The sequence below is a fragment of the Hordeum vulgare genome, chromosome 1H, assembly GCF_904849725.1.
Source record: "Hordeum vulgare subsp. vulgare chromosome 1H, MorexV3_pseudomolecules_assembly, whole genome shotgun sequence".
Lineage (NCBI taxonomy): Eukaryota > Viridiplantae > Streptophyta > Magnoliopsida > Poales > Poaceae > Hordeum > Hordeum vulgare.
Window position 1 is genome coordinate 5,675,932 of NC_058518.1, and position 70,563 is coordinate 5,746,494.

At 43.7% G+C, this 70,563-nt stretch overlaps 5 protein-coding genes, 2 long non-coding RNA genes and 2 pseudogenes across 9 annotated transcripts; 2 read left to right on the forward strand and 7 right to left on the reverse strand.

Moving 5' to 3' along the window:
* The first annotated feature begins 7,794 nt into the window (after positions 1-7,794).
* LOC123427933 lies at positions 7,795-8,788 on the forward strand. The gene is made up of 3 exons (XM_045112109.1): positions 7,795-8,166; positions 8,256-8,424; positions 8,578-8,788. Exons 1-3 carry the CDS (start codon positions 7,826-7,828, stop codon positions 8,605-8,607), a joined length of 540 nt encoding a protein of 179 aa, XP_044968044.1. The 5' UTR covers positions 7,795-7,825; the 3' UTR covers positions 8,608-8,788.
* A 6,298-nt stretch (positions 8,789-15,086) lies between these two features.
* Positions 15,087-17,768, reverse strand: LOC123395027 (LEAF RUST 10 DISEASE-RESISTANCE LOCUS RECEPTOR-LIKE PROTEIN KINASE-like 2.5). Its single transcript, XM_045089941.1, has 3 exons — positions 16,892-17,768; positions 16,305-16,486; positions 15,087-16,216 (listed from the first exon to the last, which is right to left on the reverse strand). The coding sequence occupies exons 1-3, from the start codon at positions 17,656-17,658 to the stop codon at positions 15,087-15,089; spliced, it is 2,079 nt and encodes a 692-aa protein (XP_044945876.1). The 5' UTR covers positions 17,659-17,768.
* A 287-nt stretch (positions 17,769-18,055) lies between these two features.
* On the forward strand, positions 18,056-22,366 carry LOC123427747 (annotated as a pseudogene). The gene is made up of 3 exons (XR_006622434.1): positions 18,056-19,016; positions 20,920-20,943; positions 21,071-22,366. The product of XR_006622434.1 is annotated as a rust resistance kinase Lr10-like (transcript).
* LOC123428082 lies at positions 20,247-22,433 on the reverse strand. The gene is made up of 2 exons (XR_006622480.1): positions 22,387-22,433; positions 20,247-20,669 (listed from the first exon to the last, which is right to left on the reverse strand). It is a non-coding gene; the product is annotated as an uncharacterized LOC123428082 (long non-coding RNA).
* A 6-nt stretch (positions 22,434-22,439) lies between these two features.
* LOC123428145 lies at positions 22,440-22,652 on the reverse strand. Its single transcript, XR_006622501.1, has 2 exons — positions 22,611-22,652; positions 22,440-22,542 (listed from the first exon to the last, which is right to left on the reverse strand). It is a non-coding gene; the product is annotated as an uncharacterized LOC123428145 (long non-coding RNA).
* Positions 22,653-24,415: 1,763 nt separating this feature from the next.
* On the reverse strand, positions 24,416-25,784 carry LOC123395032 (annotated as a pseudogene).
* Positions 25,785-34,861: 9,077 nt separating this feature from the next.
* LOC123428198 (zinc finger transcription factor YY1-like) lies at positions 34,862-38,339 on the reverse strand. Its single transcript, XM_045112418.1, has 6 exons — positions 38,056-38,339; positions 37,916-37,974; positions 37,322-37,530; positions 36,866-36,955; positions 36,007-36,147; positions 34,862-35,656 (listed from the first exon to the last, which is right to left on the reverse strand). The coding sequence occupies exons 1-6, from the start codon at positions 38,175-38,177 to the stop codon at positions 35,120-35,122; spliced, it is 1,158 nt and encodes a 385-aa protein (XP_044968353.1). The 5' UTR covers positions 38,178-38,339; the 3' UTR covers positions 34,862-35,119.
* A 2,236-nt stretch (positions 38,340-40,575) lies between these two features.
* On the reverse strand, positions 40,576-42,582 carry LOC123428290 (V-type proton ATPase 16 kDa proteolipid subunit). The gene is made up of 3 exons (XM_045112517.1): positions 42,409-42,582; positions 42,043-42,328; positions 40,576-41,063 (listed from the first exon to the last, which is right to left on the reverse strand). The coding sequence occupies exons 1-3, from the start codon at positions 42,485-42,487 to the stop codon at positions 40,931-40,933; spliced, it is 498 nt and encodes a 165-aa protein (XP_044968452.1). The 5' UTR covers positions 42,488-42,582; the 3' UTR covers positions 40,576-40,930.
* Positions 42,583-44,720: 2,138 nt separating this feature from the next.
* LOC123428386 (protein phosphatase 1 regulatory inhibitor subunit PPP1R8 homolog) lies at positions 44,721-49,650 on the reverse strand. Of its 2 annotated transcripts, XR_006622555.1 has the most exons (4): positions 49,513-49,650; positions 48,299-48,878; positions 46,988-47,939; positions 44,721-45,055 (listed from the first exon to the last, which is right to left on the reverse strand). XR_006622555.1 is itself a non-coding variant. In XM_045112614.1 (3 exons), exons 2-3 carry the CDS (start codon positions 48,760-48,762, stop codon positions 47,135-47,137), a joined length of 1,269 nt encoding a protein of 422 aa, XP_044968549.1. In that variant the 5' UTR covers positions 48,763-48,878; positions 49,513-49,650; the 3' UTR covers positions 46,938-47,134. The 2 variants fall into 2 exon arrangements, 1 of the variants encoding a protein (XP_044968549.1); XM_045112614.1 differs by lacking the exon at positions 44,721-45,055 and having other exon boundaries at positions 46,938-47,939.
* Positions 49,651-70,563: the final 20,913 nt, after the last annotated feature.

The window sequence follows — 70,563 nt, forward strand, 5'->3', positions numbered from 1 at the left end:
GAATTTTGTCTAGTCCTGCCTATCATGTTTGAGATGATTCGCATTCACTACTTTGATAAATTGTAATGTGGATGGACCGATGCTATGGTGTTGTTCAAGCAACCTTATTATGATTACCCCCTCTCACAAGCATCCACAAGTATGAACGAAAAATTAAGATAAATCTAACCATAATATGAAACACGTGGATCGAATTCAGTCCCTTACGCAATAGTACATCAACTAGGGTTTAAGTTTCTATCATTTTCGCAACCCATCATCTACTTCCTATTCCACAATGATTCCCCCTAGGCCCAAGTATGGTGAAGTATCTTTTAATTGAATTTCACATGACATCACTAGAGGAAATACAATATACATGTCATCAAAATATTGAACGGATACCAACTTCAAATGAAAGTTTATAACAAGATTTCTCCCATGTCCTCGAAAACAAACGGAACTACTAACAAAGCATATTCATGTTCATAATCATACAACATAAATATGTAATTGACAATCTAAACATATAATATTTCACCAAGTAAACCAACTAGCATCAACTACAAGAAATAATCAACACTACTAGCAACCCGCAGGTACCAATCTAAGGCTTAGGGACAAAGATTAGATTCAAAAGGAACTAGCGTTTGAGATCAGATGGTGTTGTTGAATGAGTTGATGGGGATGATCCCTCCCATGATGGAGGATACGTTGGTGATGATGAAGGCTTCAGTTTCCCCCTCCCGAAGGGTATTACCCCCCATAGAATTGCTTTGCTAGAGAGCAAAAATGCTTCTGCCTAGTTTCCGCCTCGAGACGGCGGTGCTTCTTCAAAAAAGTGATTTAAAAAAATTATAGGGTAAATGCCACCTTATAGGAGAATGGGGGCCACTAAGGCTTGTTAGGGGTCCCACAAATTCATATAGCGCCCCCTCGGCGGGTGGGGGCACTTGGGCTTCTGGCCCACTAGCAACCGCTTTCCGATGATTTTTTTCTCCAATAACTTTTTATACATTTCACAATAATTCTCCGTAAATTTGTAGGTCTTTTGGATTCCTGGAGAATATTCCTCTCTATTGTAGCTTTTTCAGGTTCAGAATTCTAGCTACTGGTAGTTTCCATTTTCAGATAAATTTTGCAATTTAAGAGAGGAAAGACATAAGAGTTGCATCATAATGATCAAAACCATTATAAATAATAGTAGTAAATTAAGATGCAAAATGGTCGTATCAAAGCCATGCAAAATATGCCAACTAAGCAAGTCATGCCTTTAACTTATAATTTGCAATTATTTTACATTGGACAATGCATGTAAAGCTGCCACGTCATATATTCATGTTAGTCATCCTTGATATATTTTGTATCTTGACAACAAGCAGAGGTAGAGTCATCCTCAACACTCTTTGTATCTTGACATGCACATATGCCAACTCACATATCATGCCATATCAACAAGCATGAAAATGAAATTACCGAATTTCTCTGCTCTATCATGATGTCATGTTATCAGTTACATTTTTATATTTTTGTTTCTTTGCTTCAGTTTACTAACCGTGAGTTCATTATCTCCTCCATGCAAAAAGAAGCAACAAAAACAGTTGGTTGTTTAAATCCCCACTATCTCATTGATATGCATCTTCTCCATGAAATAAATCTAGGAGTAACAATTGAACACACAACTTCATTCCCTAGCATGTCCTTCTGACATGAGTTCTTCTAATAAATAACAACGACTTCATCACCTGAGGAGGATTCATGTTTTTTCCTTCCCTTAGTTGATCTCTTCCACAGAACCTAAACAAATGTGGGTATTGTATGACTGTACATTCCTAGAGTTTCGGAGGCTCCCACTGGTGCCAGAAGACGATGGCACCAATTATAGAGTTACACATTAAATCCAAGTCATCTTCTACTGCAAAATATTTCTTCTTTTTATTTTCGTACTACTTTTCTCCTTACCGCGCGCCCCTCTCTTTCAAATTGTTTATTACACTGTAATCCTGTTGCAACGCGCGGGATATTGTCTAATTCACTAGACAAATAGAACTATAATGACACCGTGCATGATAATGTTGCAACTTATGCCATTGTGTAGTTCTAATATTTTTAGACGTCACCAATTAAGGGAGAATCTAAACGGTAAAGTATATATGTGGGCACTTTAGGAAATTCATCTTTATGTAGTGACATCAACCTGCCCAATCCTTTAAACACTAACAAGACTGATTATAATAATCATCTATGTAATCCTTGGATTTGTTCTATATGTAGAATTTCAATATAACAGCAACATGCTCTGAACAAATATTCATAATACCTTATCCGCAAAGACTAATTGTAACATCCCAAATTTTGGAATGTTAATGTAATTATTAGATTGATTGTTTTTTTGTTTAAGTGATTGAAACTTGATTGGAATTTGAAACTTCTCAAAAAAAAAATGAGAGGGAATAAAATGACTTTTCCAAAATTTTCTATTTTGAATCCCTTTTCAATTTTGAGTTTGAATATTTTCAAAACCCTTTGATTAAAAAAAATCAAACGAGAGGAGGAAAATGACCCTCCAAAATCAGAGACAATGTCTTGATTCAAATTTTAAGTATTTGCAATTTATTTGAAATTCAAATTCCTTTTTAAAGTTATTGCAAAAAAAATATTTTTTAAAAAAGTATTTCTTTTGGTTTTGAAAATATGTTCATGTTTTAGAAAATTTTATTATGAAAATTTTGATATATAATATGCCTATATAAAATGTTCTCTCTATTTTCATTTTTTTATGTTTTCTTCACTTTTTTTTAAAAAAAAACATTGCTAAAGAAAAAACAAAAAATAAAATAAAAGGCACGGCTCCCATGCATCGCCTCTTGCGGCCATGAGGCACCTTTTTACTTTTTTTTTTCTAATTTCCCTACATTACGTATATATTTAGTCCCACATCGCCTATCTATGGACTATTAGACCTCCCTTTCACCTATAAATATAGATCCATAGGAGCATCCAAAAATCATCTATTTCGGGTTAAATCAATCTTTTGGTTTAACTAGATTTATTAAATAAAAATATTATTTTCTCTTCGGCGGGATTTCTCGAAGTCGTCTCCTCATTGGAATTAATTCTTACTCTGCATTCTAAAGGTATTTTTCTTCATTTTTTTTTACTCCCGTAGTTTATTATTTCTACACTAGTATACGGTAGACTAATTAGATATATTAATTAGTCTTCGTATTTACACATTAGTACTAGAATTCTTTTAGACATAGCACTTTTCTTCCGTAAAACAGCTTGGCCTTGATTTTTCAAATAGCCATAACATTTTACTCGTTTATCCGAATTAGATGAAACCAACGCCTAGAGTTTCGTCTTGATCCCACCTATCCTGTGAACCTATCATATCAACTTTTTGAAATTTTCAAATTTCGAAATTTGTTCATATTCATATTCAAACTTCTTTTGATCATATCTTTGTATCCGTATCTCCGTTTTAGATGAATCTAATTGCGTCGGATTCGTATCAAAGTAATCTTTCCGTTTGTATCATTAGTTTTAACTTTTCAACTTATAATTTTGATCAAATCAGATTTATCTATTAGTGCTCAAAAGTGTTCACATCGTTTTAAGCCGATTCAATGTTATATTGACGTATTTGTATCTTTTGATCCGCTAGTTCAAATCTAGTAATTCTTTTTTCTACACGCTCATATTGATCTCCTATATCCAGTAGCATCATTAGTTTCGACCTTTGAACCTTACAAATTTGAGCGATTCAAATTTTTATTCGAACATTCATTTGATCTTATCTTGCAAACCGTACCACCTTTTCAATTGATTCCTTTTACCCCTAAACACTCATGTCATATATTTTTGTACGTAACCATCGTACTTCAGTTCAACTTCTCTTGACCTTTTGAATGCAAATTCAATTCATACTTCAATTCGCTATAACTTGCGTTGTAGTGCTTCATTTCAAGAAATTCTTTCTACAAATAAATTCTTATGTCTTATACTATTTGTCAAACAACTTTCATGTTGTTCTCCCAATATTTTTTATCATCTCCCATAGTGTATGCAAGTCGAGCTTATATAGCAATAGTTCATCGTCCATTACCTCTTTTGATCTCATTCATGCACCTTCACTTTACAACACACTTAGGACCTTTTTATTAAACCTTAGTACGTTGTTATTTTGCACCAAGACATGCTTTGTTCTTATGTTCTCTTGGTTCTTCCTTTTTGGCATGAATGTTTATTGAATGCTATTCATTTACGATAGATTGCTCGGAGTGTGGCGAGTAGGATTATCAGGATTTTGAGAGCGACTATCTTCATCAAGTAATACCAGGCAAGTCACTTTGATCATACTATCACCTATGTTTTATGCATCGTAGTTCTACCATCCTATGCCCAATTGCATGCTGAGTAGGTACTTGGAAATTCTAGTATAGATTGTAGTATCATGTGGTAGGCACACAACAACCCCGACACTTGGCCCCGGGACGACAAATTTCATATTGCTATGCTTGAGTAGACGGGATTTCGGTTGAGTGCATAACACGAGTGATGCAAGGTTGATTAAATAATCAAGACCGGTTAAGACAAGATTTTCAAGACCTTGGACGCAATGCAACTCTGGGTGAAGGACGGTTGATCGGCTCCCTGGAGAACCCAGTGGATGACCCAGGATGCTGGAGAGGCCATGACATCCTGTGGAAAGCTTCACCCAGGCTCAAAGAGACGGACGGATATTTTCAAGACCCAAGGCTTACCTGCACAGTCACAAGTCATTATGGGCTCTGGCTTGGTTGGACAACGCGGCGACTCTGGACAGGCGGTGCTAGCAGATGTAGAAGAACGGTAGGAATGGATGGGCACCGACAGGGATTCAGAGGGACCCGTTGAAAGACCATGTTTTGATCATCCGGTCTTCAAACACCCTGAAGTGCGAGGACATACTCGGAGGCGATCAAATCTTGTGGGGAACGTATGCAAAACTCTGCAGAGTACTCAAACCTAATCGATTAGCCGTGTCCACGGTCATGGACAACTTGAGCTAAAGGAACTGAAGTTATCTGAAATTCTCAACACCATTATAAATACTTGATGAGGGTAATATTGATAACTCGGGTATGAGAACTGGTTGGCGGAACCATCTCATTAACAACCAACAGCGTAGTAATATTTTTCTTTTAGCCTCTCTTGATGTAGGAGAAAACTTGCTTTTCGCTAAAAACTTATAGCCCCACCTGCCATATATGCATATAGTATAGATGACATTTTACCCCTTCTCTTATGTGACTTGCCGGCATATTCAATATGATGACCTACACGGCTGCAACGTCTTATGTTGCAGATATTTTTCTTCGACGAGTAAGAGTACGATTCAGGGTTACGGTCTACACTCAACTTGCCGTTGGTGTTTATTGGGACTCCACTCCCTTGACTGCTTCCGCTGAGATATTTAAGGTATATATATCAGTTTTACGCTATTTACATGTGATTGCACTTTGATATATACATTGATGTACTGTGTGTGCCAGCATACTGATCCAGGGATGGCACAGAAACACAGAGGCTTGACTCGTTTTGAGTCGGGTCGCTACACTGATGGAGCTTGGTCATTTTCTTTCCTTCATACTACCTTCCTTTGAAAAACATTGTTTGGTTTATTTTATAAAGTGACTATAGGAACTTCTTCAGGTAACTTAGTTATGTATAATCAAGAAAAAAATAGCATTTGATATAAATGCAACAAGGATTTAATAATACATATATAGAGGAATACCACACCGACTAGACTTTTTTATTTGTTTTCTCTTCATGAAATACAACTGAGCCCATCAGTCTCTCATCGAGACACATTCCTAAAACATTACATATATTTAAGACTCCAACCTGGAGAACTTGTTGGTAGCCAAGTGGTAAGGACTTGGTGGTATTTCCGCTCTAGCGAGGGTTAAACACCTGTTAGGTGCAAATTCTGGTTTCTTAGGGTCTTTTTGTACTCTGCAACTTGCAAACATATATGCTTAGTTACAATGTCAAGAAAAAAATATAACACATGCCTTGAAAACACACTTATGACCACAGTATGAAAAAAAGACCCCATGCCGCTCATTCTTATCCATTATATATATCCAAGGCATTTTTTAGAGAGGACATAATAACCCACCATTTTGTCAGTATGTGGTACGTAGTGTATTCTACCCAATCCATTGTCTTTGTATATTCATCTGCACATTATTAGCAGAAGAAATATTAGCAACTGACCTCACATGCATGAAGGAACTTCAATGAGAATTATAGCAAGTGGATCCTTCATGAGAGTATATGCTCTAAATAATCAATCAGGTGTAACAGGACAAAAGTGCAAAATATGGTTCTTGCAAAGCCAGTCAAACAAATGGATTAAAATGACTAAGACTTTGCTCTTTGGATCCTACCATTCTTTAAGGCAAAGCTCTCTCCATCCTTTATTACTGACATTACATTCGGCGGTATTCAGGGCAGGTTGTACTCCAATTGATATTGAATTATTCAAAATGGTATGGTTCCTTCATAGAAATAGGTTTGGCTTAACTAGAGCATATACTTGTCCCCCGGCCATCACATCCATGCATGGGGTTAGAATGACTCGTAGATAGTGTACTTTGTAAACCCTGTAATGGGTCTAAAATACCATATATATTGAGTTCGATGATCACCCCTTCTAGCATTGAGAAGCTGGTTAATGTCTTTTTGATAGTATAATAGGTTATGCTGCTGCACATGCCAATGACGTAGATGCATCCTCTACCCCAAATAAATTTAGGTTGGGCGGTGAGCAGTGTATGCTAAGATTCTTAGTCAAAGCGAAGCCTTTCATGTACAGAGAGAAACTAAGAAGGGAAAACGCCTATGCCATTTTGCTTACCATCAATACATATAGATATGAGGAGAAAATTACACGTTTCGTTTGTACTCTCTGCCGCACTATGATTTGGTCCCGCAACTGAAGAAACACTACAATAGGGTCCCTATACATGTGAACACATAACACTCTATGGCCACCCTAGCGGAACACTAAACAGTAACTTGCTCTGTTGCCCCCACACGGCGTGGCTCTTTGCGGATAACCCCCTCACACTTTGCGGAATAAACCCACAATTTACCAGTCCAAGCGTCGTGCCGCACTATGATTTGGTCCCGCCCCGTCGTTGCTGGGCCCACTTGCCGGCCTCCCATGGCACACCGTCATGGAATCCAGTGAAAGAACCCATTTAAACCTGCTTGCATGCGGTTCCCGAGAGTTCCCGGCGTACCGTGTGGGCGGCCGCTCAAAAACTACAAGACGCCTCCTGCAGGTTGCGGCTGCAGGAGAGGTCGCCCTTGCCATTAATGGCGGCGTTAATCCACCAACCGACTCCTTCCCTATTGGGCGGCTATAAAAGCCATAAGGATGTGTTGGGTGTTCTATATTTTTGCATGCTCCGTTAGTATCCACGTGGAAGATTAACTGCATAAAAATATATGATACTACCTATTCATCCATATTTCAACATTGAAAACAATTGAAAATATTGGCTAGCAAAGTTATTTGTTTTGAATGATAGTTCTTATGATAAGGTAGATGGTTTGGTATCTTACGCTTAGAGGTCCCATTTTCATCTCCGGTTTTCTTGCATGGCAAAAACTATAAGTTGGAAGGTACATAATGAGAATTGTTATATAGGTTCCTCATGCCTAGCTACTTCCTATAAATGCACCCCTTTAGCTACATATCACTCTCACAACATACACCAAGAGTAAAACTCTACTTTGTAGTGGTTGCTCCTTCTTTCTCTTGAACACACCAAAGCTAGCCATAGCAATGGCTAGACTAGACCATACGCTGTCCTTCCTACTCATATGTTCTTTCATACTTTCCATAACCAATCCTTCCTTCTCATGTCCCGTTCCTTGTGAAACTGAGTTAACCTTGCGCTTCTACTTGCGTCGAGTTGTTGCTGGACCATCCCGTGACCAAGAGCAAATTGTAGCATCCCCATACCCTAAAGGCTTTGGTCAAATAGTTGTAAATGATTGGTCTATACTTGATGCACCTGAATCCAATGCTACTATCATTGCTCGTGGGGAAGGCATGCAACTCCAGGCTTCTCGAGCTGGTAATCGCTGGTTCAATTACGTCAGCATAGTGTTTAAGGAAGATAGGTAATACTTTTAGCAATTTTCATATCTTGGCCCTACTAATGATTGACTTCGATGCAAATAGTTTAACATTCTGGTGTTACCTAAAATAGGTTTCGTGGATCAACTCTCATAGCCATGGGTATAACTCAATGGGCCATTGTTGGCGGGACTGGACAGTTTGCTAGTGCACATGGTACTATCAAGCTCGGAATTTTCAGGGAAACCAATGTCGAGACTTATGTTCAGCTTGATATCCATGTGTTCAGCACCCCCGAAACAGTAAGTACTAAGTTGGGACCATGTGGACCTTCACATATATTATTTCTATTCACACACACTTCTCACCAAGATCATGATCAAGTATTACGGTAGCATGCTTTTAGTGAAATTCTTAGTAGTAACCACACCTTAATTTTCATTTACATTGTGCAGGTTACATCAGCTAGTACCGCCGATGAGTAACTCAATATAAAAGGCAAACGTGTGGATGTCGATAGACCATCTTCATGAGAAGATAATATGTGGATTTATTGTATGGAATAAATGAACTATTGGAAAAATCAACCTCCTGTGATGTCTGTTGATGTTGTTTTGTGGAATTTGTACGTGAACTTTCGGGGTATTATCTTATTGATATGGTTATGGCTGTAATAAAGTTTGTTTGAAAGAGTAAATGTGAAACTTGACAAATGATTGATTGTGTACCAATGATAGTGGCATCCAAAATTTGGCTAATAATTAAATCTTGCATTGATACCATTTATAAGAAGAATAGAATATTGACAAGAAACGGGGTCTGAAGTGGATAGTAATAGATTTTTCTGCTATCCGACATGGATCTTGGCAACTTGAAGTTTTCACAATGGTTAAATAGAAATTCACAAATGTAGGACATGGTATGTACTCCATACTTGTATCTGATGCTTGTTGATTATAAATAATACACATACTACCTTGTGTCAAGATCTTATGTGTTACATGTAAATCATGAGGTGATGCTTTATCTGAGCTTGTTCTCATGATGACAGCTCAATGCACACTTATTTGAGGATGGTATACTAGTCTACCCTTATGAAGGTCCATATAATAGCACAAAAATTCTTGTTATTTTACATGAGTTGTTTTGGTTGTTCCTAAAATCACCGAAATTGTTAGAAGAAAAAAACTATTACTTTGTTCACCTCGAGTTGCTTGGTTGCTGGAAAATTGAAGTAGTGTTAGCATGCTTCATGGTGAGGGCATGGTCACAATTAGTTCAGAAACTTATATGATGGATTCTATTTATTTATATTTTGGCACTTCATCACTCTTTTTGTGAACTATAAAGTTGTGTGCACTACACACTTGTGCATGGAGTCCATATGTGGTGCTATATTGCTGAATAAGGCCCGGAAACCTCACTGCATTCATTTTTTTTGCACCGATAGGGCATGCGGTTGTAAAGAAAGGTGGTTTTGAATTAATCAGAATAACGCAAGATGGAACCTAGTACATTTAGTAGACCTCATTTGTGATGACAGAGGCAATGCGGTGCTCTATCTTAGGCTTCCATCCGGCAATTCCCAAAGTGAAACTTCTGCACAATTTGTTTATAAATAAACATATAAAAACAAACAACAATTGTATACCACTATTTCCTCCACTAATAAGTAAACCAGATAATTGTAACAGGTAGTACATCAATTGTATCGGTACAAACGTGCAATCTGGCTACATGTGTTTTCTTCATAGCTTAATAAGAGTGGTATACGGGTTTTCATATCAAAGCAAAACTTATTTGATTGTTGAACAATCACTACACATTCATACGAGAATTTTGGACGCTTGCTTGCCAGTCGTGATGCATAGCGTTGCACACAAGAAACAAAAGTAGAACAATTTTGTAACTAGTTGTGGATGCATAGGCCGGACAATACCACATTATATATCTTGTTATATCAAACATGCACTCAGAAATCAGGTCTAGTCCTTCGGAAAGATTCTATTGCTTGGAGTAAAACCATACTATGTTTACATATTACATGATATGTAAGTTATGTCTTTCAATGAGAACGGGGTGTTGCCATCACGCAATCTTTAATTAAGTGGTCTTGACTGTTTTAGGTTGCTCACAGAAAGACATCGATCTGACTCAGAAACTAGTGACTCAACTGCTCGAGACAGTGGCGGAGCCACCTCCCGACGACCCCGGGCTGCTCCAAATGTTTACGCCTAAACACTAGTGATAATCTATGGTTAGAAGGATTATTTTTTTAGGCAGGTGGCAGCTTACATTGTCAGAGTTGAGTCTTGCCCGGGCAACATTCATGGGCTGGCTCCGCCAATCACTCGAGACGACCCATATGCAAATACAAAGTTGTAATCCTAGACCGGATGCATGTGTGTAGTAGAAAACGGGGCTATAGTCTCGGTTCTCCAACCGGGACTATTAACTTGGGACTAAAGACCTCCCCTTTAGTCCTGGTTTGCCACGAACTGGGACTAAAGTGTTGGAATTATGCCCTAGAGGCAATAATAAATATAGTTATTATAATAATTCATGTATCAAGATAATCGTTTATTATCCATGTTATAATTGTATTGAATGAAGACTCATTTACATGTGTGGATACATAGACAAAACACTGTCCCTAGCAAGCCTCTAGTTGGCTAGCCAGTTGATCAAAGATAGTCAGTGTCTTCTGATTATAAACAAGGTGTTGTTGCTTGATAACTGGATCACGTCATTAGGAGAATCATGTGATGGACTAGACCCAAACTAATAGACGTAGCATGTTGATCGTGTCATTTTGTTGCTACTGTTTTCTGCGTGTCAAGTATTTGTTCCTATGACCATGAGATCATATAACTTACTAACACCGGAGGAATACTTTGTGTGTATCAAACGTCGCAACGTAACTGAGTGACTATAAAGATGCTCTATAGGTATCTCCGAAGGTGTTCGTTGAGTTAGTATGGATCAAGACTGGGATTTGTCACTCCGTGTGACGAGAGGTATCTCGGGGCCCACTCGATAATACAACATCACACACAAGTCTTGCAAGCAATGTAACTTAGTGTAAGTTGCGGGATCTTGTATTACGGAACGAGTAAAGAGACATGCCGGTAAACAAGATTGAAATAGGTATGCGGATACTAACGATCGAATCTCGGGCAAGTAACATACCGAAGGGCAAAGGGAATGACATACGGGATTATATGAATCCTTGGCACTGAGGTTCAAACGATAAGATCTTCGTAGAGTATGTAGGATCCAATATGGGCATCCAGGTCCCGCTATTGGATATTGACCGAGGAGTCTCTCGGGTCATGTCTACATAGTTCTCGAACCCGCAGGGTCTGCACACTTAAGGTTCGACGTTGTTTTATGCGTATTTGAGTTATATGGTTGGTTACCGAATGTTGCTCGGAGTCCTGGATGAGATCACGGACGTCATGAGGGTTTCCGGAATGGTCCGGAAACGAAGATTGATATATAGGATGACCTCATTTGATTACCGGAAGGTTTTCGGAGTTACCGGGAATGTGCCGGGAATGATGAATGGGTTCCGGGAGTTCACCGGGGGGGCAACCCACTCCGGGGAAGCCCATAGGCCTTGAGGGTGGTGCACCAGCCCTTAGTGGGCTGGTGGGACAGCCCAAAAGGGCCCTATGCGCATTGGAAGAAAAATCAAAGAGAAAAGAAAAAAAAAAGGAGGAGGTGGGAAAGGAAAGAAGGACTCCACCCACCAAACCAAGTAGGACTCGGTTTGGGGGGGAGTCCTTCCCCCCTTTGGCTCGGCCGACCCCCTTGGGGCTCCTTGAGCCCCAAGGCAAGGTCCCCCCTCTCCCACCTATATATACGGAGGTTTTAGGGCTGATTTGAGACGACTTTTCCATGGCAGCCCGACCACATACCTCCACGGTTTTTCCTCTAGATCGCGTTTCTGCGGAGCTCGGGCGGAGCCCTGATGAGACGAGATCATCACCAACCTCCGGAGTGCCGTCACGCTGCCGGAGAACTCTTCTACCTCTCCGTCTCTCTTGCTGGATCAAGAAGGCCGAGATCATCGTCGAGCTGTACGTGTGCTGAACGCGGAGGTGCCGTCCGTTCGGCACTAGATCGCGGGACTGATCGCGGGATAGTTCGCGGGGCGGATCGAGGGACGTGAGGACGTTCCACTACATCAACCGCGTTCACGAACGCTTCTGCTGTATGGTCTACAATGGTACGTAGATCACTCATCCCCTCTCGTAGATGGACATCACCATGATAGGTCTTCGTGCGCGTAGGAAATTTTTTGTTTCCCATGCGACGTTCCCCAACAGTGGCATCATGAGCTAGGTTCATGCGTAGATGTCTTCTCGAGTAGAACACAAAAGTTTTTGTGGGCGGTGTGCGTTTTGCTGCCCTCCTTAGTCTTTTCTTGATTCCGCGGTATTGTTGGATTGAAGCGGCTTGGACCGACATTGCTCGTACGCTTACGAGAGACTGGTTTCATCGCTACGAGTAACCTTTCATCGCTACGAGTAACCCCGTTGCTCAAAGATGACTGGCAAGTGTCGGTTTCTCCAACTTTAGTTGAATCGTATTTGACCGAGGAGGTCCTTGGATGAGGTTAAATAGCAACTCATATATCTCCGTTGTGGTGTTTGCATAAGTAAGATGCGATCCTACTAGATACCCATGGTCACCACGTAAAACATGCAACAACAAAATTAGAGAACGTCTAACTTGTTTTTGCAGGGTATGCTTGTGATGTGATATGGCCAATGATGTGATGTGATATATTGGATGTATGAGATGATCATGTTGTAATAGATAATATCGACTTGCACGTCGATGGTACGGCAACCGGCAGGAGCCATAGGGTTGTCTTTATACTAATGTTTGTGCTTGCAGATGCGTTTACTATTTTGCTAGAATGTAGCTTTAGTAGTAATAGCATGAGTAGCACGACAACCCCGATGGCAACACGTTGATGGAGATCATGGTGTGGCGCCGGTGACAAGAAGATCGTGCCGGTGCTTTGGTGATGGAGATCAAGAAGCATGTGATGATGGCCATATCATGTCACTTATGAATTGCATGTGATGTTAATCCTTTTATGCACCTTATTTTGCTTAGAACGACGGTAGCATTATGAGGTGATCTCTCACTAAAATTTCAAGACGAAATTGTGTTCTCCCCAACTGTGCACTGTTGTTACAGTTCGTCGTTTCGAGACACCACGTGATGATCGGGTGTGATAGACTCAACGTTCACATACAACGGGTGCAAAATAGTTGCGCACGCGGAACACTCTGGTTAAGCTTGACGAGCCTAGCATGTGCAGACATGGCCTCGGAACACATGAGACCGAAAGGTCGATCATGAATCATATAGATGATATGATTAGCATAGGGATGCTTACCACTGAAACTATACTCAACTCACGTGATGATCGGACTTGAGCTAGTGTAAGTGGATCATGAACCACTCAAATGACTAGAGAGATGTACTTTTTGAGTGGGAGTTTAGCGAATAATTTGATTAAGTTAAACTCTAATTATATTGAACATAGTCTAAGTCCACTTTGAATATATTTGTGTTGTAGATCATGGCTCATGCGACAGTCACCCTGAATTTTAATATGTTCCTAGAGAAAGCTAAGTTGAAAGATGATGGAAGCAACTTTGTAGACTGGGCTCCTAATCTTAAGCTAATCTTACAAGCTGGGAAGAAGGATTATGTCCTTAATGCTGCGCTAGGAGATGAACCACCCGCTACGGCTGATCAGGATGTTAAGAACGCTTGGTTAGCACGTAAGGAGGACTACTCAATAGTTCAATGTGCAGTCTTGTATGGCTTAGAACCGGGACTTCAACGTCGCTTTGAGCGTCACTGAGCATTTGAGATGTTCCAGGAGTTGAAGTTTATCTTTCAGAAGAACGCCCGGATCGAGAGGTATGAGACCTCCGATAAATTCTATGCTTGCAAGATGGAGGAAAACTCGTCTGTCAGTGAACATGTGCTCAAAATGTCTGGGTACTCAAACCGTCTAGCTGAGCTGGGGACTGAACTCCCGCAAGAGGCTATCACTGACAGAATCCTTCAATCACTGCCGCCAAGCTATATAGGCTTTGTGTTGAACTACAACATGCAAGGGATGAACAAGTCACCCGGCGAGTTGTTTGCGATGCTGAAAGTCGCAGAGTCTGAACTCCGTAAAGAGCATCAAGTGTTGATGGTGAATAAGACCACTAGTTTCAAGAGAAACGACAAAGTCAAGAAGGGTAATTCAAAGAAGAGAGGCAAGCCTGTTGCCAATCCAACGAAGAAACCCAAGGTTGGACCTAAGCCTGAAACAGAGTGCTTCTATTGCAAGGGTATGGGTCACTGGAAGCGCAATTGCCCCAAGTATCTGGCAGATAAGATGGCGGCCAAAGAAAAATCAGGTATATTTGATATACATGTTATTGATGTGTACTTAACCGGCTCTCGTAGTAGTGCCTGGGTATTCGATACCGGTTCTGTTGCTCATATTTGCAACTCGAAACAGGAACTGCGGAATAGACGAAGGCTGGCGAAAGATGAAGTGACGATGCGCGTAGGAAATGGTTCCAAGGTTGATGCAATCGCCGTCGGCACAGTTTCACTTCAGTTACCATCAGGATTAGTTATGAACTTGAATCATTGTTATTTAGTGCCTGCGTTGATCATGAACATTATATCTGGATCTTGTTTATTGCCAGACGGTTACTCTTTCAAGTCAGAGAATAATGGTTGTTCTATTTCTATGAGTAACATCTTTTATGGTCATGCACCCAATGTGAGAGGATTGTTCATATTGAATCTTGATAGCGATACACACATACATAACATTGAGACCAAAATTCTTTTACAGATAAGTGCATCGCTCCATGATACATACATATACATACATACATAATAAATTAATACCACACATTGTAGGTATACCTCACACGTCGTCTTCCTCTGACACCGCACTCCGTTCCTCCTCCGAGACCGCCGTCAGCTCGGAAGTGAAATGGTAAGAGGAGTCCTCCACATGGACGTGTCCTTCATCACAGAAAAACGGCCTCGAAGGCATCTGTAGGCCATCAACCCCAGCCTCCAGGATCTCAATGACCTCGCTCATCGTTGGCCGATCATGAGACCTCATCTGAATACACCATAATCCGACAACACACAGCTTCTTCTCCAGCTCGTGCATGTCGGCAGCAACTGGAGATATCTCGCCCGCTTCTTCCCGAGTCAGCTGGTCGTACACCCATGACGGATAGTACGCCTGGCTTGAGGACCCCATGTTTGGATCAGCGTTCCTTCTCCCGCCAGCCATCTCCAGCAGCAGCATCCCGAAGTTGTACACGTCGGACTTGCTGGATATGACGCCGAAGCTCCGGGATATCATCTCGGGGGCTATGTAGCCGATGGTTCCCCGCATGGCGCTCAAAGGCACGAAACTGTCACCCCTCGGGTACAGTTTGGCGAGCCCGAAATCTGCGACCTTTGGGACGAAATTGCTGTCGAGAAGGATGTTGTGTGGCTTGATGTCAAAGTGCAGAATCTGCATGTCGCACCCCTGGTGTAGGTAGTTGATCCCCCTGGCAATGCCCAGAGCGATCTTGTTGAGCTTGTCCCATGAGAAGCTCTTCTCAGTAGAGAAGATGTACTTGTCCAGAGAACCATGGGGCATGTACTCGTAGACTAAGGCCCTTCTCATTTCCTCCGAGCAGAAGCCCACTAAACGCACCACGTTGACGTGGTGGATCCTGCCGATGGTGGAGACCTCGCTGATGAAATCTTCTCCATTGATGTTTGAGTTGCCCTCTAACATCTTCACGGCAACATGGACACCGCCTGGAAGAAGCACACCCTTGTACACAGAGTCGTAGCCCCCTTGGCCCAATTTATCTATGAAATGGCTTGTGACTGCAACTATATCTGTGTACGAGTACCTTGTCGGGCCAATCATTTGTTGAATCCTGAGGAACTTCTCAACTGCATCAATTATGATCCTTGTTTTCATGTACTTGTAGGCTAGGAATATCCACACGGCCAGGGGTGCTAACAACAACCTGCACAGTACTGCGCAACAAGTTGACAGATACGGATGTAAGTTAAAAGCATGTAAGTTGTTTCTCAAGAGTAAAATGTGCATATAATTCTCGCATACCAAAAAAGAACTTGGGGATGGCAATAGCAGATAGTATGGTTGCAACAATCAAAATCAACTTTGTTGTGTAGTAGTGACCTTCAGAGCTCTGAGTCACGCATTCTAAGAAGTGCGCCTCACTCCAGAAAAAAGCATGAGTCCAATTAATAATGCTTGCACCAGATATTTGCTCCTTGAAGTAGCTGCAAATCATGCCATTGTAAGGAAATACATTTAGAAGGGAGCAAGGTTCTTCGATAGAGTAAATTACACTTGCAAACCATTTACGCATAACACAGTTTGGCTTTGTTTGAACCATGCAACCATGTAAGTCAACCATGCATTGCACGGACTACTGTTTTTTTAACTCAACATAGTCTGACATGTGACCAACATGGATGTAGTACAGTTGATTAACAAAACATGCATGATAAATGTAATCAACCTTTACTACCAACTAGCATTAATTGTTTAAGTAAAAGAACAACTAATGACGAGTGTGTATGTGCTCTACTAAAGATGTGCTTAACAGCCTGACATTAATTCTTGATAAAAGTAGAGAGCGGAGAAACGAAATTAGGGAGGAAACTGAACCACAGGGTGATCACCTGATTGAATTGTTGAGGCATAAATTGATGTTCTTTCTTAACTTCACAGAAGGAGAAGGCCTCGTGGTGTCCACAGGAAATTTGACAGTAAACCCCCTACTTATGACTTGTATGATATCTGCATAACTTGCATTATGTAGCTGTAGCGAATCAGTAGAGTACTCGTTACCAAGTAGAATCTTGGTCAGGTATCCACAATAAGGTTCAAGATCCTCAACCATACACCCGTAATCAGACACCCAGACATAAACATGTGAATTGTTGGCACTCAGGCAAGCAACGGGCTTGTATGCACTATTCTTCGCTACTGCTTGCGAACAATTAGCAAAACATGCTCTGCGATGGCTTCGAGTGACCAAATACCGAAAGCCGGGTGGTGAAACTGAATCAACTCCGTCCATGTATCGACTGTAAGGAATGTGATTCCTCAGTGGAAGAGGGCAGCTGCTACTGGTATTAAAGTTGGGATCCATGACCCAGAAGTAGGAAGCGGTGTAGTCGATGGCAGTCACATAGTATGTTCCTGTGTGGATGTGAATCGTAGCCTTGCTACTGGTGCAACCCAGTTCGTATGCTTCAACACCGCACTCAAGAGGATCACCTCGCCGACGGAAAGGAGGTTGTATGTCTTGCAGATGCCCACAGGAGAAAGGTGTGCAGCCATCGTCTCGTCCCTGGACATGATCTGCTGCAAGAACTGCAAAGAGGAAGAAGACAGTTAAGGATTGCAGGGTAATAGAACGATGAAATGCACCGGGGTTCCCCATGAAAGCTTTCTCACAGATGCACTAGGGATTTGATATCCTAGTTTAATTCTGTTAAAGAGTGCTAAGGGGGGCAAGGGATCGACATGGACTAGTTGATCATATCCAGCTGTGTATACCAATTAATGGTGTGGTTGGGATATTGATTATGACTCCACTGGTATATACATGACGCTCAAAAGAGGAAGATATTCTCTCGATTGTGTAGCTAGGACCCAAGACTTGGAGTCTTCTGTACCATCAATGTTTCCAGAGATTTTCCACACTGTGGCAGCTGCCAAGACTTGGAGTCTTCTGTACCATCAATGTTTCCAGAGATTTTCCACACTGTGGACTAGATTTTCCACACTGTGACAGCTGCCAATAGACTGGACCAAGTCCACAAGAGCATGGCATGGACTATCAATTTAAACACTATCCTCATCATCAGGCCTAACTATCAGTAGAGCATGACTCTGACTGCTTACCTATAGACAATGGGGAATAAGTGCTGTTTCTTTTTTGCATTTTCCACTCCACTTCTTCTTCTTCTTCCTCTCCATCTCAGTTACAATTGTACAGAAAGATGCGTAAATTACTTGTCATAGCCCTGCTGCTGCTGCTGCCTCTGATCAACCACGGAATCTACTTGGCAACGGCATGGGACGATAAAGATTTCTTCAAATATTGCCCACCATCCCAGTGCAGCGAACACGGCCCAGAGATCAGGTATCCTTTATGCCTTGAATCCAGCAATACATCATCATGTGGTTGTGGTGACAGAACAACCAGGAAGTTAGCATGCTCTGGTCAAGACACCATCCTTTTTCACCCCGTTCTTGGCCCATACAATGTTAGCGCCATAGATTACAGGCGTTCTTCAATGAAGATTATCCCGCTTGTAGACCCATGTTTGGTGCTCAAGCAGAAGCTCGTCATCTCCAGAAACTCATCATCTCAACAAGTTGATGTTTTCAACGATAAGATGCCAAGTCTTGACTTTTGGAGTTCTACAGCCCTGGTAAGCTGTTTAAGAGAGTTTGCACCTGGTGCTGCCGATGGGATTGCTGGCCCGGTCTCCTGCCTTAGCAACACAACCCACTTCTTTTATTTGGTGGATGGTGTTGAAGACATGTCTTCTCTTCCGTTGGACTGCAAGGTCATCCCAGTCTCAGATGGTGTCCGTGGCAGTCTGATACCCATGTATTGGATTTGCGGCCCATTATACTTCCCACAGCACTTCAAGAAACATGCAGAAACATTCCTCAGTTCTGCTGAGACCACGGTGTGTTTTGGTTCTTACCCTTGCGGACATTGTGAGCGCAGTGGGCGAAGCTGCGCTTTCAGCTCAGAACGGAATGAACAATTCTGTATGCCTGGCGGTATGATCAATTCTAACTCTCTAGAACCATGTTTAATTGCATCATCCTATTTTATTTGTAATGAAGCTTTGAAGTATGTTAAAAATTCACTTTATAATTTCAAGTGTTTGAATCTCCACGAGAATTTCTTTCAACTATTGTTCTTTCAAAATAGCACCACACATTATTTTAGTAGCCTTCTTGAGCAATCACAGTGACCTAAGCACCTAAAAGCATCTCTAGCAGACCTCGTATAATGCCCCGACCAGTAAAATAACCGCCAAAATACAGGTCCGCGCGAAAAAAGTTGTTCGACCAGACCCCGCAAACGCGTCGGACCCGTAAATATTTTTGCGGGACGCAGTAAAAAAGCTCCTCCCAATCTGCAAAAACACGGTTTTCGCGTCCGCTTCTATGATGCCCTGTATCGAGAGAAATCAGTTGACGGGAGTCCAACTGCCACGAAAACTTCCGCATCCACCGTCCACGTCCACCGTGCGCTGCCCCGGACGTCGCCCCTGGCGGCCGCCCGACGGGAGATAGCTAGCTAGCTTCTGACTCTTGAATGGATTCGGGGACGTGAGCTAACTAGCTAGCTTGCTCCTGGATGGATTCGTGGACGGAGCTAGCTAGCTCCTAGTTCTTGGATGGATTCGTGGATGGAGGAGCTAGCTAGCTAGCCAGGGACCGGCGACTCCGTATTTAGCTGTTTCATATGCTCTTCATCGACTTTTAAGAACAAATTTAGCTCGCTGGCTCTTGGATGGATTCGTGGACAGAGGAGCTAGCTAGCTAGCCAGGGACCGGTGACTCCGTATTTAGCTGTTTCATATGCTCTTCATCGGTTTTTAAGAACAAATTTAGCTCGCTGGCTCTTGGATGGATTCGTGGACAGAGGAGCTAGCTAGCTAGCCAGGGACCGACGACTCCGTATTTAGCTATTTCATATGCTCTTCATCGGTTTTTAAGAACAAATTTAGCTGACCATGGACAAGGACGAGAGGAAGAAGAAGATGTGGGGAACAAATTTAAGCAAAAAAATCGATTTACAGTTTAAAAAATTTAAGAGGTCTATTCGGCCGCAGCTCGAACCGACCCGTAAAAGAGTACCTTCTACGAATATCCTATTTTACGGGTCCGTTTTGCGGGGTCTGACTCAGCCCTCGCCCGCGCCGGCCTGCAAAACCGTTTTTCCGCGAATTGTAAACGCGTTTTGCGGGTCGACGTTATAGGGTTCTGCTAGAGATGCTCTACACTCAACTAATCCTTTGGAGATATCAGTCCAATACTGTGGCAGAAATTCACATACACAACTTCAATACAAACAGAATCCTAAAGCATAATATTTCTGAACAACAAAAGAAAACATAAATGATTGTACAAATTACTATTTTTGTAAAAATATAATAAACCTTCCATCCAAGAACCAACCCTTGCCAAGTTTCCAGGAAGCGCATTACAGAGCCAAGCCAAAAGCAAGAAAACCAGCAAAAGACCATCGACAACACAATCTTCAACCGGTACCACATCCTCTTAAACATAACACAACCACCAAAGCAACTAATCCTTTGGAGTAATGTCCTTCTCTAAGTTCAGTGTAAAGCTTGGCCAGTACCACAGTGTGTTCATGATGTTCTCTTCTAGATATAAAGAGGCATGGTTCTCCTCTATGCTCTTCAAAAATGAAATATGGTTGGTCAGTTGTGACGAAGATTTTCTCTTTCAAGAAGGCCTAAAGATTACTGCTTATTTGTTTCTGAAACATTAAAAGCTCTATTGTATCCCTGCTAGGGAAATGTATGGTAGCACCAGTGGACAACACCGAAAACAATTTCACAGTTCTACACAAAAAATCAACAAGTATAATTCATTTATCTTTACTAAACCATCATCGGGGTCTAATTCTCTTTTTTGGTATTTGCAGGTTCCCGTATCAAAGTCATTGCAGGTACTACTCTGACTGCAGTCATTTTCATTACAAAAATTTTATTATGCAAATCTCTATTGTTGCACGTCTAGTTACAAAATTTAATTCCCAATGCAATATGCTGATGTCATATTGTTTGTTTATTCAGCTACATCATCGGTGGCCGCATTTGTTGTTCTTTTGTTAACGGTGGCCACTGTGCTTTATCTTTCACTCAAGACAAGATATAACGCGGAGATACATTTGAAGGTTGAAATGTTTCTCAAGACATATGGAACATCGAAACCCACGAGGTACACTTTCTCTCAAGTTAAGAAGATGGCAAGACGGTTTAAGGAAAAAGTAGGGCAGGGAGGATTTGGAAGTGTATACAAAGGCGAGCTACCAAATGGAGTGCCCGTGGCAGTCAAGATGCTAGAGAACTCTAGAGGAGAGGGAGAAGTATTCATCAACGAAGTTGCAACAATCGGACTAATCCACCATGCCAATATTGTCCGCCTCCTGGGATTTTGTTCCGAAGGAATGAGACGGGTTCTTATTTACGAATTCATGCCTAACGAGTCACTGGAGAAATACATATTCTCTGATGACCCTAACATTTTTCAGAACCTTCTGGTACCAGACAAGCTGCTAGATATTGCTTTAGGCATCGCCAGAGGAATGGAGTACCTGCATCAAGGGTGCAACCAGCGCATCCTCCACTTTGACATCAAGCCTCACAATATCCTTCTCGACTACAACTTCAACCCAAAGATCTCAGACTTTGGCCTTGCAAAGTTGTGCGCGAGGGACCAAAGCATCGTCACCTTAACCGCAGCAAGAGGCACGATGGGCTACATTGCACCAGAGCTATACTCTCGCAACTTTGGGGGAGTATCGTACAAGTCAGACGTGTTCAGTTTCGGCATGCTGGTGCTAGAGATGGTGAGCGGAAGGAGGAACTCAGATCCAAGTACTAAGAGTCGGAACGATGTTTACCTCCCGGAGTGGATCTACGAGAAAGTGATCAATGGGGAGGGTTGGCGCTTACTCTGGAAGCGACTCAAGAAGAGAAAGAGAAGGTGAGGCAGCTGGCGATGGTGGCACTGTGGTGCATCCAGTGGAACCCGAGAAACCGGCCGTCTATGACAAAGGTTGTTAACATGCTAACAGGGAGGCTGCAGAGTCTGCAGATGCCACCAAAGCCGTTCGTCTCATACGAAAACGAGCCTGTGTCGTAATAAATCAGAGGAGGGACTACAATACTCTGTCAGCATTCAGGGACTGGTATATATACTCTGCCAACACTGCATCTGGAGGTGTATGAATAATCACTGGTCAGCGGTCACTACCACTGTAATAGTAGTACGGTACAATGCAAGATACAGGATTTGTAGTTGGACTTGTATTTTAACAGCTACTCCCATATTTATCTCTACATAAGTTGCGAATAGCTCGTGTAAAATTCGATACTCTGCTGATTACCTTAATTATCGCTGCATTGCAGTCCGTCCACATCCGACAGTTAGTGACGGAACTTTTCCTTCCCAGCACAAAGTGAATGTGATCCACATTCACACATTTTCACTTGCACATCAGGTAAAATGCCACCATTGAATCGGAATTCCACACCAATTCGAGCTTCGATCATTTGAGTATGATAACAGACTAGTAAATCAGAAACTGTGGGAGGGAGAGGAGTGATGTACCTCTTGATATTATTGGAATATGAGAGGAATCGAAGCTCGGCTAGCTGCTGCTTGCTGCCGTTGGGATTGGGGGGACTGCTGCTGCGGTGAAGCCTACTTCTAACAACAAGGCCAGAGCCCATCACCTTTCCCGGGCCGATCGAGGTCCAACATTGCTCACTTCTCTTTTTTTTTAAATGTTTTTTTTAACTCGTTGTGTCGAATAGTTTGAGGAAACAAACATCTTCTTCCCACCCCCAACATCTATGTTTGCCCTGATCACTGCCGCCATCCACCTCAAATGATCCATCGAACCAGCATCGGCCGGACCGTCGTCTCTCTCCACCCATGACTGATGTTTGATGTCACCTTGTCCTCTCGGTCTCGAATGGCCCTTTGCCATTGCCTTCGTTCGTTTGCCCCCACCCCGGCCTTCCCTCTTACCTCGCCTTCTCATATTCTAATGAGCCACTCCGCACCCGCATTCACCGCCAATTTTGCGTCATCGCATTTATTTACGTTGTTGGGTCATCACCGACTCGGCTTCACTCCTTTTGTTGCATCATCCCCACCACCACCAATCGTCCACCGCCCCCTCACCTCCTATCAGCCCCCATGAGGCACTCTACCTCCACCTCGGCGGTGTCACTCTAGCTTCTTTTGTATGGCCCAGGACGACACGCCAATGCATGTTTGATAGACAATTCGACACAGTGAGACTTGAAAAGGGTTTACACCCCCCCCCCCCTCCCCCCCTTAAAAAAAGAGTTTACCACATGGGAAGAAAACATTCGGACACATGGGACTTAAATGGATCGTGGCCACTACGCCCATTCACATAGGTACGCTTTTCTTCTTTCTTGGAATTGTGCTTAAAATATAAATTATAATCCAATCTATAATGAAAAGGAGTAAAAGTATTCACTTGTTAAAAAAATCATAAAAAGTATTTACTTTAAAAATGTTCTTATTTTATATAAAACTTAATGCAATCGAAACAATGTTCATGTATACTAAAAAATATTGTTATAATTTGCAAAAGTGTTCATCCCTTTTTAAAACATCTACTTTTAGAATGTTGACTTGTTCAAACAGGATGTTCTTTCAATTTCAACGAGTGTTCATGTCCTTCAGAAAAATGTTCATGTAATCATGATCACATATTTAAGAAAAGATTCATGCATTTCTCAATAAATACGTATATATATTTTACACAAAAAATATGTAGAGGCAGAAAATGGAGAAAGGGAGAAAAGAGGGGGCGGGGGTGGGGAGAAAAAGAAAAGGGAAAACCCAAAAAAAGTAAGAAGAAAACAATGAAAATACTAACATGATAAACAAGAAAAGACAAACAAAAACTGAAAACCCCTTACAGGTTTGGGTCCATCTAGGTCACTTTGTTGATTCCGTGCTGCATACTTGTTTGTATAAAAGGTTATCATGATCCGTATCCTTGAAAAAAAAGAGGTTATCATGATCAAACTTATTTGAGCAACATCTAAGCTCCCAAACTTGTTGAATTCTGGTAGGAAGTACGGACCACCGTCTCTTATGTTGGATATTCTCTTTACACATGATCCAACACAAATTTGGTCGCTAAATTCAGTACTCATCATCCAACCAAACTCACTTAATCTTGATGGGGGTCTAATATGTGTATAATTATATTAAAGTTCAGAACAAATATAACTATATAAAGTACTACAACCTAAGTATTTAGATGACTACACAATAAAGTTTTAATTAGTTATGCACTAGGACTGGTCCGATCTTGCCTTCCAAACAATATACATGCACACACAACCACATATATATTATGCATCTACCTATCTATTAATCGACCCCATGTCGAATCCCATGGACACGAGGTGCCCGTACATCATCTGGTTCCACACGTCCGGCACACCCGGCAGGCACCAGTGGCTACAATCCTCGGGCGCATCCGATGGCGTCTCGGGCTCCCGGTACCGCGACGGATGCCCATCCCTCCTCAAGCCCGTCGTGTATGTTATGTTCAAGAACACCGCATCCTTGTTCATCCCATGCCGTCTCCTCATGCTCCGTGCCACACTCGAGATCATTGTGTTGATCCACGAGTGCTCCTGCTGGTCCCTCTCACTCGTGATCGTCGTCAGCGGATCCCATTGGTCCGTGCAGGAGCCACCCGTGTCCCATGTCCGATTGCCGTAGTGTGATGGGGAATAGCTCCTGAAGAAGAGGTGGCCCCTCCTGGAGAGTCGGGGATTGGTCAGTGCCCAATCTTTCACCGTCTGCAAAGACCGTCAGAATGCTTCCTTGATGTTTGTTGTCACGTTGAACCGATCGCCCACGGTGAAATAGTTTCCTCTGCAAGCATTGATTGCAGCTCCAGTCAAATAACTAACCATTGTGATAACAATGTAAAAATTTCATGTGGCAGCTAGCTAATTACATACGATTTGATGGTCTTATGCAGGTTCCACCGACGAGCACATCGGCGCTGGCCCAGCAGGCGGCATGCCGCGGCACCACGTCAAGCCGGATGGCCCTCTTGATTGCGCCATCGCTCGTCGGCGGGAGACGGTCGACCTTGACGAGCATGGCCGCGCGGTAGTACTCCACGGAGAGGTTGTAATCTGCAAAGACCATGGAGAGGTAGCCCTTGTGCCGGCTCAGGGGCTTCCCGAACTTCTCTTTTATCCTCGAACCGGCCGGCACGGCGGCGGCGAGCATGCACAACATGGACTCCCATTGGTTGCGACCGATGGAGTCGCCGACGAACACGATCCGGCCGTTCCGGCTCCTCTCCAACATATCAGACGCGTTAAACCTATCGAATTTAAACATGAAAGTTCTATTTCATTTGAGATGTCAATGACGATAACGATGACGATGACGATGAATACAAACGTACTTAGGGAGGTGGCAGCTGCCATGGCGAGGTTTCCAGCACCATTGGCGGAAGGACGAGTCGTTCCGGCCGTTCTGCACGCAACGGAAGCCGGGGTCGAGAAACGGGCAGTCCTCCCCATAGGTCGTGGTGGCGGCGGTGTTGTCCCTCACCCATTTCCCGTCGGAGTAATCACAGCCACCGGTGACGTGGTTGATGCGACGCGGCGGTGACCGAGTCGGGAAGAGGGGCGTCTGTGTGACGATGACGGAGAGCGCGAAGAGGACGAGCAAGACGGAGAAGATTGTAGCGTGTCTAACATGCATGAGGTGGGTTTGTGGCTATACCTGGGTGGTGATTGAAGGCTTGAGAGGAGGAGGAGAGTGAGCAAGCGAGTGGTGCTAATGCCATGCCAAGAGCACATGCAAACCTCCGGTTAGAGTCTTCATTAATTAATTAATAGGTTAGTTAGGTCAATCATCATCTTGGTGTGACTCTTTCTGTGCAAGCACCCTTTTTTAGCTTGGTAAATATGTTATGTGCCCTTTTTCCCATCCAAAGTGTAGATGAGTTGTTTGAAATGATTGGTTGTCTAATTTAAACATAATGTGTCTACTTACATGGTTCTTAGTTTTTTACGGACGAAAACGATCTGTTTCATCTTCTTGATTTACATAACATTCAAGTGTGAACCTTAGGAACATTCATCATCATGTATGAACAAAGACTTGATTTTAATGAGACAAAGAACATTGCGGCACCATCAAGTATAACTAAATAAAAAAAACAGGAAAGCAAAAAATTGTGAGATGTGTGCATATGAACCTCTTTGCGTGTTATTGAACCCACCTGACAAGGATCAGCTGTAACCAATCTAATGCACATAATAAGCGCGATGCTGGTGAAATGAATGGCGAGAGCAGTCAAAAATAGATCAAAGATCTTCAACAAGTGGGCGAATCCCCCATCTAAATATATTGCTCGAAGGTTGTAACCACCGTTTAAGTGAAGGAAAAGGTATGACCGCCATGCGGAGGCAGCAACCTTGTGAGCCTGCTACTTAAACCTATGATAGATATCACATAGCCAATTCATCAATAATAAGGCGTGCGATGAAGTTGTAGAGCTAAACGATCTTATTGAAATCCATGGCATTCCTGGAGACACAAATCTTCCATGGAATAATGAGTAGCACCGAGGACAAGATGGAGAGGTCCAAGCCGGGGTGCATCCTGCACGCCCAAAGCTCGCCGATGCAGCGAGGTGGGATGATGCCAGGGAAGATGATGTCGCTCTAGATGGGCGGACGGTGTCGCTCTAGATGTGCTTGTGGTGAAGGGTGTTGAGCTTATTTCTGAAGAGAAGCCATGATAAGATCTTCACATGGTTAGGGACTCTGGTTGACCAAATAGCCGTAGCCTTTGCGTGTCCAAAACTCCAAATCATCCTGGGCCATGACAGGTGATAAGCCGCACGGGTGGAGAAGGGGCGACCACCGTGAAGGAAGCGCAGATCATGGTCCGCACAAGTCATCCTGCAGAAGCGGCATTAGATAGACGGTTCCACACACAAAACTCTAAATCATACTCCCTCCTTAAACTAATACAAGAACATTTAGATCATTATTTTAGTGTTCTAAATGTTTTTATATTAGTTTACAGAGGGAGTAGGTAAGTATGGTCGCCACTCTGACAAAACAATTAGTAGCGTGGGTAAATAAAATTGAGAAATCGAGAGCTAGGGGCAAGTATGTGGATCCAAGTATATGGCACATGCATATAATTCAAGAAATGTGCATATCTTTTTTATCCCTGTAACCCCATGGCCCCAGGATGCATTACCGAAATAACAGAACAGCGGTTCAGTACATGCGAAAAGTAAAGCTTCGTCCAAACAGAAGCTGTGCACTCAGCCGCCGCGAGGCGTAAAATAACGGTTCAATTCAATGCAACAATAAAAACATTAACAAGTAATCTATATACTGATAGTTTTGTTTATACTTTCATTTACATACCTGCTGCGTTGAGGGTAGCTGTGCTGGACATGATCCCAATGCCCGCAGGGCATGTCAGGTCTCTGCTGGTTTCCCATCGCTTAATTTGCTTGCAATTGGAGGCGATGGGATGCTTATCCTCATTTTCTAGGTGCATATAGAACATATAGTAGTCTGTATACATGAGAGCTTCTCATATACATGAAATTTATGATAAATATTTCATGATCTGTGGAAGACATATACTAGTGCATGCATTGATTTTCTAGGTGCACTTTATAGCATTTTTCAAGGTTTTAAATTATCCTCATTTTCACAACTAAACAAATGATGATATGCAAATGATCATGATGCACATTACAACCCTTATAATTATGAGTTACTAAACCGGGGATGTCACGGCAGAACATCTTCCAGTTCCCACCAAGATGATAATCCCCAAGCCCTCGACCACACACGAGGTATCAATTACCGTATGCAACCTCCAGTATATATGATCACAAATGTCACTTGGAAAAGGTTTGGCCATAAATTAGGTGTACAACTCTAGCTAATGGTTAGGAAATCACAACCATAAGAAAGTAAACTTTGGAGATGAACCCAATAATAAAGTTGCATTTTTATATTACATATACATATCTCGATGAGTAAGGTTGAGTACAACAAACACAAGCATCTTGACGTGAGTGAGGAACTCCCCTCCAGCGCTCAGCTGCTTAGCGTGGAACCCATGATCACAGTTGCGTGCGATGTAGCAGAGCATTTCCACCCATACCGTTGCGACCATCTCCCACCGTTTAGCTGCCCCAACTTTGCTTTCGAGCACACAGTCCAAACAGTTTAGGCCATCATATATACGAGCTAGACTGTTTGTACGTATATGCTGAAAGAGATCTGCTCTTTGACTGCAGAATCTCTGGAGGAAGTCACTCTTATCATAGTTGCCATCTCTCCAAAATGTTCCAATAAACTCCATATATTCTTTGAATAGTAAATGCCCGTGAGAGTCAACCATCAAGTTGCACTTGTAGACCAGGTGCATGATGTAATTGGACAAGTGTTGGCTGCAGGTTCTAAACTTGGAGGGCGTCTCATCCCGCATTAGGCATATGTCTGTCACAAGATGCCAAAACAAGGCACTAAAGACAAGATCTGTAACACCTCCAAAGGTGTCGCTAACTTTCTGTTGGGCTTCACTAAACCCAGAGGAGGAAGAAAGAATATGAGTTGCCCACTCGGCACGGAAGCTGGTCAACATCAACCTCCAGTTATTGTCGTACAGTTTATCAAGGAACAGCTCCTTTACCTCTGGGGAGATGGCAACATGTTTGGTTGTGTGGTGGTATTGCTTGATGCCCATACGCCACATCATCCATTTCAGCCACCCATATTGCTTTCTCGCCTTCTCTTGGATTATTTCATCAATCATGTTATACTGCTGCAGCTTACCTGACCACTCCAATCTGTCGTTTTCCGAGCCTGGGCGGAGGCCCTTGAGGATACTAAGCACAATTCTTGGACTATGGCCTCCTCCTGGGCATACCTTGTATGGCCAATATGATGTCATGAGCCACATCAATATAGAGGATATCTCCAACGCCACTGCACCAACAAGCAATATGTAAGAGATGGCAACATCAGCTACACCATAGTACTTGACAGCTTCTGATCGCCCCTTCCCTCCCTTATGATGAACAACAAACAGAGCAAGAGCTGTAGAGTTTATGACAAGGATGGTGAGCCGGTGCAACACACCATCGAGGCTTCCAAACTTGGTGTACAAGTAGTCATAGATCAATGAGAGTTGGATCTCAGTTAACTTGTGTGCCAAGTTAACTCTGTCGTCTGGCAGCACGGGATATGGTTCCTTCCGTCTCAAATCAACACCGGAGTACACTTCATAGAACCTGTTCATGAAATATCCCATGCTTCTATAAAATATGTCATGAACTACCTCTATCTGCAACCTGGATTTTTTGTCAGAAGACATAAATGACCAGATAGCTCTTTGTTCCTTCAGGGTTCTTTTCTGCCCAAGCAACGGACCCCAAGGCCTGCTTATAGGTCCCCATGAGCCGGCTCTCCCAAGTATCCATATTCTCTCCATATATTTGGCTATCCCAGAGATGAAGATTAGCACCATGGGAGCCACAAGCTGCTTGTCCCCTTGCCATTGCTTGCCCACGACATAGATGGCCAGTGCAACCTGGGTGGTGAGGTTCAACAGGTGCCTCTTCCACAGCGCACAATCCTCCATGGAGAAGGCTGTGATGGTGTCCTGCCCTCCGAGGTGGAGCAACATAAACGGTGCCCAGAAGAGCACCATATGGTGCCGCGGGTCATCACGCACAACACATGTGAGGTGCCCGAGAACAAAGACCGCCACGGTGTCCGCCGACAGGTAGGCAAGCCACAGCAGCACGCTGAGCAAGCGGGAGCGGTAGCGCTTCCGGAACCCCGCGAAGAAGAGAAGAAACACTTGCAGGGAGAAGCTCGCAAGCACCAGGCACTGGATCTCCCACTCGTTCCATAGCTGCTGGATGCTCGCTACTGTCAGTCTGCCAATAAGCTGAAATATTTTAGTTCACTCCAAAGTATCATCGGTTGCTCTAACATACTGAACTATTTGTTTTTGCTCTAACTATTTTAGATAATCTATTATATTATTATTAAAACAAAGGGTGACAAAGCGACTATATTCGTCGGCAGAAAATATATAATGTCCGTTTGATCCTAGTGGGATCTAACTGTTAACTGTTAAGATTGAATAACGGAACAACTATCTACGTCAGCCAGGGGGAACAGCTCGTGTTTAATTCAGGTCTGCTTTTAAAAACTGGAGAACAGATTGTGTGTATTGCCATCAGAAACAGCGTAACTAAAATGGATGATGCCATATCAGGCCAAGGCCTAAACTTCTATACAGATGCTCAAGGCAAGTTGTTAAAGGCAAAAGTTATATCTCAGTTACAACTAAAAAGGATCTTCACTGTTTAGAATTCTCCACTGAGCTAGAAGACATCATAATAAATTCGAAATTGTCATTTGATAAGCTCTACTCATATGTTCTTCGATTATCACTATGAGATTCTTTTTTATGGCAGTTTTCCGAAAATCAATATGTAGAATAAAACATGTCTTGGTACGAAATCAGCATTACATTCATAAACAGATTAATTTATAAAAAACTCTTTCTTAGGTGCATAACAAATGCGACTCTGTTTTATAGAATATTACATACAGAATAATAATAATAAGAAATAGACCTGATTTTCATACGAACTCCATCAGACATCTATAGTAAGTAAATCCATACCAATAAATATATGAAAACTAGTATAAGTGGATAAATAATATAATTATACACATATATTACAAGTAATAAAAATTGTAGAAATTTGTTTTGTATACAAATTTGTATGAAAACCTTAATGGTTAAAGGGAAACCCTTGTGGCAGGCGGCGCGCCGGCCGAAACGTTCGGCCGGTCGCGCGCGACCAGCGCGTGTAGCTGATTAGGCATGCATCTTTTTTCCCGTCTAAATTTGCTGCAACTAGCTTTTAAATTTATTACAAGTGTTTTCTATTCGCTACATTTGTCCACTAAAAAGCTGCATATACGTTTGCTACATTTGTTCATCGGATTGTTTTTGCTACAACCCACATTTTGTTTTGCTGCCACGCATCATCAACGTCATTTTTTTGCTACGATCACGTTAATATTTTTTTGCTACAACCATATTTTTGTTGCAACCGTGGCCGAAATTTGCTACATCGAGGAATTTTGCTGCATGGACAGATCTAACGATGCGGCCCGCGTGCGGCCGGCCGAAAGTTTCGGTCGGCGCAGAGCGCTGCCCATAGTTAAGCTATGAAGTTACAAAAACTCTTATTTGGAAGATATTAAATAAAACTCCCTTTATATATGTGGCAATTTTATGTATAGACCCCCTAAACAACTGTATTTTAGAATATAATTTTTGTTAACCATCGAATTAAAGTCTTATGGATGAAGTGACGCCAAGCTTCTGGCATTCTCTGACAAGAGAGTGCCACAAAAGCTAAAAGGCAAGTTCTATAGGACGGTAGTTCGACCCGCTATGTTGTATGACGCTGAGTGTTGGCCGACTAAAAGGCGACACGTGCAATAGCTAGGTGTGACGGAGATGCGCATGTTGAGATGGAGGTGTGGCCACACAAGGAAGGATCGAATCCGGAATGATGATATACGAGATAGAGTTGGGGTAACGTCAATTGAAGAGAAGCTTGTCCAACATCGTCTGAGATGGTTTGGACATATTCAGCGTAGGCCACCAAAAACCCCAATGCATAGCGGACGGCTAAAGCATGCTGATAATGTCAAGAAAGGTCGGGATAGACCGAACTTGACATGGGAAGAGTCCGTAAAGAGAGATCTAAAGGATTGGAGCATCACCAAAGAACTAGCCATGGACAGGTGTGCGTGGAAGCTTGCTATCCATGTGCCAGAACCATGAGTTGGTCGCGAGATCTTATGGGTTTCACCTCTAGCCTACTCCAACTTGTTTGGGACTAAAGGCTTAGTTGTTGTTGTTGTTGTACCTTCTGGTTTAGAAACTACAAACATACTTTCATATGGAATTTGGAACGGAAGAAAAACAAATTGGTTTTGTACAAACACCATGCGCAATCCATAATAGCTGGATTTGTAATAACTATATATACCTTATTAGGTGGCTGATGAATAAAACTTTGTTAATATATGATGCAAAGTTAGGTGGTCGATGAAATTCTGTTAATATATGATTGCAAAATAAGAAAAAAAAGGAAATTATCAAAATTGATTCATGCATGCACATATAGCTATTAGATGTGCAAATATGAATGATTTTTGGGACCATAAGAAAAGAATGTGACAAGAGTGGAATAGAAATGAGAGTCGCATTTGTTATACATAAAGAGAACACTGCTAGTTGAAGATAAAGAGCTCCGATCCCCATGCTCTACATAGATACGTAATAATACCAAATGCGCATGCATATAATTTTAGAAATGCACCTATTTTTTCATTCATACCAAGCCCCATGGCCCCAAGTTCCATTACCGAAATAATGGAACAGCGAGTCAGTATGCAGAAAATAAAGCTTTATCCAAACAGTAACAACAAGCCGCATTCAGCAACCGCCCAGCACATGGCAACAGTTCAATTTAATAATTTAAAAAATAAACCTACTTTATACAATAGGTTTATCTATATTTTGAATATGTGTACCTGCTGTGTTGAGCTTCGGGAGGGTAGCTGCTCTGGACATGATCATTCAACATCCTCATGTTGGTCAAACTCTACAGGATTGATTAGAGAAAGACCAAAGAGCGGTATGATCAATTGGCATATCTGATTTGTTTAGAGCATTCCTATTTCAAGGCAGTGTTTATATAGGGCCATAATAGATGGACACACCTCGAGGATTGCAGCAAAATAATGGAACTGATCCCAAAGCCTGCAGGGCATGCCAAGTTTCTGCTAGCTTCCCTTTGCTTTGCTTGCAGCCGGAGACGATGCGAGACTCTTAGTATAGTCTTTGCTTTGCTTGCAGTTGTAGACAATGCACAATTCTTAGCCAATTGCCTAAAAAAAGAACAGATACTCATTGTCTTGTGGGCTGTTCATTTTTCTTTTCCCTCTGTCCGGTTTAACCCAAAATTTGTTTTCCATTTGCCTTCCATTCTGTCCCAAGGATATAAGTCTAAACACAACCTTCAACTGGTACTAACCACCAGCTCAGTGTGGTCAGCACTAAAATTAGTTTAAATGCTTTATTTGGCAGTGCACTTCATTTACCTCGTTGCTGAGAAAAAAAATCTGCTATATTCAGAAAAGGCATGCAGGTCTTATATTGAGCACTCTCTAACTGCAAATAGCTAACGAACACCTCTGCAGCTAACTGTGTGGGTCTACAACAGCAACAGCTCAAAGTATAACAAACATGTTGCCAAAAGCAAAGGTACCAAGTCATGACACATTTTTTTATAAGTAGACCCCACCATGAGAGAAAAGATGTGCCATCAAATCTCAGGATTTTTCAAAGAAGCAGTGAAAAATAACCAACAGCCACATCCTCAGATGCTTATACCATCGACATAAATTAGTCAGCATACGATTATTACCAGTCACTCTTGCTAGCATAACTAATTTGGTCCTAAGCATCACTTGCTAGCACATAGGCAATTTGGCCTTTCTGTGGGAACCATAACTAATTTCGTGAAACAGAAAAGAACAAGCCCAACACTACACATCGAAGTTGTCCCATGTCGCCATCATCAACCATATACCGTCCACGCACATAAGATGTGATGCAATCGATCACACTGCACACCAAACATATCAAGTGATCGCATCAAGCCAGTTTGGCACTGAGGAGCTTTACTGTGGAAAACAGTTGGTTTAGGGAACCTTTATTGATCCAATCCTATTCAAATACATTTCTGATATGGCTCCAATATGGCGCAATAAATTAGTGGGTATGAATTGAATAAATAGAAAGGCAACCCTAAAAGATGAACAAGGAAATCAATGTGCTATAGAAACATACCTTTTCATGTGCCTTGATATGTCATTTTAATTCAAAATCACTTGCAAATCTATTGTCAAATGCTGGGAATGGGCATACAAGATAACTTTCTACGGCATGTGTTTTGAGGTGCGCACTTAAGTTAAAATCCAAAGAGAAAACCTGAAATTCAGAGGGGGGGGGGGGGGGGTTAATTAGAAGCTACAACATGTACCAGAGCGGAAGGATTCATCAATAAGAAGTCATAAGCATTTACAGTACTTCAGTTTCCAAACCAGTCACTTGTAGATATGCAGACAGGACTATATTACATTGTGGAAATTAGGAAGATCTAAAATTAGCAATAGGTTAGGATAAAAGTGTAATTTACAAACATAATATTAGTTTGAGGTATCAGGTGAAGGTTAATTGAGCTCAACTAATCAAACAAGCTAAAAACGTTAAGTGAGATAAAATTAGCATGCCACTACTTAGTTCTGCACCATTAAACAGAAGAACACTGACAAAATTGTGAACTGTATGGTGAGAACTAAAAACATAAAATGCTGTCATGCAATACAAACTCTGTGAAGCCATACCTTACGGCAATCTGGATGTGGGCAAATATAATCCTTTTGTCATGTGTGAGTAAGATATTGCAGCTTCAAATTTCTACAAAACAAACAGAACAAGATTCACCATATATATATTCACCACCAAACTCAAGTGTCAAACTCTGCCAACTATATCACCATATGTGCCACGACATAATACCTTACCATGTAATTAAGCTTCTTGGCACAGGCGACCTGTATAAACCACCTCTTGTATAGGTAGAAAAGAAGGAAATATCTAGCTACTTCATCACCGTCCAGAAACGATTAACTACCACAAGGTGGAGTGCAGATATATATTACATAATGGACCATCTCAACAAAATGACCAAACAACATCAGTAAGTGTCTGCTCATATGCGCGCAATCTAATTCTACCATAACTATAACACCCACTTAGTTTCATTCATTGCTAGTTTTCAGCATACACGAAACTTACTAAAAGGAAGCAGACAACCACATCTAAACAACCTAGGGCACACGCTCCAGCGGAATGTCAGTAAACAGGAAAGGCGGAATGTCCAGCTAATCTTCATCTTCTTCTGTTTCCTCATCATCGGCGTTCTGGTTACCGTATCTCCAGCCATCTTGTACGTTGTTACCACCAGGATCTTCCTCGGTCTCTTCGCTGTCATCGTCATACATACCCTTGCCTGGCCACTGGTTCTTCACACCACTGGTATCAACGCCCATCCTGCTGGAAACCTTGACATTGTAGGCGTTAGATGGAGGGGCCCTGTGTGCTTGGTTTGTCTTGCTCCTTTTCGGGTTTGGCGCGATGTCACCGGCGTCAGCATAGTTATACTCCGCTGCAGGTGTGGCGATCCTACCATTGCCTTCCTGATTGTGTTCAGGGTGCTGAGTCTTGAAATGGAGATTGAGTTTGTAACCGTGGATGTAGGCTTTCCCACAGCCTTCGTAGGGGCAGACATAAGGGCGCTCAGAGGAAAAGCTTGGTGGTGTGGGTGCAGAAGGCTTTGGGGTTGCTTGTATGGAAGGCTTTATGGTGTTTTGTGGTTTTTCTGCTGGTGGTGTATGCTGCACTGCAATAGGAGATCCAGTCTGCATCATGGTCACAAAAGATACGGTAAGTAAAACATAAGACTGACAAGATTCATATACATAACTGCAAACTGCGTCATGCAGGTGTGGCACCATGGGCATTTTAATAAATGATTATGTAGTTGGGATAGTAGGACACTAATCTGATAAACTAGATCACGCTCCAACTTAATGTATTTGCGTCATCCATAGTTCCAATCGGAAAACAGTTAACAAAGTTCCCTCAGTGGATCAAATATGTCAGGGATAAAACTGAACATGTACCGCAGAACTTCATGGAACTAGCATGAATAGAAGGAAAAGATAATCCAAAAGATGAACATGGAAGTCAATGTGGTATAGCAACATACCTTTTCATGTGTCTTAATATGGCATTTTAATTTGAAGTCGCTTGTAAATCTTTTGCCACATGCTGGAAAGGGGCATATATGATAATTTTCCACAGCATGTGTTTTGAGGTGTGCACGCAAGTTAAAATCCAATGAGAAGGCCTGCAATTCAGAGGATTTGTTTGTTAGAGCAGATAAAATGTACCATAGTGAAACGATTAACCAATACGAAAGCATAAGCCAACCAGACGCTTGTAAATATGCAATTAGGAAGTTGTGGAGTTGTACAAAGTAGAAACCTCTAAAATTAGCAACAGTTTAGGGCCGTAGCAATTGAATTTACAAGCATTAAACTAGCTTGAGGGATCAGGGAAAGTTCCATTAAGTTCATCAAATCAAATCAACAAAACATCTTCAGTTAGATAGAAGAACAGTGTAATTTAAAAATGTAAGTTGTATGGTGAGAAATAGAAGCAAAAATGAGAAAGCCTGAAATTCAGAGGATTTGCTTGTTAGAACATGTAAAACGCACCATAGTGAAACGATTCACCAATAAGAAAGCATAAACCAGCCACTCACTTGCAAAGATGCAAACAGGAAGTTGTGGCGTAGTAGAAAGTAAACCTCTAAAATTACCAACAGATTAGGCACGTAGCAATTGAATTTACAAGCATAAAACTAGCTTGAGGGGTCAGGGGAAGTTTCATTAAGTTGATTTAATCAAATCAGTGGAACATCTTCAGTTTGATAGAATTGGTGCCACTCAACTTAGTTTTGCATCACCAGATAGAAGAACACTGTAACTACAAATGTAAGGCTGTATGGTGAGAATTAGAAGCAAAGAATGCTGCCGTCTAACAGAAACACTGTGAATCCCTACCTTACCACAGCCTGGATGTGGGCAAACGAAATCCTTTTGTCCTGTGTGAGTAAGGTGGTGCCTCTTCAACTTTGAGCTGTCTACAAATTTCTGCGAAACAAACAGAAAGAGGATTCATCATTTCTGTCCAAAAAGAACAGTCAAGTAGTTAGGAATTACATTCTCCCAACAAGAGCAAGGACACATATAACAGTTTTTTTCCATTTTACCAATGCAGGACATAACCAAACGTCTTATATGTATAGTTGTACTGGAACAAATACATTGGGCCTTAAATCCATCAATAACCATGCACAGCACAGGAAGGTGCTTGTGGATAATAAGAAAGACAAAGAGCATAAAACTATGAGCCTGAAATCACAGGGAAGTTTGCCGATGCTGGTAATCAGATAAGTTTGCCAACGCTAGGATATGCACTGGTAAAGGCATAAGGTAATTTTCTTCTACTGGAGGTACCTTCCCACAGCCGGGCTCCTGACAAACATACTGCCGCTCGCCGTGCACGTGGGCGTGCTTCCTCAAGGCCGCCACATCGACGAAGGTCTTGCCGCAGTTGTCGTAGCTGCAGAGGAAGAGGATCTCCGTGGCGGGCTCGACCTTGCGCGGCTGCGCCTCCAGCTCCTGCACCCCGCCCCCGCTCTCCTTCAGGTTCCTGTACACGTCCTCTGCACACGGGTTACGCGGAAGCCAACCGCCGATGATTAGTCGATGCAGGAAATCGCACAACCTGCTCAGCCTAGCGGGTGGCAACAACCAACTATATACAGAGGATAAGGTAAAATCTGCTCCATGATTCAGGATAAGATAGGCCAGAATTTGCATCGGCCGTTGCAGGCAATCCCGCAATCTGCTTCAAACTACAGCGAGTACGACAAGATAAAACTCGCTATGCTGTTCATGATAAGATGAACAACAGATGCATCGGTCGCCATCGCCGATCCGTCTCGCCGCTATCCCGCCACGGCGCTATGATCCACGAGGTGAGGTGAGGTGAGGAGAGGGGAGGGGAGGGGAGGAGGATTCGGGGGGGTGGTGGGGGGCGCGAGGTACCTCTGACCCACTTGAAGAGGGCGCACTTGGAGCCGGGGGAGGCGAGATCCTGCGGGATCCTGCAACGCAACGGCGGTCAGTCGGGTCGGTCCGGCGCAGCGGCGATATCAGAGACGGACATTAGCGTGGCGGGGGCGTACCACTGCTTGACCCAGCGGGCGGCGGGGCGCGGGCGGCGGCGGAGCGCCTGAGGCGGCGGCTGCGGCTGCGCGGGCGGGTAGTAGTAGTAGCCCCCGGCCCCCGCCACCGCCGCGTACTCCATGCCTCCGGCTCGATGCGGGCCGTCCCCTCTCCCTCCGCGCTGCGCGATGCGGTGCGGCCGCCGGCGCCGCCGCTCTCTCTCCCTCTAGGGTTCTTCGGTTTCTCTGGGAAGGCCGCTCGCTCGCTGGCCCTTGGCCGGAAAATGCCACACGACTTGGTTTTCTTTGTGTCCAAAAACAATACTCCTACTAACATTGTTTCTACTGATTTTTTCCAGCATCGTATTCGAAAACCATTATAAAGCATGGCTATTATTTTGATTGCGATTTGGTAACGACAAATAGCCGTCTTGGTTTTTACGCGTCTTGTAATTTGATCTTTAAGATACGGATGCGACATGTATTACCATGGAAAAAGTAATGATAACAAATAATATCTGTATTCAGATATATCCATTTTTAATTGCTGGTAGGCATTGTTTGCGGGAGTTGTTGTTCTGACCGGACCAAATGTGACTTGGATTTTCGAGACAAAATGAGGGTGTAGGACGAGGAGATGCGGCTCAGTTCCCCTTTAGGGGCATCCACAGTTTAGCCTGAAGCTAGGCTCGGTTTATATATTCATCGGGGTTTATTCCGGATTTCTTTGGCTAGAATGACATATTTTTTTGAACGATCACGGAGGGGGGAGCTTCCCCAGGTGAACATTAGTCAAAAATAGGGCCCGAAGGCCTGAGTTACATTAGAGGTTACATTGAGAAGAGAGAGAGTGGCGCCAAGCGATGGCGGCCTCCCTAGCAACCAGGTCTTTAAACCTAATGACCCACAGAGTGAAACCAAATGTTGCATTACGTATAGTGTTCATAGCAGAGTGATTCTCATTGCGAAACACCTCGGCATTACGAGAGTCACATAGTTTTCAAGGAATGGCGAGTGCCACCATGGGCTAAATGTTGATGCTGAGGCCGGTCGGGGTGGCGGTGGTCCAGATGAGACCGATGTCGACGGCGGCTGAAGTTCGAGAAGAGCCCACACATGGACTTCCCCAGGGCAACGAAGTGCCAGGTGTGACGTGTCTTCAAGCAGATGAGCACGCCTCGGACAGCAGGAGTCGGGTGTGATAGTCTTGCCGTGGAGGTTGGCCTTGGTGTTTAGCCTATCTTTGAAAAGCAACCAGGCAAAAATCTTGACCTTGATGATGGCCCTCGAGCTCCAAATACAACCGAAGTGAGGGTCGATCTCGTCGGGATAACATGATGTGATATCCCTACTTTTTTTATACTTAGTGTATACGTTGTTTCGTATGGGTTAACAAATATTTATGTGTTGCTTTAAGTGCATGTTGCTTCCAATAGAAGAGTTCCTAACATCACGTGGACCAATCTCTCCTAACACCCGAGCCTACATGGCCCACGGGGCAACATGTTGAAATTATGTGTTGATCACGCCCTTTATAGAGCTCGAGGGTGACGCGTCAGGTCGTAAGGAGAAGGTGTGACTAGGACGGGAGAGCTGCCAAGGTGTGATGGGTGATAGGAGGAGGGTGGAGGGCAGTGGCGGAGCTTGGTAGGGGCCAACCTGGGCGGCTGGGTCATCGCCCCACCCCTCTCAAAAAAAATCAAGCCCATATAACTTTTTTATTAGGATTGTTTTTCATTAAAATCAACTGGAATTAATTATGTTTCCCCCCCCCCCTCATGTCTTTGTCTCAAGCTCCGCCACTGGTGGAGGGGGCCGCCGCGTGGGAAGACTACCCCGAAGTGAAAGAAAATTTTCACGCGCATCAATCAACCATGAAAAAGGGATGACTACTAAACATGTGCATGGGCTGCTCGGTCCAACATCCCGGCCGAAAATCTCTAGTAGAATAGGGTCCTTATCTTTTGGACCCTGGGAAGTGCCACAAGCGTGGCACGAATACATGGAAATCTGAACATTTTTATGGTAATTTTTGTGACATGAGGATTACAACTTCCTTTTCAAATGGTAAGTTTCAGTTTTTTTTTCTTTTCAAATGACAACTTTATTTATAAAAAGGCCAGAATGCTCATGCCACAAATGTGACATTTATCATTTCGGTATATTTTTCTCCAATATAAATTAGGGTTCTTTCTTCTTTGTAGGGTACTTTTGTTTTTCTCACGTCTCTTAAGTTATCTTTGGCAGAGATGCACAAACGCAAAAAACTATGTAATTTTGTAAATTCTTAATAGAGTTCAACATTTTAAAAAACACAGCACTTGAGCTTAGGGGCCAAAAGAATCAACTATATATGTCATGTCTTTCAAGAGAAATTTTCAAAAAACCTTCAATTTTATTTTTCATATGCAAACTATCAAACACCAGTGTGTGCTTGATAGTTTCACACAGATAACCTCAGCTAGTAGTTGGCATCACAAAACATATAACCAAACTAACTAACATACAAAACACAACAATCCCTGCATATGACCCCAGACATAACAAAATGAATCTAGACAAGAATCACACACAAAGGTGAAACTAGGTCTAGCTTTGCTTATTCATCACCACGTCCCAAACGGCTCATCGCCGATTATTATTCCAAATAATAAATACAACAGGTGCTAAGTACGAGTAGATACAGGTAGCTTTGCGTTGCCGGATAGAATAAAATTACAGATGGAGGGCGTGGAAATCCCTATGATCCCACCCACATTATGTTCCTCCGCCGAGGAGCATGAACACAAAAGAAGGAACCACAGCGTAATGCCAAACAAGTCTCTAGGAAGAAATAAACCCTTTGAAACATAATACAATGATGGACCGTGTGCTCCTTGCTTGCAAGCGCTTTGTTCTAGTCGGCGCGGGATTGGCCGGCACGCGAGGAGAGGATGATGCCGACAATGAGGCCGTACAGGGCAAGGGCTTCGGCAAAGATGAGGATGAGGATCATTCCGACGAACAGCTTGGGCTGCTGTGCGTTGGCCCTGCAGAGGAGGTAAAACAACAGAATCAAATCAGTACTTCAACAACTTCCAGACAAAAAGGTTGTTGTCCATAGAAAGATTGATCTACCACTACCAGAAGGTACATCCTAATAATAACAAAAGAGCAAAACCTAATAAAACATATTGACAACCGAAAGAAATAAAAAGTGAGCCACTGGCTACAACACGATTGTACCGATTCCCCCCTCCAGAACATACCTGGTGTTCAACAAAGCTCAAAGTGCAAGGAAAACAGGAGTAATAGAAGATTCAGAATGCAACCCTTGATGAATTTATTAAAGCAGGGCCACTGGGGAATCTAGTTAAGTGACAAGCAAAACCCTGTGTGATGCATGCAAACTAAAATAACATGACTTGTCATAACTGAGACCAGAGGATGGTCATGGTAGTCAAAGCAGATATGGCCAGTGTCTCCAAATAGAAGAAACCAGAAGTGTAACGCGGCCGTAACTCTTTAGGGCGCTTAATCAAGGACTTCTGATTATGAGAAGTTAGCCCACATCAGAAAGCCTCTCCAAATACACTAACTAAATCACCACTTCCATGTTTGCTTTCAGATTTGCACATTTTCAATCTCTAGGAACCTTGGACAAACAGTATGCTATCTGGAGGTCCTAATGCAGGCCAAATTCAGAGTGTAATCAGCATGGAACCATTATTTTGATTTATTCACAATACTAGAATTCATTCATGCCTCACTGACATGACATTATCCAGTAGGTGTGGTTTGACAAGTGAGGCAGCAATGGTTTCATATGTAAACTCAGATCAAGCATGTCCCAAGTAAGAGCACAGAATCAAGTAGCATGATTTGCTTCCCTGCTGTACCCATCCTCGTCAGATTTATGCTAGAGTAAGTTCTCAGTACCAAGTAGCACAAGATTTACATTGCGTACTCCCACGCATTGGACAAACCTCGGAAAGGAGGGAGGGAGAATATATGTGCGTAGGGGTATACCTGACGCCGGCGTCGCCGACGATGCCGATGGCCATGCCGGCGGCGAGGCCGGCGAGGCCGCAGGCGAGGCCGGAGGAGAGGTGGGCGTAGCCGTCGAAGAGGAAGTAGGGCTTGGCCTTGGGGTTGATCCCGGTGGAGATGATGACGGCGATGATGAGGCCGTAGATCCCGAGCACCCCGGCCATGACGACGGGCACGATGGACTTCATCACCAGCTCCGGCCGCATCACCCCCATCGACGCCACCCCCACCCCGCTCTTGGCCGTCCCGTACGCCGCGCCCATGCCTGCGTCATCACACGCGCCGCGGTCAGATCTGGAGGAGGGGAGGGGGAGGGGAGATCTGGGGGAAGGGAGGTGGGCTTACAGGAGAAGACGAGGGCGGCCGCGGCGCCGAGGAAGCCGAAGAAGGGGGCGGTCTCGTCGCCGCTGAAGACGGAAGACATGGCTGCCGGCGGGGGAGCGGCGGGGATCTCGCCGGAGACTGGACGGCGACGGCGACGAGTGGAGGTGAGGGAGGGGAGAGAAGGAGGAGAGAGATATTATGGGGGACGGACGTGTGGACCAGGAGGAGACAAGTAATGGGAGACACGACTACTGCGCCTGCGTCGTGGGCCCACGGGCTGCGTGGGCCGGGCTGCCCCGATGGGCCTGGGCTCCGGGCTGGTGATTACCTCGTGGGCTTCTTATGCAGCCCACCCGAACGCTACCTAGTGAGCCCGGCAATTCATTTGGAGTATATTAGTTACCGCTCAAACGGATGTATCTAAATATGTATTTAGCATTGAAATATCTAGATAGCGCCATCTAGGTACATATCTGTTCGAGCGGAAAATTGACATTCCAGTGCTAGATACATGGGTTGATCCCATCCCTCGCTCTATCCCGGCAAGAGGCCGTTGTACTCCACGCCGCACTGGTTTTTGCCAAACTTAAGGTAGATGGGGGGCTGTTTCGAGGAGCAGTGGTGCTTTAGGGTCAGTGTGTAGGGATTCCCGTGGGGGTTACTTGGGATCTTCTGACATCGTGAGTATGAGAATCATAGACCCAACAATCTTGGAAGCTATGGCGTTCGCAAAAGACCCCTCAATGAACCACATATTTGTAGCTACAGATTGCAAGGAGGTCATGGAGAACATCAGTTATGGTGCTGGTGGAATGAATGGCAACATAATTCGCGAGATTATCATAAGGGTTGCTGAGTTTGCATCTTCTTCATTTATCTTCGAAGGAAGGGAGTTGAACGCCGACGCACGTAGCCTCGCTGAATACGCTCTAGACCTGGCTGAAAGAACCCACTTCTAGCTTATTCAGCCCTTTGATCTCCATTGTATCCCTACACAAAATGTTATCAATTAATAAAGTGGAGTGTGTTTAAAGAAAGAGCGGATCCCATGGTTTATAGTTGTTTTTTCTTGAAAAAACGTATACAAATGTCCGTGTGGGATGCGGGACAATTTCAAAGAATTGTTCACGGATCAACAAATATTTGTGAATTCAAAAAATGTTCAAGAATCCAAAAAATGTATATGAATTAAAAAAATATCCGTGAATTCAAAAAAATGATTGTACAATTGAAAAATTGTTCATGGACCCAAAAGAAGTTCGTTAATTCATAAAATGTTCATGAATTCCAAGAAACTTTATGGATTTGAAAAAATGTTTGTGGATTTAAAAAATGTTAATGGATTCAGAAAACTTCCACAAAAGCGAATTAAGGATAAGGGCTATAGTTATGTTCCTTATTGTGGAACCAGCCCATCAAAATTCAAATCCTAGAGTTGACATTGGTGTTCATATTTTCCTAGACGTATTTTAGATTTCCCGAGGGCTTTTCACCCCTATGAATTTTGATTACACAATGGTTGCTTCAACCATGACTGTTTTTCACCTCTATGAATTTTGATTTACACAATGGTTGCTTCAACCATGACTGCTTTTCACCCCTATGAATTTTGATTTACACAATGGTTGCTTCAACCATGACTGCTTTCCACCCCTATGAATTTTGATTACACAATGGTCGCTTCGACTATGACAGCTTTTCACCCCTATGAATTTTGATTTACACAATGGTTGCTTCAACCATGACTGCTTTTCACCCCTATGAATTTTGATTACACAATGGTTGCTTCAACTATGAGAGCTTTTCACCCCTATGAATTTTGATTACACAATGGTTGCTTCAACCATGACTGCTTTCACCCCTATGAATTTTGATTACACAATGATTGCTTCAACTATGATAGCTTTTCACCCATATGAATTTTGATTTACACAATGATTGCTTCAACCATGACTGCTTTTCACCCCTATGAATTTTGATTACACAATGGTTGCTTCAACTATGACGGCTTTTCATCGGGGCATTCGTCTAGCTGGACCTTAGCACAATAACTTCCCAACCGCAATATACAATGTTAGGGCAGATCCGGCGACGCACCTTTGGCTCATGCTCAGGATGGAGATTCAATTTGTTTGGCTCTATGAAAACCTGGTTGAAATTTTCTTGTTTTTTTCCAGAATGTTTTGAATCGTTGAAAGTTTGTAACATCAAGCCAGGTCCTTATTCACAGAAAATATAAGTGCCTAGAATTCCAGTTGAGTTAAGTAGACAAGGTTGGTATCAGCCTTTAGAGTCTTGGTGAATGAAAAAAAGAACTTGTAAATTCCGACCAGTTTAATCACTCTACTCTCTTTCTTTTAAATCACAAAAATACAATGTAAACAAGCGGTAGGCATGAAACTGCATCAAATTGTGGACAGTGCCCTCCAAAAATGCTGTGAAATTTCAAATAACGATGAATCTAAGAGGGAGGTACTAAGACAAAAGCTACGGGATAATGAGATGACTTCGACATGATTCAGCTGGCGTATAGATCCTGTAAGGTTACAAAGGTTGTGTTGGCAAGAACGGGATTCAAAAAAGCATAGTATGGTAGAGAGATATGCAAGATGCTTCAGCTGTGTTGAAAACTCGTCGAGAAAAGCATGATAATGAAGGAACCGGTGCCCTGCATCAAGTTTACAAACGACAGTAAGTATAGAAATGCTAGGTTGCAATCTCCGAACCAGGATCTGCAGTCGCAGCTCTCGCTTCAGCCATGCAAAAATAAAGCCACGTCACCAAAGTAACATCATCTTATTCGGATAATCGAAGTACAGAAAAAGATTTGGGATATCAGTTAACTAGCAAAGTGGTTTCTGTTTCTGATTCGGCGTTTCCTTTTTCCCCCACAATGCGCAAGGCAAAGACAGACTGAAGCAAGATGTACCTGCCAACAGCACCAGCAGTCAGCAGCCAAAGCGCCTACTTCTACTTGCACACTACTCATTCTGAACCAAAGTCGAGAGATTTTCAAATATAAATGCTACACCAAACAGAGTCTACCACGATGTAAAGAAAGACAGCCTATCCAAGATTCCAAGTTCAGTAGCAAAAGAACTTGGAAGATGAGCTAGTCAATGAAACAAAGACATCATATGTTCTTTTCCAGCATCTTGTAGCTTATTTTTTTAAAGATTTATTTGAACTGCCAAACCGATTCCAATTCAAAATTCCTTCTTCACACATCTCATAGCGCTTCTTGGTGGCCCCCGTGTTGTGATGACTTATTTTCAACGATGATGATGATGACAGCAAGGCCGGCCGTTACATTGCTCGGCATTGAGAAAGAAGGTGGCAGCGAGGTATAGCCGCATGGGGAAGCAGAGTGTGTTTCATGCGGTATGGTATGCCGATGGTGGTAGAGAACTAGAGATGGACGATGTCGCGATCTCCCACATGGCAGTCAAGCACCGGTACAGCGCTGCTTGTTGAGGAGGCAGCACCGCACAGCAACGGCGCAGGTACAACAAAGACTCTGCCATGTGACAGTAAACAAAACATGCAGGCAGTATCCACTGCTACTGCTAGAGTACCTCGCGTACCTGTCACAGATGCCAAAAGACTCCTGCTGACAAGAGACCTTGTACGTCCAAACTAAGGGCGCGTTCGGACTCCTTCCGCTCCGCGACTCCGCGCCAGAGCGGAGTGGCATCCAGTGCTAAATCAGGGAGTTGCTAAAAGCCCGCTGCACACGCTCCGCTCCGCGGAGAGCTGCCAAACAGGTGCTAAGTGAAAAATACCAAGTCCAAGCAATGGTCACTAGCTGGAGATGCATGTCAGTTAGCCTTAATAAGGGAGAAGAGAAGCAAGCAACCTTATGCAGTTTCAACATACTTCCCACAAGAATTGGACGGTGGAATACTATCAAATGGATGCATAAGGACTTGGACCTTCATTCAAAAGTAGGATGACAGGGTCATGATGGTTAACTACCAAGTCAACCATACAGAAAGAGTCCACACAGCCAGGTTTGAACGGGACAGGGTTCAAGAGAAAAGGGGGACTCAGTGGGGTGATTTCTTTATTTTATTTTATTTTCCCCTTTAATAGTGAAAAGGAAGAAAACGGCTCCTTAAATATTAGGGGCTCCTAAAGTAGGGTAAAACAAGCCAAATAAAAGATGGAAATATAAATAAACGACTAATAATTAAGCCACGAACTAGAGATAAGACTTACCACACTTTATGACATGAGAATATGGCAGTATGCAATAAAATTATGTACCTACTTGACCAGATGAACAATGAATACAGCAGCAGTTCAGGCGACGAAACAAAGCTCTAGCTTTTACTATTTAACTGTTAAGCATTTAAAACATGAACTAATAATGCACAAGAATGAATGGTTGTATTTTCATCACAAGGAAGTGCATCATAATGCACAAGCAAAGCTAAGACAGTAAGACGATAGAAACCAGCAGGGCAGGGTAAAAGAGTTAACGGCACCGCACAAATAAAGAATGACGAAATGGGGCAACATGGTTCGTACAATCCCCATGATTCCAGCCATAAGAAAGAAAGCATGCTCTAACATTAATATTAGGCAAAAAAGAGATTACCTTGATTCACAGCAGGATACAACCAATCATGTAGCAGAACAAAAAGCACAATACCCAAGACAAAAAATAACATTTCTGCTGCCATGCCATGCGTTTGGAATCATCAAGGCAATTCACTACTAACTGGAAGGAAATGTGACAAAATAACTAGTCGCCAAACAAGTCATCATCACTATCATCAGCTGAATTTGCCTTGCTAGACTTCTTTTCATCAACAACTTTGACTTGCTCTGGCTGGCCATCTGATTTATACGCCCATGATGAGCCCAGTTTTGCCGGAACAGAATCCCCGTAAAGGTCATCATACATACCGCCTCTTGTTGTGCTTTTTACTTTGTCAAGCATCTGTTGCAGCTTATCTGTTACCCCGGTACTGTGGGAGGCACTACTGTCCTTTTGTGAAGTTTGCTCCTTGCCTTTTGGTATGACAGTAACCTGTACAAGAGACTCGTACTTCCCAACAAGACTGCCTTCCTTCACACCTACCGGGCCTGGTTCAGTTTCAACATCTGCTCCATCAGAAATCCCAACCACCTGAATAAGCTCTCCACCAACCTGATCTCTAAATGACACTCTCCGTTTTTTACTTCTCTTCCACGGTCTACCAATCGCCTGGTTGTCGTCGTTTACAGCAGAAGCAGAAGCATCCCCTGAAGAACCTTTTCTCCTCAATGGCACATCTGATTTGCTAACACCATAGCGATTGAGTATTGTATTGTATGCCACAACGGCATCTTCATCGTCAGAGTCTGGAGGAGACGGCAAACTCACATCTGACGGGAGACTATGAGTGGGGAAAAAAGTAGCTGTGTTCTTTCGTAGAACATATGCTCTGGTTGATGCAGCAAAACGAAGTGACTGTCCAACTTCAAGCTCAACAGGGTTGTCCTTGGTTAATCTCTCATTCGCAACAAATGTACCATGAACAGATCCTAAATCGATAACATAGATGCTGAAAGGAAACAAAGGTTAATCTCTCATTCGCAACAAATGTACCATGGAGCAGCTGTTAGTTATGCACCTAAGACACAATGAAGATAAAAGAACATTTTACAGGTATAATCCTGCCATTTCTCTGGTAGAAATTTCTGAAAGAAGCATGTCTTAATAAAGGTCAAAAGCATATAGGAGCACAATATTCCATCACAGGCACAACCCGTTGTCTATTGAGTTAATAAATTGAAATCTATTTGATTTGATAGCACGCTTAACATTCAGGTTGCTAAAAAGAAGACTTGTTCAACCATTTAAAACAAAAACTCATACGTCCAACTGAAAGCAAGTGCATCAAACATCAGGAAGGTCTCTAACCTTCCATTTTTGTGTGGAACGACAGCAGCATGTTGGCGTGAGACAGACTGATGGTCCAAGACAATCTCGCAAGCAGGCACCTGCCTCCCAAATATATGCCTCTTCTTGTCCAGATTGATCCTATCGATGGCATTCCCATCCTTCATCACCTCAAGATAGTAAACCCCAGGACGCGGCTCAATTGCCCAGTCCGGCGGTTGCCATGTCGACTGCCCACCACCAAACTGCGTCACGGCTGGTCTGGGAGCCCCAGCAGCCTCTTGCCCGGCGATGCTTGAGCCAGCACTCTGCGTAGCATGCTGACTCTGGCTGGGACCAAGATGTGAGCTTTGCGGCGGCACCAATGGAGCTGGCTGCACTTTAACCGCCGCGGGCACACTCTTTGTGCCGGAACCAGACTGCTGCACCGAGAAGGGCTCCAAGGCCTGAGCTTTCTTGAAGCGGTCAAGCCCACCACGGTACATCTCCTCCAAGCTTACCACTACCACCTCTTCTGGTCTCTTATCACTGAATCACTCTTTAACAGCTGGTGATGATGAACCCCGCAGGACTGTCCGTACTCAAGCTCTGCAAGGATCCCCTACAGACGGATTACAAAAAGTCAGTACCAGCAAACAAAATTACCCGCAGAGAACATCCCACTGGCCGCCGCCTCGTGTCGCGAATCAGAAAAGGCGAAACCAGTAACGGGCTAGATGTTGGATGATATATCCTCCTGGACTTCAAAACGAGCTACTTTGATTTGTTTCCGGCGATATATGCCTGAGCGGATGCCTCCTTTAACCGAAGGAGACGCAGCAACAAGATAACATCCCCAATGCTGCGTGATGGCTGGGCTGGGCTGGGCTGCTGTAGTCCCAAAGAAAGGATTGGGAAGCCTTTGTTCACGGGAGACTGGACGGCGAATTTGGCCGGCGAGCATCCTGAATCTGGCGCTGTTACACGTTTGATTGATGAATTCGCAGTTCCCCACTGCGTTGTTCCAACCGAATCTACTGTTTTCATCAGGCTTGAGACTGGCTTCGGGAAGCAGCGGACGCGTGACGGGGCGGCGGCGGCTGCGCACGAGCACGCGGGAACGGCGTCGGCGAGGAGCAGCAGCGGCGGCGGCACGACGGGAGCTCTGCACCTAACCCTAGGTCGCCAGCCCCCTTGGGCGAAGGGGACGAGCGGGAGAGGGAGGGAGGGAGGGAGGAGAAGGGAGGGAGACTCACCCAGGGGCCGCGCGGGGAGGTGCCCGACGCCTTCGAGGAGCGCGTCCGACGAGGCTCGCCGCCGACGAGGCGGCCGCCGCTGGGAGGGAGGGAGGGAGGGGAAGGATACGGGGGGAGAGCGAGCTCGTCTTGGTCGATACGGGCACAGGGGCACTTTCGGGATTTCGGCGAGGGCGTCTCCAAGGGGATCCACCAAAAAAAAATATTCTTCGTAAACAGCTCAGAGATACTGAGTCGATATCACATCTTAATACTGACGAAATCATCACGGACGTCTCGTAGTTAACGAAAACGTCTTTTCACATTAAACGGATGTCGTTAAAGAAAAAAGTTGAAATAAATTCAGGAACGTGCGAGGAGCACCGGTGCCAAGTTTGGGACTAGAATCTTAAATGGCTAGTTTAAAGTTTATCTTAATATTCAAGAAACATAGTTTAAACTTATAAATGCATAATTTAAAAATAAATATTATTGTCATGCCACTCTGACCCAATAAAAGATTCTTGTCTTTGGTTTTCAGAAAGAACACCTGGAAAAAAAAAACTATAAAGGACTTGGGGCCCATTACTTGAAACCTCCATTGATGCTCTAGTCAGATTGTGGTTGAAGGGGTGCTTTTACATTTGTGTTTCCTCGTCTATCAAGTCTAGTTTACTGGTGTTGAACTTTCTCAAGTTCTTCTCCCTGTGGAAGGTTGGGAATCAAATGTTGGAAGACAAGCAATGAGGATTCAGCTGGTGGACGACAGTGGATTAAGATTAAGCTTGTTGTTTTTTCTGATGCCTGATCTACTTTGATTTAATTTAAACCACACTTATAAAGCCAAAAGAAGCTCGGAGTAAAGCACACAAACCGAACATAACTAGTGTAAGACCGAAAAAACAGACCAACAAACAACCTCAAGATGCCTAATCAAAGCGAGGTTTACTTTCTTGTGTGATATTTCACACGACTCTTTACATACATTTACATAGCACTTCGATTAGTGGTCTTGATTGTGGCCTTCGGACCTCTTGTAGGTATACTGACTTGCGATTAGCATATACACAGGGACATTCAAAAGACTGACACAGGCGAGCAGCTAGGAATAATAGTCGTGGTTGCCGATGTATAGATTGTCCACGGGTTCACCCGAGGGTGTTGTGCCTCGTCGTTGCATGTGAGTCATGATCGCCATCAACATAGTGCTCACGTAGTTCCCAAGATCTATGGCGCTGGGTAGGACTAGTCGGTCGTAGATTGGAACCAGGAGAAGGGGAAGGATACGGGGGAGAGCGAGCTCGTCTTGGTCGATACGGGCTCAGGGGCACTTTCAGGATTTCGACGAGGGCGGCTCTAAGGGGGGCCCACCAAGAAAAAGATATTCTTCATAAACACCTCAGAGATACTGAGTAACCTTGATATTGACAACACGGACGTTTCGTATTCAATGGGAAACGTCTTCTCACACTGAATGAATGTTGTTGAACAGGCTAAAAAAACTTCAAAAACATGCGAGCACCAGTGCCAAGTTTAGTACTAAAATCTTAATAGGCTAGTTCAAAGTTTATTTGAATATTCGAAAGACATAGTTTGAAATTATAAATGCATAGTTTAGAAATAAATATTGTCATGTCATTCTGGCTCAATGAGAGATTCTTCTTGTTGGGTATCGCAAGAACACCTGAAAAAACTATGGAGGACTTGGAGCCCATTACCTGGAGTCCCATTGATGCTCTAGTCAGATCCTAATTGAAGGGGTGCTTTTACATTTGTGTTTCCTCGTATATCAAGTCTAGTTCATTGGTGTTGAACTTTCTCAAGTTCTTCTTCCCGCGGGAGATTGGGAATCAAATACTGGAAGCGAGGCAACGAGGCTTCAGCTGGTGGACAATGGGATTAAGATTAAGTTTGTTGTTTTTCCTCATGACTGATCTACTTTGATATAATTTAAACCTCACTTATAAAGCCCAAAGAAGCTCGGAGTAAAGCACACAAACCGAACATAACTAATGTAATATCGAAAGAACAGACCAACAAAGAACCTCAAGATGCCTAATCAAAGCGAGGTTTCTTTCTTGTGTGAAATTTCGCACGACTCTTCACATACATATGCACAACACTTCCATTAGTGGTCTCGATTGTGGCCTTCGGACCTCTTGTAGGTATACTGACTCGTGATTAGCATATACACAGGGACATTCAAAGGACTGACACAGGCGAGCAGCCATGAATATTAGTCGTGGTTGCCGATGTAGAGATCGTCCACGGGTCCACTCGAGGGTGTTGTGCCTCGTCGTTGCATGTGTGTCATGATCGTCATCATCAAGGTGCTCTCGTAGTTCCCAAGATCTACGGCGCTGAGCAGGACTAGTTGGTCGAAGCAATGACGTCGAGAGTGTTGAAGATTCATATCAAAGCTGCGGGAATGGCCTACGCCGAGAGTGTTGAATATATAGTCATATATTCATATGGGAAAGAAGTAGGCTTGTTTGGTTCACTCCAACATCTCATCGCATTTGAATGTAGCTAATCTCTTCTAGCATCTATTATATAGTCCGGGGGTACATGCAAGGTTCTATTTGATCCTATAGTTAGATAGCTCACAATAACTATTGCTATTTGTTGCAGGAGGGAGGATAGAAGACACTTTGCCATGGACTATATATAGACTAGCCAAATGCATGCCTAGCTAGATCATCCGATAGCCATGTATTTGCATGCAGTCATGAGTATATCGCTGCCAGAAGGAAGACATGAGCGAGAGGACGCCTTGTTTGGGTGGAGACTACTTAATTATCTCCTGGTTTAGAATGCATGGCTATAGTGTTGGCCATTCTAGTAGCAGGACAAAAGGTTTGTTACAAAGCGAGAAATAAACTATGAAAATATCAGTGCATCATCTAGAAATCTAGTGTCATTACTTGCAGCATGCCTATAAGCCCTAGATACCGAGTATAACACTCTTCACAGAAGTTTTTCTTTTTTTTTATTCCTTGATTTAATTTTTTTTTCGAAAAGGAGGCATCGCCCCGGCCTCTGCATCGAGTTATGCATGCAGTCATTTATTAAGTATTGTAACAGTTTAACAGAAAGTACAAAGTAGATCGAAAAATTGCGAAAATAAATTACATGGCGATCAACGCCAAAATCGATGGTAAAAATAGGCGTAGTTGACTAAATCCCTATTCTATCAGCATGACGCCATCCAAATCGGTTGAAGATAGCCTGAGCTACCATCTTTCATCAGGCACACCCAGTAACCAAAGGCTCCCTGGTTATCACAGGAGTGAATAAGGACCACATGCGGATCAAGGCGGTAGCCCTGAAGGTGACCTGCAAAAAGTTGATACATTGTTGTTTGTTAAAAACTAGGTCATTTCTGCAATTCCATATAGCCCATAAAAGTGCAGAGGTTCCAACTCGAATTAGTTTGGCAAAAGAAACATTAACCCCGTCCAGCCATGTCCCAAATAACATGTTAATGCTAGTAGGCGGGGAAATGTTAAAAGTGATATGTATTGAGCGCCATAAGATTTTAGCCATAGGGCAGTCCAGAAAGAGGTGCTTAATTGATTCAAGCGTCCGACAGAAGCTACATCATCGATTTTCTTTCCAATTTCGCTTGGCCAAGTTATCCTTAGTTAAAACAACTCCTTTGTGAAGAAACCACAAAAAGATTTTTATCTTAAGGGGAACTTTGACCTTCCAAATATGCCTTGATTTTGGGATAAGTGAATTATCAATAAAATGGTCATACATTGATTTGACCGAGAATGTACCATTGGAGGTCAGCCTCCAAGTAATACTATCAGGATCATCAGAAAGACTAACATCCGTTAGCCTTCTGACTAGATGTAGTCTCATGTAACCCATCTATTGCCAATTAGGGATCTGCGAAACTGAATGTTGAGAGGAGTCTCACGTAACACTGCCGCAATGGACGTCTGTCTGCGCTGGGCAATATTATACAGCTGCGGATACTGAAGAGCCAGTGGTTCGTCACCTAGCCAAGTATCCTTCCAGAATCTAGTAGATTCACCATTGCCTATGATGAATTTAGTCCTGTTAAAAAAAGGTCGTTTTTGTCCTCATTAGGCCTTTCCAAAAAGGTGAATCTCTAGGTCTCACGGTGGCCTGGGCTAAGGTTTTTTTGCTGTAGATACTTGTTCTTAAGTACTTGTATCCACATACCTTCAGCTTCCACTGAGAGTCTGAATAGCCACTTGCTGAGCAGACACCTGTTCTTGACCTCTAAATTTTCAATCCCCAAACCTCCCTGATCCTTTGGCCTAAAAATAATATCCCATCTAGCCAGCCTATATTTGGTCTTGATCTCATCACACTGCTAGAAAAATCGGGATCGGTAAAAATCCAACCTTTTTCGCACCCCAATTGGTACTTCAAAAAAAGGATAGAAGAAACATTGGAATGCTTGTCAACACTGAGTTTACTAAAACCAATCGTCCTCCATAGGATAGTAGCTTGCCCTTCCAGCAGCTCAATTTTTTCTCAAACCGATCCTCGATACACTTCCATTCCTTGATAGTTAACTTTCGGTAGTGAATAGGTATCCCTAAGTACGTAAATAGTAACGTACCACCCTCACACCCAAATAGCTGGTTATAAGTGAGTTGTTCTGCTTTTGCGTCTCCAAAACAGAAGAGCTCACTTTTACGAAAGTTAATCTTCAGCCCAGATAGCTGTTCGAATAAGCATAATATTAGCTTCATGTTTCTGGCTTTTTTGAGATTGTGTTCCATGAAAAGGATTGTGTCATCCGCATATTGTAGGATGGAGACCCCCCATCAACTAGATGTGGCACTAGCCCCCCTACTAAACCTTTGTCATGAGCCCTCGTGATCATTAGCGCCAACATATCTGCTACAATGTTAAATAAAATAGGTGACATAGGATCTCCTTGCCTTAGTCCCTTAAGTGTCTGAAAGAAATGACATATATCATCATTTACTTTAATACCGACACTGCCCTTTTTTTTATAAAACAATCGATATGTTTTCGCCAAATCTCGCTAAACCCCTTCATACGTAGAGTTTGTTGCAAGAAAGACCACTTGACTTTATCGTAGGCCTTTTCAAAGTCTACCTTAAATAAGACTCCGTTAAGCTTCTTAGAGTGTAATTCGTGAAGGGTTTCATGAAGAACGACCACCCCTTCGAGTATGCTCCGACCAGGCATGAAGGCCATCTGCGAAGATTGCACCACAGAATGTGCCATCTTAGTTAGCCTATCCGTTCCCAACTTTGTGAAGATTTTGAAGCTTACATTGAGCAGACAAATGGGGCGGAATTGTTCAATTCCTGAAGCACCCTCTTTCTTTGGTAGCAACGTTATCGTACCAAAATTTAGATGAAAGAGTTGTAAGTGCCCGGAGAACAGATCGTGAAACATAGACATAAGATCCTTCTTAATAATATGCCAACATTTCTTATAGAACTCAGCTGGGAACCCATCTGGCCCCGACGCTTTACCGTTCTTCATACCCTGAATTGCTTGTAACACCTCTTTCTCTAGGAATGGAGCGGATAAACTCTCATTATCGGCCTGTCCGATCTGAGGAATATCCGCGATCTGATGCTCGTCCATAGACACAAAACTATGATCTGGAGCACCAAACAATCGTTTATAATAATTTGAGATGTACAATTTTAGATTCTCATGTCCTACTATTGTACCCTCATCTTACTCTAGCTGTATGATCCTCTTTTTCCGATACTTGCCATTTGCAATTAAGTGGAATTTTTTTGTGTTGTCATCCCCTTGGACAATTGCCCTAACTTTGGCTCTGACAGCCCATTTCATTTCCTCTTCTCGAAGAAGGATTCGAACTCTTTGTTCAGCCTAGTTCTTTAACGACCTCTCATGTTCATCTAGCAAGTGGGTCTCTGCCTGTCGATCCAGATTATCTATAAATTGGAGCAATCTGTCTTGCTCATTCTTATAGACCCCAGAGACATTCTTAGCCCAACCTCTCAAGAATTGTCTCAGATGCCGGATCTTATTTTGCCAGATATCAACACTAGACTTCCCACCCGCATCCTTGTTCCACTCCCTAGCAATTATGTCCACAAATCCCTCACGTGTGAACCAACATGGTTCAAAAGAGAAAGCATCTTTTTTCCCTTTGTGAGTAGCCTGGCCAGAATCTACTAGGAGCGGGGTATGGTCAGATATAGCCCTCTGAAGTGCACAAACCGTGACAAGCGGGAATTTCTATTCCCAGTCAACACTAGTAAGTACCCTGTCCAATTTTTCAAAAATTTGATTATGTAGAGAATTGGCCCAAGTATATTTCCTACTCGAGAGATCAATCTCTCGTAGGTTTAGGCTCTCTATAATTGTGTTGAACATAAAAGGCCATCTGCCATCAAAGTTATTATTGTTCTTCTCATCAGCTCTCCTGATGATATTGAAATCACCACCTACCACCAGTGGTAAAGTGTCATCGCAGATTCGAACCAAATCAGCAAGAAAGGCTGGCTTTTTCTCTGTTTGGGTCGCTCCATAAACCGCAACAAGAGCCCATTGAAACCCATCTCCCTTGGTTCTAATACGAAATTTGACCGAGAACTCCCCTAGCACCACTTCTCGTACTTGAAGTGTATGACAACGGACACCAAGTAAGATCCCTCCGGACCTTCCTCTTGGAGGGAGACAATGCCAGTCAAACTCAACGCCTCCCGAAAGAGAGTTTAGAAATTGCGATGTGAAATTATCCCGCCCCGTCTCCATCAGCGCAATGAAGTCAAGACTATGCTGTAACGTTGTTTCTGCAAGGAACCGAATTTTAGCCAAGTCTCTCAGACCTGTGCTATTCCAAAACATTCCTTTCATTTTTCATCGTAGAATTTTTTAGCCGTCTTGAATCTAGCGCTCCTACGTATAGCAGATACTGTATAGACCCTCCGTTTGTAAGTTCGTTTTGGCTTTTCAGAAGCATACTCCTGGTCCATATAACCAGTCGTATCTTTGCCATCATCATTAAGTGTAACATTGGGTTGCTGGTTATGATGCAGAACCATCTGTGGCTCCTCTCTATCCTCAGGTGAGACTAAATTTTCACAAAGTAAATTTAGACCTCCCATATTAGATATTGCGTCATCATTCATTGGTTTAAATTGCAGCTAGGTTGCGAATAATATCCAAAGCCCTATCAACTTCTAAGTCCAATAAGTCATTAATAGATTTGGAAACCTCTTTGCTTGTACTACCCAAGTTGACCCCCACCGAGGTGGCATTATCTATTATATCTTGCGGAGAAAAATGTAGAATGGAATGCTCAGTATTAATAGACATACCTGTCGAGTTCCGAACATCCTTCATTTTAGCAGCCCGCATAGCTCGCCCAATCTGCAAGTCATCCGCATCTGGTTGAGACTGAACCCGTTGACTAGCCCGTCTATCCGAACCCATCGGATCTGAAACTCCTCCAAATGCTATGACTTCATCAACAGAGATCTCAACGGGCTGTGATGTAGGGACTAGCAGTGAGGTAACCTCCGAACTCGTCATAGGCCAATCCGGTTCAGGCATACCTTTGGTGCCCGTACTCGCGTCTCCCAGTTCAGCAGCGTACACAGCGGCGCCCAACTCGACGCCAATATCAGCCGGCCGCCCGCTGGCTGTAGTAGCTTGTGCACCGCCATGCAGAGATTGGTCAGCAGCCACGGTCAAAGGAGTAGCAACAACGTCGGCTGCATGAGAAGTATTTGCGCCCATACTAGACGCAGCTAGCACGCCTGGCTCTCCTCCCATGCATGTGGCGCCTCTCGTAAGTATACCATCATCCTTGGCTGGTTGAGATGCCGCTAGCGGCCCGTCCGATGCCGCCATGGTGCCAACAGAAACCGGTGCAGCAGCTAGAGCCACCATGGTTGATGCCGGATGTACCGCACCTCTCGGCGAGTTTATAGCATGAAGGTTCTCAAGCACAGGAATAGCCTCACTCCCACCAGAAGAGCGAACAGGTTCAGCCTCCAAAGCCGGATGAAAGCACCCAGGTTGGTTACTAACCAATTTTGCTTCCGCCAAATACGTCTCCAAGGAAACTGGTTGCAACTTATTAGTAGACTGCAGAATATCAATGTTGCTCCGAGGATTTTTTTTCACCATACACCTCGGCAGTCTCGCCCGTGAGTAGGTATCCTTGCACGCTGACCGACAAAAATTTGCCGGCGCAGATGCAGGCTCAAAAGAACCAAACCGCAAGGCAAGATCGAAAGGAAAGACCAATTGTTTTGTACCCGTGCCTGAGTATTGCCTAGACTGAGTGGATGGCGATTGTGCATTGTTCTGAGAAGAGAACTTAGGCCCTGAATCATTTGCAGTATCCGCGTTATCCTTGGCACCATCCGCATCATCCCATCAGCTATATTGGTATCTTTATCCGTGTCCGGTGCATCAAAAAGAGCAGGGCTCTCAATTTCCAATTGGAGAGTGTAACACATCCCTTCATATGTCCAAATGATGTCATCTGGAATAAGTTGAATATCTAGCACACTCACCAGCATCCTCGCAATGCCTTTGGCTCTAGTGAACACCATATCCACCTCCTCTGTTTTGCCAATAAGCGAACCCAAACTCCATACAACTCTAAAGTCATTCATAGCCCTAGAAGGAGCTCATGCAAAGTGTACCCAAATCTGAGGTAGAGGAACACCCTTGGGCTCCTCACACTTCCAGGCATCAAATTCAAGTACGCAGCTTGTGCTAGCCACTTTGCACATACCGAACTTAAGTAGACGAGCCAAATCCTCCTTAGTAGAAAAAACAACCTTAAAGACATTATCTGATATCAAAACCGGTTCCCACCTGAAAGTCGATGATACAAGCTCCTTGAGCTGTTGCACCACCTGTTCCATAGTCAAGATCCCCCGAGTTACCGTCACCGTGCCCGTGAATCCAGCATCTGGTGTATGAAGTGTCGCCGTCGCCGCCGGCGACTCAAAGAACATCAATTCTTGACTCGAAACACCATAAATGGTCACAACCGGCATAGGTCCAATCGTAAGAGGGCACTTAGCGGAACCATGCGTAGGCTTAAGACAATACACACAGAGCTCAGCCTTGTATTCAGAAACAAAGTGTCCTCCCTCATTGCAACGGTAACACACCATTTTCTCTTTCTTACGTGCCCACTTGGAGGGTCTATCCCCTCCATCTCCTTTTGCCACCGTAAGATTCTGTTCAGCTAGTACAGGATCGGCTGCCTCATTCACTGGCTCTGGCACAGACTCCCTAGCAGCCTTAACAATCTCTGTCGTCGCCTCTTGAGCAGGCATAGGAGGCCTCGGCTTTCTACCTCCCCCTCTGCCCGCCCAATTCTGTCGAAAGCCACCTCTCTTGTGATACGAAGGTCCCGACGTCCCCGGCACAAACTTGCCCGGTGGTGCCGTAAAACCCTGGTTGCCAGCCACATTGTTCATTGGCGCATGACCTCGCCCACCACCATATGCTGACGAGCCACGGAATTGACCATCCCCATACGTGTTACCTCCATCATTGCCCCAGCGTCCTCGATGTTGAGACCTATGATCCGCCTGCTCCCCCACCTGACCGGCTGCCCCGGGCGGTCTCCCCGCCTGTGCAGCAGCATGGGGGTTTCTCACGACCTGCGCAGCAGCTATTGGTTTTGCAATTCTGTCCCATTGTCCCGGCGGTCTAGGCTGCGTTGCCAGCGGCTGCTTGGTAGCCCCCCTACCCGCCATATCCGTACCGCCAGTCGGAAGGGGCGGCACTCGAGCTGCACGACCCGTTCCCAACGGCGGGAAGCCGTGGTTGAGCCGCCGAAGAACCCTAGAGACAAGCGACCTCGTGCATGGGATGTCGTCGAGGGGAGAAGGTGCCGCGATGGGATCTACGCCGCCCAGACTAATCCTCTGCACGGTATAATCTGTCGAAGGAGCTAGGTCCTGGGCCCTATACCCAGTAGTAGCCCTGTCCAACGTAGCCGAGTCGACAACAGGTATTACCGCCTGGGCCATATACCCATCGATAGCCAGGTAATTGGAATCCAACACTGATCCCGCATCAACCGAAGCCACAGCAACCGATCCAGCATGGTTCTCGTGATGTGGTTTATTGCCAAACTTATCTAATTGAGACTCTACCTGGGCCATACACCCAAGTTCTATTGAGCCCATCTCTGGAGTACTGTCATAAGGCCCGCTTTGTCCAAATCAGGTTATTCAAACGAGCGTTACGAATTTCACGGATCGTCAGCACCTCGACGGCGGCCGGCGGCTGCACCGTACCTGCTCTGCCCTTCTTGTTCTTCTTAGGCAAAACGGTAGTCCAGGACTCCGAGGGGATGAAATCTAAAATCCTCAATGGTTCCAGAGATATCTTGGGCAATGGACCTTTCCAAGGCTTAATCATACCTGACTTCTTCTGTTGATCGACCCGTACTCTCATCATAGCAGGTTTGACAGATAGTTTAGGACCTTCATGTGGCAGCCATCGGTCCTGCAAGTCAGTGGTTCCTCATGCGATGATGGCTGCTCTTCCTCCTCGTTGTCGTCCTCTCCTGCAAGTACCCAAAACCTCCCCCAACCCTAGGTGGGTTTTGTCTCGGTTTGTATCTCTCTTCCTCATCCGAGGACACATCAATTGGTTGCAGATCTTCTTGATTTATCGGCACACCCTGCAAGATGCGAGAAACACAAATGACAGAATAAACGTCCACTAGAAAATGTGCACCTTCACTGATCAGATCTCCCTCTTGAAGATGACGGCCAGCGAGAATGTCGTCCTCCTCGTCCCTGAGTGTCATCCATCTTGACTCCGAGTGAAAAACTATCGTACCTTCCTTCAAATCTGTTTTGCCAACCTCTGAAAATGAAGCCTTCCATTTTATGCGGTTGTTGGCCTCCACCGTCGGCGAGATCTGAAACCGCTGCTCTATCCCCGCAGAAGATAGTTCACTCGCAGGGATCCCCAGATCGGACGTTGATCTGGTTCGCCTGCCATCTCCCTCTCCGATGATGTCTCCGGCGTCTCCTGAATCGCCCGGGTCGCCCCGGTCGCTAGGCATCGCCGAGACTTGCGGTAACTAGTTTTACCGGCGCATTAGACTAATCTCTTTGATTTAATATGGTTTGAAAATGTAATAAGCTTGAAATGGATATGGTTCTTCTATCAGACTCTTCCGAGAGAAATATATATTCAGTGGAAGCCGTGCACATTAATGCCTGCGACTAGTCATAATTTGCCATTGCAATGTGTGATATATTTGTCTAATTAAACTACTAGATAGTACTACAAGTTATGTTCATAGAAATAGAGATTGACTTGGTTCCTAGAGATAGATTGAGTTGCGTTAAGTTTCTATCATGTCTTCTGTACCGACCTTGTAATTCTCACGAGTGTTCTCTTGATCATCGATATGAACCTGCTTGCTTTCCTCCGGAGGGCTGAGACGCTTCAATCTATTTTCACATAGACCAAGTCCTATGTTAACTGAAAACTGAATGTGACGGTAGCCCAGGCCATGTATGAGTTTGTTGCACCATTGTCAACGGATGGATTCGATTATTCGAATGGCATGCCATTCTCCCTTCATTGCAGGATCAACTCTTTCACACTGCTCGCATCGGAAAACACCTAGCTTGCTTGTTTCACTTCAATATCTCATTGCAGTTAATTGTACATACGGGTAGTTACCAATCAATCGAGGGATGATTCTGAGACAAGTGATAGCTACTGAAGACATGAAATTGATCATTTTCGTCCGTAAAAACAATGTAAGTAGACACATTAGGTTTAAATTGGACAGCCAATCGTTTCAAAGAACTCATCTAGACTTTGGATGGCAAAAAGGGCACATAACATATTTACCTCAAGAGATATTTATGTTATATAAGTAGCACATAACATAAACCAAGGGTGCAGTGTTCTTGAACATAACATACATGACGAGCTTGAGGAGTGACGGGCACCCGTCGCGGCACCGGGAGCTTGAGACGCCATCGGATGCGCCAGAGGATTGTAGCCACTGGTGCCTACCGGGTGTGCCAGACGCGTGGAACCATATGATGTACGGGCACCTCGTGTCCATGGGATTCGACATGAGGTTGATTAGAAGATAGGTAGAAGCATGTATATATGTGGTTGTGTGTGCATGTATATTGTTTGGAAGGCAAGATCGGACCAGTCCTAGTGCATGTATAATTATGCACATATTAGACGCCCATCAAAATTTAGTGAGTTTGGTTGGATGATGGGTACTGAATTTAGTGACCATATTTGTGTTGGATTGTGTGTAAAGAGAATATCCAACATAAAAGACGGTAGTTCCTACCAGAATTCAACAAGTTTGGGAGCTTAGATGTACTCATATTTTTACAAATTTGACCATGATAACCTTTTATACAGAGAGCCAAAGATGGACTCCAAACGGTATTTGACGCCCACAGAGTGACCAACTTGGACTGAGGCGCATTTTTTGTTCTCCATCCATGTACCTGATTTTCGGTTTCTGTTTGTTTTTTTGTTTAATCCTGCTAGTATTATCGGTGTTTTCTTATTACATTCCCCGGGTTTTTCATTTTCTTTTTTCTTTTCCCTCTTTTCTTCCCTTTTCCATTTTATTTCTCTATATATTTTTTGCATAAAAGAAATATACACATTTATAGAGAAATGCATGAATATTTTTAAAAATACATGAACAAAGATTTAAATTACATGAATGTTTTGAAGGACATGAACACTTTGTAAAATTATAAGAACATCCTTTTCAAACAGGTCAACTTTTGTTATCTACATGCATGACGTGTTAACACATTTTCAAAGTAATTTTTTATTTTCTAGAAAAGGCATGAACAAATTGAAAATTGCATTGATAATTTCTAATGTATATGAACATTGTTTCAATTGCATAAAGTTATATTTAAAAGATGATCTACTCCCTCTATTTTTGTATATAAGGACACAAACCCATGTTACAGATATCAAGACAAAATTTAATGTCTTCTAAGTCAATGTTGCAAGACAGTTTGTCTCCTTGTTTGTCGTGTAAATTAATGTGTATTTTTTTCCTTTCATGCATATCAAGCCAATGATCTCACTTCCGCATGCATGCAAGAAATGATTAATGTCCTCCATTATTAGTACTACGAGGCGAACATCATTAAAATTGTATCGGTTAGTGTTAGAGCAAGTACAATAAGGTACAGTTGTTGGAATTATGCCCTAGAGGCAATAATAAATGTATAGTTATTATTATAATTCCTGTATCAAGATAATAGTTTATTATCCATGCTATAATTGTATTGAATGAAGACTCATTTACATGTGTGGATACATAGACAAAACACCGTCCCTAGCATGCCTCTAGTTGGCTAGCCAGTTGATCAATGATAGTCAGTGTCTTCTGATTATGAACAAGGTGTTGTTGCTTGATAACTGGATCACGTCATTGGGAGAATCACGTGATGGACTAGACCCAAACTAATAGACGTAGCATGTTGATCGTGTCATTTTGTTGCTACTGTTTTCTGCGTGTCAAGTATTTATTCCTATGACCATGAGATCATATAACTCACTGACACCGGAGGAATGCTTTGTGTGTATCAAACGTCGCAACGTAACTGGGTGACTATAAAGATGCTCTACAGGTATCTCCGAAGGTGTTAGTTGAGTTAGTATGGATCAAGACTGGGATTTGTCACTCCGTGTGACGGAGAGGTATCTCGGGGCCCACTCGGTAATACAACATCACACACAAGCCTTGCAAGCAATGTAACTTAGTGTAAGTTGCGGGATCTTGTATTACGGAACGAGTAAAGAGACTTGCCGGTAAACGAGATTGAAATAGGTATGCGGATACTGACGATCGAATCTCGGGCAAGTAACATACCGAAGGACAAAGGGAATGACATACGGGATTATATGAATCCTTGGCACTGAGGTTCAAACGATAAGATCTTCGTAGAATATGTAGGATCCAATATGGGCATCCAGGTCCCGCTATTGGATATTGACCGAGGAGTCTCTCGGGTCATGTCTACATAGTTCTCGAACCCGCAGGGTCTGCACACTTAAGGTTCGACGTTGTTTTATGCGTATTAAAGTTATATGGTTGGTTACCGAATGTTGTTCGGAGTCCCGGATGAGATCACGGACGTCACGAGGGTTTCCGGAATGGTCCGGAAACGAAGATTGATATATAGGATGACCTCATTTGGTTACCGGAAGGTTTTCGTGCATTACCGGAAAAGTTTCGGGCTCATCGGTAGTGTACCGGGAGTGCCGGGAGGAGTGCCGGGGACCATCGGGAGGGGTGTCACGCCCCAAAGGGTCTCATGGGCTATGGGAAGAGATAAACCAGCCCCTAGTGGGCTGGATAAGTTCCCACTAAGGCCCATAAGGTTTGAGAAGGAAAAAACACAAGGTGGAAAGAGTTTCCAAGTGGGAAGGTGGAATCCTACTCCAAGTAGGATTGGAGTAGGACTCCTCCACCTCCAATTTCGGCCAAACCTTTAGGTTTTGAGGCTGCCTCCTCCCCTCCCTCCCACCTATATATACGGAGGTTTTAGGGCTGATTTGAGACGACTTTCTCACGGCTGCCCGACCACATACCTCCATAGTTTTTCCTCTAGATCGTGTTTCTGCGGAGCTCGGGCGGAGCCCTGCTGAGACAAGATCATCACCAACCTCCGGAGCGCCGTCACGCTGCCGGAGAACTCTTCTACCTCTCCGTCTCTCTTGCTGGATCAAGAAGGCCGAGATCATCGTCGAGCCGTACGTGTGCTGAACGCGGAGGTGCCGTCCGTTCGGTACTAGATCGTGGGACTGATCGCGGGATTGTTCGCGGGGCGGATCGAGGGACGTGAGGACGTTCCGCTACATCAACCGCGATCTCTAATCGCTTCTGCTGTACGATCTACAAGGGTACGTAGATCACTCATCCCCTCTCGTAGATGGACATCACCATGATAGGTCTTCGTGCGCGTAGGAAATTTTTTGTTTCCCATGCGACGTTCCCCAACAGTGGCATCATGAGCTAGGTTCATGCGTAGATGTCTTCTCGAGTAGAACACAAAAGGTTTTGTGGGCGGTGATGTGCGTTTTGCTGCCCTCCTTAGTCTTTTCTTGATTCCGCGGTATTGTTGGATTGAAGCGGCTTGGACCGACATTACTCGTACGCTTACGAGAGACTGGTTTCATCGTTACGAGTAACCCCCTTTGCTCAAAGATGACTGGCAAGTGACGGTTTCTCCAACTTTAGTTGAATCGGATTTGACCGAGGAGGTCCTTGGATGAGGTTAAATAGCAACTCATATATCTCCGTTGTGGTGTTTGCGTAAGTAAGATGCGATCCTACTAGATACCCTTGGTCACCACGTAAAACATGCAAGAACAAAATTAGAGGACGTCTAACTTGTTTTGCAGGGTATGGATGTGATGTGATATGGCCAATGATGTGATGTGATATATTGGATGTATGAGATGATCATGTTGTAATAGAAATATCGACTTGCACGTCGATGGTACGGCAACCGGCAGGAGCCATAGGGTTGTCTTTATACTAACATATGTGCTTGCAGATGCGTTTACTATTTTGCTAGGATGTAGCTTTAGTAGTGATAGCATAAGTAGCACGACAACCCCGATGGCGACACGTTGATGGAGATCATGATGATGGAGATCATGGTGTGGCGCCGGTGACAAGAAGATCGTGCCAATGCTTTGGTGATGGAGATCAAGAAGCACGTGATGATGGCCATATCATGTCACTTATGAATTGCATGTGATGTTAATCCTTTTATGCACCTTATTTTGCTTAGAACGACGGTAGCATTATGAGGTGATCTCTCGCTAAAATTTCAAGACAAAATTGTGTTCTCCCCGACTGTGCACCGTTGCTACAGTTCGTCGTTTCGAGACACCACGTGATGATCGGGTGTGATAGACTCAACGTTCACATACAACGGGTGCAAAACAGTTGCGCACGCGGAACACTCGGGTTAAGCTTGACGAGCCTAGCATGTGCAGACATGGCCTCGGAACACATGAGACCGAAAGGTCGATCATGAATCATATAGATGATATGATTAGCATAGGGATGCTTACCACTGAAACTACTCCCGACTCACGTGATGATCGGACTTGGGATAGTGTAGGTGGATCATGAACCACTCAAATGACTAGAGAGATGTACTTTTTGAGTGGGAGTTTAGCATTTAATTTGATTAAGTTGAACTCTAATTATCTTGAACATAGTCTAAGTCCACTTTGAATATATTTGTGTTGTAGATCATGGCTCACGCAAGTGTCATCCTCAATTTTAATACGTTCCTAGAGAAAGCTAAGTTGAAAGATGATGGAAGCAACTTTGTAGACTGGGCTCGTAATCTTAAGCTAATCTTACAAGCTGGAAAGAAGGATTATGTCCTTAATGCTGCGCTAGGAGATGAACCACCCGCTACGGCTGATCAGGATGTTAAGAACGCTTGGTTAGCGCGTAAGGAGGACTACTCAATAGTTCAATGTGCAGTCTTGTATGGCTTAGAACCGGGACTTCAACGTCGCTTTGAGCGTCATGGAGCATTTGAGATGTTCCAAGAGTTGAAGTTCATCTTTCAGAAGAACTCCCGGATCGAGAGGTATGAGACCTCCGATAAATTCTATGCTTGCAAGATGGAGGAAAACTCGTCTGTCAGTGAACATGTGCTCAAAATGTCTGGGTACTCAAACCGTCTAGCTGAACTGGGGATTGAACTCCCGCAAGAAGCTATCACTGACAGAATCCTCCAATCACTGCCGCCAAGCTATAAAAGCTTTGTGTTGAACTACAACATGCAAGGGATGAACAAGTCTCCCGGTGAGTTGTTTGCGATGCTGAAAGTCGCAGAGTCTGAACTCCGTAAAGAACATCAAGTGTTGATGGTGAGCAAGACCACTAGTTTCAAGAGAAACGGCAAAGGCAAGAAGGGCAATTCAAAGAAGAGCGGCAAGCCTGTTGCCAATCCGCCGAAGAAACCCAAGGCTGGACCTAAGCCTGAAACAGAGTGCTTCTATTGCAAGGGTATGGGTCACTGGAAGCGCAATTGCCCCAAGTATCTGGCAGATAAGAAGGCGGGCAAAGAAAAATCAGGTATATTTGATATACATGTTATTGATGTGTACTTAACCAGCTCTCGTAGTAGTGCTTGGGTATTCGATACCGGTTCTGTTGCTCACATTTGCAACTCGAAGCAGGAACTGCGGAATAGACGGAGGCTGGCGAAAGACGAAGTGACGATGCGCGTAGGAAACGGTTCCAAGGTTGATGCAATCGCCGTCGGCACCGTGTCACTTCAACTACCGTCGGGATTAGTGATGAACTTAAATCATTGTTATTTAGTGCCTGCGTTGAGCATGAACATTATATCTGGATCTTGTTTATTGCGAGACGGTTACTCTTTTAAGTCTGAGAATAATGGTTGTTCTATTTCTATGAGTAACATCTTTTATGGTCATGCACCGAATGTGAGAGGATTGTTCATATTGAATCTCGATAGCGATACGCATATACATAACATTGAGACCAAAAGAGTTAGAGTAAACAATGATAGCGCCATATTTTTGTGGCACTGCCGCTTGGGTCATATTGGTGTAAAGCGCATGAAGAAACTCCATGCTGATGGACTTTTGGAGTCACTTGACTTTGATTCACTTGACACATGCGAACCATGCCTCATGGGCAAGATGACTAAAACTCCGTTCTCCGGAACAATGGAGCGTGCAAGTGACTTGTTGGAAATCATACATACCGATGTGTGTGGTCCGATGAGCGTGGAGGCACGCGGCGGATATCGTTATTTTCTCACCTTCACTGACGATTTAAGTAGATATGGTTATGTCTACTTGATGAAGCACAAATCTGAAACATTTGAAAAGTTCAAGCAATTTCAGAGTGAAGTGGAAAATCATCGTAACAAGAAGATCAAGTTCCTACGGTCTGATCGTGGGGGTGAGTATCTGAGTTTCGAGTTTGGTACTCACTTAAGACAATGTGGAATTGTTTCGCAATTAACACCGCCTGGAACACCACAGCGTAATGGTGTGTCCGAACGTCGTAATCGTACTTTATTAGAAATGGTGCGATCTATGATGTCTCTTACTGATTTGCCGTTGTCGTTTTAGGGTTATGCATTAGAAACAGCTGCATTCACTTTAAATAGGGCACCATCGAAATCCGTTGAGACGACACCATACGAGCTGTGGTATGGCAAAAGGCCAAAGTTGTCGTTTCTTAAAGTTTGGGGATGTGATGCTTATGTCAAAAAGCTTCAGCCTGAAAAGCTGGAACCCAAAGCGGAAAAGTGCGTCTTCATAGGCTACCCAAAAGAGACAGTTGGGTACACCTTCTATCTCAAATCCGAGGGCAAAGTGTTTGTTGCTAAGAACGGAACTTTTCTCGAGAAGGAGTTTCTCTCGAGAGAATTGAGTGGGAGGAAGATAGAACTTGACGAGGTTGTCGAACCTCTCATCCCTCTGGATGGTGGCGCAGGGCAAGGGGAAACCCCTGTGATTGCGACGCCGGTTGAGGAGGAAGTTAATGATGATGATCATGAAACTCCAGTTCAAGTTTCTGTTGAACCACGCAGGTCGACGAGATCACGCGCTGCTCCAGAGTGGTACGGTAATCCCGTCTTGACGATCATGTTGTTAGACAACAATGAACCTGCAAATTATGAAGAAGCAATGGTGGGCCCAGATTCCAACAAATGGCTAGAAGCCATGAAATCCGAGATAGGATCCATGTATGAGAACAAAGTATGGACTTTGGAGATACTACCTGAGGGCCGCAAGGCTATTCAGAACAAATGGATTTTTAAGAAGAAGACGGACGCTGACGGTAATGTGACCGTTTATAAAGCTCGACTTGTGGCAAAGGGTTTTTCACAAGTTCCAGGAATTGACTACGATGAGACTTTCTCTCCCGTAGCGATGCTTAAATCCGTCAGAATCATGTTAGCAATAGCTGCATTTTTCGATTATGAAATTTGGCAGATGGATGTCAAAACGGCGTTCCTTAACGGTTTCCTTAAGGAAGAGTTGTATATGATGCAACCCGAAGGTTTTGTCGATCCTGAAAATGCTGACAAGGTGTGCAAGCTCCAGCGATCCATTTATGGACTGGTGCAAGCATCTCGGAGTTGGAACAAACGCTTTGATGAGGTGATCAAAGCATTTGGGTTTATACAAGTGGTTGGAGAATCTTGTATTTACAAGAAAGTGAGTGGGAGCTCTGTGGCGTTTCTAATACTATATGTGGATGACATATTACTGATTGGAAACAACGTAGAGCTTTTGGAGAGCATAAAAGGTTACTTGAATAAAAGTTTCTCTATGAAGGACCTAGGAGAAGCTGCTTACATTCTAGGCATTAAGATCTATAGGGATAGATCAAAACGCCTGATAGGACTTTCACAAAGCACATACCTTGATAAAGTTTTGAAGAGGTTCAAAATGGAACAGTCCAAGAAAGGGTTCTTGCCAGTGTTACAAGGTACGAGATTGAGTAAGACTCAGTGCCCAGCAACTGATGAAGATAGAGAGCATATGTGCTCCGTCCCCTATGCTTCAGCCATAGGCTCTATCATGTATGCGATGTTGTGCACTAGACCGGATGTTAGCCTGGCCATAAGTATGGCAGGCAGGTTCCAGAGTAATCCAGGAGTGGATCACTGGACAGCGGTCAAGAATATCCTGAAGTACCTGAAAAGGACTAAGGAGATGTTTCTCGTGTATGGAGGTGACGAAGAGCTCGCCGTAAAAGGTTACGTCGACGCAAGCTTTGACACAGATCCGGACGACTCTAAGTCGCAAACCGGATACGTATTTATTCTTAATGGGGGTGCAGTAAGCTGGTGCAGTTCCAAGCAAAGCGTCGTAGCAGATTCTACATGTGAAGCGGAGTACATGGCTGCCTCGGAGGCGGCTAAGGAGGGTGTCTGGATGAAGCAGTTCATGACGGATCTTGGAGTGGTGCCAAGTGCACTGGATCCAATAACCTTGTTCTGTGACAACACTGGTGCCATTGCCTTAGCAAAGGAACCAAGGTTTCACAAGAAGACCAGACACATCAAACGACGCTTCAACCTCATCCGCGACTACGTCGAGGAGGAGGACGTAAATATATGCAAAGTGCACACGGATCTGAATGTAGCAGACCCGCTGACTAAACCTCTTCCACGGCCAAAACATGATCGACACCAGAACTGTATGGGTGTTAGATTTATTACAATGTAATTCACATGGTGATGTGAGGGCTAGATTATTGACTCTAGTGCAAGTGGGAGACTGTTGGAATTATGCCCTAGAGGCAATAATAAATTTATAGTTATTATTATAATTCCTGTATCAAGATAATAGTTTATTATCCATGCTATAATTGTATTGAATGAAGACTCATTTACATGTGTGGATACATAGACAAAACACCGTCCCTAGCATGCCTCTAGTTGGCTAGCCAGTTGATCAATGATAGTCAGTGTCTTCTGATTATGAACAAGGTGTTGTTGCTTGATAACTGGATCACGTCATTGGGAGAATCACGTGATGGACTAGACCCAAACTAATAGACGTAGCATGTTGATCGTGTCATTTTGTTGCTACTGTTTTCTGCGTGTCAAGTATTTATTCCTATGACCATGAGATCATATAACTCACTGACACCGGAGGAATGCTTTGTGTGTATCAAACGTCGCAACGTAACTGGGTGACTATAAAGATGCTCTACAGGTATCTCCGAAGGTGTTAGTTGAGTTAGTATGGATCAAGACTGGGATTTGTCACTCCGTGTGACGGAGAGGTATCTCGGGGCCCACTCGGTAATACAACATCACACACAAGCCTTGCAAGCAATGTAACTTAGTGTAAGTTGCGGGATCTTGTATTACGGAACGAGTAAAGAGACTTGCCGGTAAACGAGATTGAAATAGGTATGCGGATACTGACGATCGAATCTCGGGCAAGTAACATACCGAAGGACAAAGGGAATGACATACGGGATTATATGAATCCTTGGCACTGAGGTTCAAACGATAAGATCTTCGTAGAATA

Bases quoted from the DNA above. Each gene is read 5' to 3' on its own strand.
- LOC123427933 (XM_045112109.1), top strand. From the start codon at position 7,826: ATGGCTAGACTAGACCATACGCTGTCCTTCCTACTCATATGTTCTTTC. The intron at 8,167-8,255 runs GTAATACTTTTA...TACCTAAAATAG, and splicing joins ATAGTGTTTAAGGAAGATAG to GTTTCGTGGATCAACTCTCA. The intron at 8,425-8,577 runs GTAAGTACTAAG...TACATTGTGCAG, and splicing joins TGTTCAGCACCCCCGAAACA to GTTACATCAGCTAGTACCGC.
- LOC123395027 (XM_045089941.1), bottom strand. From the start codon at position 17,658: ATGGGGAACCCCGGTGCATTTCATCGTTCTATTACCCTGCAATCCTTA. The intron at 16,487-16,891 runs GTGATCACCCTG...CATGATTTGCAG, and splicing joins TGCCTCAACAATTCAATCAG to CTACTTCAAGGAGCAAATAT. The intron at 16,217-16,304 runs GTATGCGAGAAT...CTTGTTGCGCAG, and splicing joins CATCCCCAAGTTCTTTTTTG to TACTGTGCAGGTTGTTGTTA.
- LOC123428198 (XM_045112418.1), bottom strand. From the start codon at position 38,177: ATGGAGTACGCGGCGGTGGCGGGGGCCGGGGGCTACTACTACTACCCG. The intron at 36,956-37,321 runs GTACCTCCAGTA...TTTGTTTCGCAG, and splicing joins AGGAGCCCGGCTGTGGGAAG to AAATTTGTAGACAGCTCAAA. The intron at 35,657-36,006 runs GTATGTTGCTAT...ACCATGATGCAG, and splicing joins ATATTAAGACACATGAAAAG to ACTGGATCTCCTATTGCAGT.
- LOC123428290 (XM_045112517.1), bottom strand. From the start codon at position 42,487: ATGTCTTCCGTCTTCAGCGGCGACGAGACCGCCCCCTTCTTCGGCTTC. The intron at 42,329-42,408 runs GTAAGCCCACCT...GTGATGACGCAG, and splicing joins GGCCGCCCTCGTCTTCTCCT to GCATGGGCGCGGCGTACGGG. The intron at 41,064-42,042 runs GTATACCCCTAC...CCTCCTCTGCAG, and splicing joins GTCGGCGACGCCGGCGTCAG to GGCCAACGCACAGCAGCCCA.
- LOC123428386 (XM_045112614.1), bottom strand. From the start codon at position 48,762: ATGTACCGTGGTGGGCTTGACCGCTTCAAGAAAGCTCAGGCCTTGGAG. The intron at 47,940-48,298 runs GTTAGAGACCTT...GTTTCCTTTCAG, and splicing joins GTTCCACACAAAAATGGAAG to CATCTATGTTATCGATTTAG.